Raw genomic sequence first — 72,089 nt, forward strand, 5'->3', positions numbered from 1 at the left:
TCCCCCATGATCACTGTGACCTTGCCTTTCTGACATGCACTTTCTATTTCGTGGTGCATTTTGTGCCCCTGGTCCTGACCACTGTTAGGAGGCCTGTACATAACTCCCAATATGGTTTTTTTGCCTTTGTGGTTCCTCAACTCTACCCACACAAACTCCACATCATCTGACCCTATGTCGTTTAGTGCTATTGATTTAATTTAATTCCTAATTAACAAGGGAACCCCGCCCCCTCTGCCCACCTCTCTGTCTTTTCGATAGGTTGTGAATCCCTGGATGTTTAAATGCCAGTCCTGAACCCCCTGCAACCACGTCTCTGTGATGCTTACCACATCATACCTGCCAGTCACAATCTGGGCCACAAGCTCATCTACCTTGTTCCGTACACTGCGCGCATTTAAATATAGCACCTTTAATTCTCGATTGACTGTCCCTTTTTGTTTTCTTAGTGTGGTGGACCTTGGTTTACTGAGCCTTTCCATACACTGTGTCATATTTTGTGGGATGGGGACTATCGTAACATCTCCTGAGTTCTGTCTTTTTGTGCTTTTTTGTATTCCTAAGCAGCTACGCTCCCCACTGATTACTTCACCTCTTGGTTCCCTGACTTTCCCTTCCCCCCCCCCCCCCAATCTCTAGTTTAAAGTCCTATTGACCACCCTATTTACTCTTTTCGCCAGAACACTGGTCCCAGCTCAGTTCAGGTGGAGACCATCCCAACGGTATGGGTCCCCTCTGTCCCACGTTAGTTTAGTTGAACACGTGGGGCAGGGCAAACAGAGCTGACAGGGGAAGTGCTTTATTAACATGTTTATTCTTTCCCACTGTTTGTTTTCACTATGTTAAGGCTCTATGCATAGGGCCTGTTTTCTCTCTGGAAATGTTACAAATTTGTTTTGAATAAAAAATTTCAACAAAAAAAAAGCATTGCTGCCTCACAGTGCCAGGTACCCAGGTTCAATTTCTACCTTTGGTGACAGTGTGGAGTTCTCCCCGTGTCTGCGTGGGTTTCCTTTGGGTGGTTTAGTTTCCTTCCACAGTCCAATGATGTGCAGGTTAGGTGGATTAGTCATGCTAGAAATTGCCCCTTGGTGTCCTAAGATATGCAGGTTCAGTAGGGTAACACCGATAAGATGGGAGAGTGGGCCTAGCTATGGTGCTCTTTCCGAGGGTTGGTGTAGACTAGATGGGCCAAATGGCCTCCTTCTGCACTGTGGGGATCCTATGGTTCTAATCGTTAAATGTGCTAAAAGCTGGGTATTGATACGATTCTGTAAATTAGGATTATTGTGGCCAAAATGGAAAACTGAATCCTTTGCCATGGAACCACAGAATTACCATTAAAGGTCAGTTGCCACTCCTTCGACAACTGCTCAATATTAGAGAGTTCACCTGAAGAAGAGCATTCGAGAGCCCTGGATTATTTTTCTTAACTTCCAAATACGTTTTAATGTTGTCCGCATATTTTAAAACTGAATGCTGAATCTAGCCATCAATGTTATTAATAAAAGCCACAAATAAAAGGGACCCTAAGACATTTCCTTGAAGGACTCAGAAATCATGCGTGTTGGATTTGCTAATTGTCTACCAACAGTGACCACTTCCACACAGTCTGGTAAAAATGATCTTATCCACTGGTAAAGTTTGCTTTTAATCCCCTTACTCAATAACTGCATTTGTGGCACTGAATTAAAAGCTTTAATTTGGTATTTCCTCCCTTTCTTTCGTTTTCCCAAATAGTGAATGTGTTTTTACTGTCTTGCCCCTTTTAACCTGATTCACATTTCTACTTCCTTAATTCCTTAATTTCTGCACACATACAGTTTAATTTCCCTTCCAAATATTTTACGAGCACCTTTTTGCATTGGGATATAGTGTTTATCTTAAACTATAGGGAAATTGCTTCGCCTACTCTATTGTTGTTGGCTTAGGCTTCAAACAAATGGTCCAAAAGCAACGCAGTTTTCATATCATGCATTGTCGATTGGCATCATAATCGCCATGATGCTTTAAAACCTTTTCTTGATTACATGACCGTAGAATTGTTAAATGTAGAAGGAGTTAATTCGGTCAATTGAATCTGCACCAAGCCTCTGAAAGAGCACCCTACTTAGGCCCATTCCCCTGTTCTATACACATAACCCCACCTAACCTACACATTTTTGGGCATGAAGAGGCACATCTTTGGACTGTGAGAGGAAACCAGAGCACCCGGAGAATACCCACGCAGACACAGGGAGAAAGTGCAAACTCCACACAGACAGTGGCCCAAGGACCAAATCAGTGAGTTTTCAATAGCTTCTTTCTGAAAACTTTGATTTCCTGTGTTTACTTTCAGTCACTTTCAGAGATGATTTGTTGTGTCTTACATTAGTTTCTGCTATTGGTTCAGTTCAAGATTTGGTTTGCAAGGCCCAGGCATAACTACCCAGGAGAATGTTTGACTGAACTGTTTTCCATAGTTAGAATTCTTCTAAAATAAGCAATTGAACTGCACTTGGGCGATTTATTAGGATTGTTGCCATGATTGCATTACATGCGTGTGACATTCTATTGAGAGAAAGAGAGCATGTCAACAGCTTGCAGACCATAGTCACAAGTATGTTGTCAGTGGATAGCCCTTGCCACCAGTTGGCACCCTGCGTGGTGATGGTTGAAATTTGATTTGGTTTGATTTTGATTTGACTTGATTTATTGTCACATGTACCGCAGTACAGTGAAAAGTATTTTTCTGCGGCCAAGGGAACGTACACAGTACATACATAGTAGACAAAAAAAGAATAATTGACAGAGTACATTGACAAATGATACACCGACAAACAGTGATTGGTTACAGTGCGGAACAAGGGGCCACACAAAGCAAATACATGAGCAAGTGCAGCATAGGACGTTGTGAATAGTGTTCTTACAGGGAACAGATCAGTCCGAGGGGGGGTCGTTGAGGAGTCTAGTAGCTGTGTGGAAGAAATTGTTCCTACGTCTGGATGTGCGGGTCTTCAGACGTCTCCTGTCTGATGGAAGGGTCTGGAAGAAGGCAAAACGTGGGTGGGAGGGGTCTCGGATAATACTGTCTGCCTTCCTGAGGCAGTGGGAGGTGTAGGCAGAATCAATGTGCAGTGGCAAGCTTGTGTGATGCGTTGGGCTAAGTTCACCACAATCTGCAGTTTCTTGCGATCTTGGGCTGAGCAGCTGCCATACAAAGCTGTAATGCAGCTGGATAGGATGCTCTCTATTGCACATCTATAGAAATGCAGCTGGCACTGAGAAATGCTGTGGAATGAAAACATTGGGACATTGATCTGCATGATGTGCTACCTATTTTCACACAGTGGTGACATTTTGTGGGAGTGGAATCCCTTTTGTTTCAAGCACATAGTAGAGTTGACATAGTACTGTGAACCATGGGAAATCCTGCAATTCTTGAAAATTTTACACGTCTAATCCCCTGCTTCTCTCTTTGCCTGGAGAACCTCAGTGATTTCCCTTATGCAGCAGTGCACTGCAAAAGTAGAAAATATTGCTGCTAATACATCCAGCAGCAGCCTACAAGGAACCTAATACATGAAAGCTCATTGCCATATTCGTCTTGACAACCACTGGCAAAGTGGTCCCTATCCTGCACAGATATTGGAGCTGTGGCTACATCCATTGGCAGATTTCAGTGATGACTTCCTGAGTGGAGCACAGCTCAATGCTGAAGTTATGGCATGAGAATTGCTCCCTAAACACCCCGGGCAAATCCTGTCTCCAGCAATGAGCTCTTCTTTCACTTCTCCTCCCCCATCTTTGAGCAGCTTGTCCTGCTCTGCATGGCCTCCTCTGCTCATTCTCCCAACCATGCCTAGTTTCAAGATCAAAGCCCACTAGTACATCCAAGGCTGGAACAAACTGTTTATGTGGAAGATTAAAGTAGGGAAAATGTACTTCAGCACTTACCATGCCAGTCCCTGTCATGTCTTGAAATATTAAACAAGTATAGGAACAGCTAGAGAAAATCAACAAGCAGCTAAGCTTTAATTAATTAATGATCTCTTTGAATAGTGCAGCTGTAGTTCTTTATACCTGTTTCATATGTTGTAAGATTAAGAAATAGCATAGCATGGATCCTGAAGGTCGAAAATGGCAGAACTGGGATCAAACCAGCATTGCATACTGATTAATGTCTTTGATATGCTATATTAGCATATTCTATATGCTGCCAAGAAAATTAGGTGTGCGCTAATTGTCGCTTGGAACCTTAACAGGTCTCACAGCACCCAAGAAGATTGGCCCCACCAAACTCAATTCCACCTCTTGCTTTGTACTTCCTGGCGTCATGGTGGTGCAGTGGTTAGCACTACTGCCTCACAGCACCGAGGTTCAATCCCGGTCCCAGGTCACTGCCTGCGTGGAGTTTGCACATTCTTCCTGCGCCTGCATGGGTCTTACTCCCACAACCCAAAGGTGTGCAGGGTAGGTGGATGGGCCACGCTAAATTGCCCCTTAATTGGAAAACTTTTTTAAAAAATGTTTGCTTTGCACCAAAGTGAGTGGGAGGTTACTGACGATGCAGCCTCATCAAAGCATTAATCAGTTTCAGAATGGCATTCTCAAATTTGTACCCTATTGATAGACAGTGCACCTCAGCATGTGTATGAAAGATACAGTGTCACATACAAGCTTGGAAGGCAGAAGAAAAGAAAGTTATGAGGAGCATTTCCTGGAGCGGCGTTGGTCAGATAGATAAAGGGAAAAAAGTATGATGGCGAGATAGTGAGCAACATCGTGGAAGTTAGACGAGAGAGAGAACAGGGTGGAAAATCTGCTACACAAGCTGTTTGTGCAGATGAGAAATTGGGTGGGAGGGAATATGAGAGCAATAAAGGATGCTGATACTGCGTTTAAACAAAGTTTATAAGATTATAAATATTAAAATAGGGAAACATGCCAATTCTACCAATGTTTAAATCCATCATTTTCTTGTGCGTGAAAATTTTGAAATCACTTATTATTTGGAGTTTAATCAGCTTGTCACTGCAGGGGCTTAGTTTCTGCAAAGGCAGCACTAGTTCCTGAGCTGTTACCAAGTGAATTTCATTTATTTCTATGCACAACTGGTGAGGAAACCATGCAAAGACTGAGATATCTGACATGAAACACAATGAGCAATTTAAACTTTAGACATATCTCTGGAACTAAGCACCAAGGTAACCTAATATCGCACGCAAGCTTTGCCAATATCGATCACACAAAGTTTTGTTTTTGAGCAACTTAAATGTTGGAGGACAATATAGTACTATTAATTGAATCTTCCTGCTTTAATGTTGTGAGTTATATTTGGTCAGAGCTGCAGTCATAACTGTAATTAGAGATTTCCGCCAACTCTAAACATCTTACAAAACTGTTAGATATTTAACAAATATTAAAATTAATATATATATTTAGGAGGGTAACATTTTATGCGAATAGCATGTACCAACTTAATAATATTTTTTATATTTTTCAGTTACTGGTTCTTATTCTAGCACATTAGAGAGTCTGTTTTGTAGGTTGCAGTAACATCTCAAATTAATTCATTGTTAAATTATATGTAATTGGACAAAGTTCAGTTCATGCTTTTACCTCTGGGTAATGACTTTTAAAATGGTTCCACAAGATTCCAGTTTTAAATCACAGAATTGTTACAGTGCAGAATGTGGCCATTCTGTCCCTCGTGCCTGCAATGGCAATTCACCTAGTGCCGTACCACTCTCCCCACAACACTGCACGGTCTTCTTTTTCTGATAGCAATCAGATTTCTTTCTGAATGGCTCGATTGAACCTGCCTTCATCACACACTCAGTGCATTTTGGATCCTAAGCGCTCACCGCATGAGAAAGGGGTTAGTATTGTTGCTTCACAGCGCCAGGGTCTCAGGTTCGATTCCCGGCTTGGGTCACTGTCTGTGCGGAGTCTGCACGTTCTCCCCGTGTCTGCGTGGGTTTCCTCCGGGCGCTCCGGTTTACTCCAACAAGTCCCGAATGATGTGCTTGTTAGGTGAATTGGACTTTCTGAATTCTCCCTCTGTGTACCCGAACAGGCGCCGGAATGTGACGACTAGGGGCTTTTCACAGCAACTTCATTGCAGTGTTAATGTCAGCCTATTTGTGGCAATAATAAAGATTATTAAAGTTTTACCTCAATGTCACCATTGCTTCTTTTGCCATTGACCTTAAATCTGTGCCTTTTTTGCATTCTCAGCCCTTCCATGAGTGGGAACAGTTTCTCACCATCTACCCCTCACCCCTCATAATTTTGAATACCTCTATTAAACCTCCTATGAGCCTTCTCTTCGCCAAGGAAAATAATCCTAACTTCTCCAATCTATCCACGTAACTGAAGCTCCTCATCACAGAATCACAGAATAATACAGCGCAGAAGAGCCCTTCGGCCCATCAAGTCTGCACCAACGCATGAAAAACACCTGACCTGCCTACCTAATCCCATTTCTCAGCACTTGGCCTCTCGCCTTGAATGGGGCAGCATGGTGGCACAGTGGTTAGCACTGCTGCTTCTCAGCGCCAGGGACCCCGGTTCAATTCCGGGTTGGGTCACTGCCTGTGTGGAGTTTGTATGTTCTCCCCTTGTCTGCGTGGGTTTCCTCCTGGTGCTACGTTTCCTCCCACAGTCCAAAGATATGCAGGTTAGGTGGATTGACTGTGATAAACTGTCCCTTGATGTGCAGGTTAGGATACGGGGATAGGGGGGAAGTGGATATGAATGGAGTGCTCATTTGGGGGGTCGGTGTAGACTCAAATATGCCGCATGGGCTCCTTCTGCATTGTAGGGATTCTATGATTCAATGAATTATGACGTGCCAAATGCTCAGCCAGGTACTTTACAGAACATCCCTGGATGAGAAAATTCCCTGTACGATTAAATGATGCAATCCTTGTTGAACTTGTTGAAGGAAAGCATTTCTAATGAAGATAAAACAATTGGCTGCAAAAATACTATCGCATAGACTGGTTTCTCCTTCCTGCTGGGATAATGACTGGCGTGAGGGTGGTGGATTGAGGGTCGTTCCGCATGCAGGACAAGCACCCAGCTTGATTATTGTGATCAAGTGGAGTCCACCGCTGCTAAATCAGAGAGTTCAAGTGGTGTTGCTGTGGGATTGTCTCTGCATCATGAAAAAACAGGAAAATGATTTGAAGGGGCAGGAAAGCCCCAAGGAAGAAGACACCTGAAGGTTTGCCAGGCTTTGGCTGAGACACTTACGGTGACAAAGGCAAATCTTTAGGACCAAACCTTTTGGACCAAATTGGTAGGAGAGAAGGCTTTGACAAAGGGTCATCTGGACTCGAAACGTTAGCTTTTTTCTCTCCCTACAGATGCTGCCAGACCTGCTGAGATTTTCCAGCATTTTCTCTTTGGAGAGAAGGCCCCCTCTTTCCACCCTGATAGTTTGAGGCTGGTCTGCTCGAATCCCAGTAGCTATTCCCAGGTAGCTCCAAGAAGCGGTAGGAGGAAAATCTGTTGGGACATAAGCCCTGTCTCCTCACTGGCATTTGCTTGCAGTAAGTTTTGAAAAAATTAATTGACAGGATGTGGGCGTCGCAGCCTAGGCCAGGATGTATTGCCCATTCCAAGGCAGTAGATAGGGATGAGCTAACTAGGGATGTTGTTGAACATGCCATTTGATTTTTTTTTAAATTGAAAGTACCCAATTCCTTTTTTTCCAACTAAGGGGCAATTTAACAAGGCAAATCCACCTGTCCTGCACATCTTTGGGTTGTGGGGTTGAGACCAGCGCTACACGGGGAGAATGTGCAAACTCCACAGGGCGGGATCCCAGGGCTGGGATCGAACCTGGGTCCTCAGCGCCATGAGGGACCGCTGCGCCACCATGTCGTCCAACATGCCACTTAATTTTGTCCCATTTTCCATCATTGTTCTGCCTGACTTCTGGCAGGATCAAGATCTAGCTCTATGGTTTCAGTTTGTATTTTTTAAACGGCTTCTGTTTCTCATGTTTCGCGCCCAGCAGAAAAGCATATTGTCAGAAATTCTCCAACCTTTGTAGTAGAACAGATTTCGTCAGAGTCCAGAACATAGCAGCGGAGATCCGTGCATGTGTTGAAGCTTCTCCCATCACCTTCATTGGTGTTTAGCCTGAATTTGTTAAAATAATACTGAACCTTCAAAATGTATTTTGGTTCATGGGATCAGAGTCTGTACCAATGCCGACTGTGGGTACATGTCCAAGCTACAAATGTATGGGGTGTGATATACCGGCTTCGTCGCAACCAACTTGGTGGCACGACAAGGCCGTTGAATCTCACGAGAGGCTTCTCGCCGAATTTGCGACGCTTGAAAGGTCTCGCGAGATTCAATAAAATCTCATGAGACGTTGCGATCTGGATCTCACCCTCACTGGGCGTGATCCAAATATGTCTGCACCAGATTCTCCCGGCGACCGGGACCTAACGGTCATGCCTGGGAGACCTCGCCACACAAACGTGGACCAGGCATAACTGCACCTGCGCAGATCACCCAGGCCATTAGAGACCCCTGGGTGGTCGGGATCTGGGCAGAGTGGCACGCTTGCACTCCCACTCGCACCAGCCTGGCATCTTGGCACTGCCATATGGGAACCGTGACAGTGCCACCCAGGTGCCAGGTTGCCGATGCCAGGGTTCGGGCCCAGGGTGCCTTGCCCAAAAGAGGGAGGTGGGTGGTGGCTCAAGAACCCTGGAACAGGTAAGTTTGCTGCAATGGGTGGGCCTGGCGGCCATGAGGGGAGTCAAAGGAGTGGGGCGGCCTTTAAAAATGGCATCCCGACCTGCGACTCGTCTTCCTGCATTGGCAAGCTGAAATGATGTAAGCGTGGCCTCGGCAGGGCCAAAAAAAAAAGTAAAATACTGTCGAATAGCTGCAGGTGCAGAGAAACAACCTGCTAACTGTGCTTGAAATGGGACTCTGTTTTTGTCCGGTTGAATCACGCCCATTGTCTCCATTAATTTTGTTTTTTCAAAAACCTTTCTGTAGCCTGCTTCAGGCATATATTTAGAACCTTACATTTTTTCCTCTTTCAGAGTGGTAGACCACACACTTCCAGATGAAAATGTGTACACACCTCCTGTCTGTCACATTGGACAATCCGTAGGCCTGTAAGTATTCAAAAATGAACATTGCACAGCTGTACTTATAGTCCCATATCTTTGCAATCCATTTAATTGAGCTCCCTTTTCACCTTACTGCACGTTATTCCTAGATGTATCCTTATCATTATTACTCCAAATTGCTCATCAATCACAAAAATGACAACGTGCCAGAGGTTAATGATGTTCATATTTTTATTCCTATTGTACTGTATTGTGTGCCAGAATTTTGTCCCCTTCTGTTTGATGAGATAGTGAGGTCCGCCATATTAAAACTTAATGGAAATAATAATAAAATGAGCGCGCAGCAACAGCTGTCGCAATATCTTTTCCGCCATCAAGAACCTAACATGCTTTTGACAGCATCAAGAACCAGAGATCTACAAGCTATCATGTAACCAACTTTTGATGTGAAAGCCAGATGCCTGTCCTTATGGTGCTGCAGCAGGCTGAGTCCTGACTGACAAGATCCAGATCATGATTTTGCCATGGATCCCCAAATTTCTCATTAAACATCCTGTTCAAAGTATAGTAAGAAGTCTTACAACAACAGGTTAAAAACAGGCTTCTTTCAAATCACTAGCTATCGGAGCACTGCTCCTTCCTCGGGTGAATGAAGAGGTAGGTTCCAGAAACATATATAGAGAAAGTCAAAAATACTTTGAATGCGAGCATTTGCAGATAATTAAGTCTTTACAGATCCAGAGACAGGGGTAACCCCAGGTTAAAGAGGTGTCAATTGTCTCAAACCAGGCCAGTTGGTAGGATTTCACAATCCCAGGCCAGATGGTGGGGGCTGAATGTAATGCGACAGGGATGCCAACATCTTCATGTACAAGTTTGAACAAGACCTCCTCACCACACAGGACCTTCAACCGACGTTATACACCAGATACCTCAATGACATTTCTTTCCTTTGGACCCATGGCGAAGAATCACTGAAACGACTACACGATGGCATCAGTAAGATCCATCCCACCATCAGACTCACCATGGACTACTTTCCAAAATCAGTTGCATTCTTGGACACACTCGTCTCCATCAAGGACGGTCACCTCAGCACTTCACTTTACCGCAAACCCACGGATAACCTCACGATGCTCCACTTCTCCAGCTTCCATCCTAAACACATTAAAGAAGTCATACCCTATGGACACGCCCTCCGTATGCACAGGATTTGCTCAGACGAGGAGGAGCGTAACAGACATCTACAGATGCTGAAAGATACCCTCGTACGAACGGGATATGGCGCTCGACTCATCGATCGACAGTTCCAACGCACCACAGCAAAAACACGCACCAACTTCCTCCGAAGACAAACACGGGAATCAACCGACAGAGTGCCCTTCGGCGTCCAATACTTCCCCGGAGCAGAGAAACTATGACATCTTCTTTGCAGCCTTCAACACGTCATTGATGAAGACAAACATCTTGTCAAGGTCATCCCCACACCCCCACTACTTCCCTTCAAACAACCGCACAACCTCAAACAAACCATTGTTTGCAGCAAACTACCCAGCCTTCAGAACAGCGACCATGACACCACACAACCCTGCCATGGCAATCTCTGCAAGATGTGCCAGATCATCGACATGAGTGCCACCATTACACCTGAGATCACCACTCACCAGGTACGCGGTACATACTCGTGCGACTCGGCCAACGTTTTCTACCTCATACGCTGCAGGAAAGGATGTCCCGAAGCGTGATACATTGGCGAGACCATGCAGACGCTGCGACAACGGATGAACGGACATCGCGCGACAATCGCCAGGCAGGAATGTTCCCTTCCTGTCGGGGAACACTTCAGCAGTCAAGGGCATTCAGCCTCTGATCTTCGGGGAAGCGTTCTCCAAGGCAGCCTTCAGGGTGCGCGGCAACGCAGAATCGCCGAGCAGAAACTTATAGCCAAGTTCCGCACACGGCCTCAACTGGGACCTTGGATTCATGTCGCATTACATTCACCCCCCCCATCATCTGGTCTGGGTTTGCGAAATCCTACCAACTGTCCTGGCTTGAGACAATTCACACCTCTTTAACCTGGGGTTACACATCTCACTGGATCTGTAAAGACTTAATTACCTGCAAAGACTCGCATTCAAAGTATCGTATTGCATCTTTGACTTTGTCTAGATGTATGTTTCTGGAACCTACCTCTTCATTCATCTGAGGAAGGAGCAGTGCTCCGAAAGCTAGTGATTCAAAACAGACCTGTTGGACTTTAACCTGGTGTTGTAAGACCTTTTACTGAGCTCACCCCAGTCCAATGCCAGCATCTCCACATCAAAACAATGGTGTTTTAGATAAAATCAACAGTGCCCCATCTTCACTATGTTCTGCTTCTTTGGCAGAGCTTAATAATCACAGAAGTTTCTCAGTGACTTATAAAAGTGTAAATGGAAGTGTATATGCAATCGTGAAAAAGTATTACGAGTGTTTTGTGCGAACGTGAATTCTTTCGAGATTTCTATATCCTTACAGGTAATGACTGTCTCCCAAAGTTTAGCATACTGTAATAATTTAAAATAAAATAAATACAAATACGATAAAAGCTGAATACTTAAACATCTGACTTTTTTTTATTCTTGAAAATGTCCTATTTAAATGCGAGACTATGCGAGAATGCTTATTGGTGTATTCTTTCCTCTGTTTTGGCACAATGCCAATGCAGCATATTGGATAGCTGATGCTAACTCTCTTTATACCGGCATCTTAATCGGTGAGCCCTGTGGGAAGGTGGTGCATAACTAAGTCAATTATACACATCCACCCTCTGCCTTGTGCAAATTTCCACCACTGGCAGATGGGTATGTCAAACTGAACAGCTCAGGCCATTTCTTATGCTGTTTCTGCATAGATTGCTTAGGGACATGGCAAGTGAATTACTTAAAACTTAAGCCAGATTTATGTAAATTGCAATAACTGGAATATATTTCACTTTAGATTGAAACAGCTTGGGCTCTCCATTTATCAACAGGGAAAAACTGCAAAAACAAAATGGTCGGTATTCCTCTAATGTGCTGAAGAAAGGGGCGGGGGTGGTCAGGCACTGCATATATTCACCTCAGGACTCCCCCAAAGATGCATCCTCTCTCAATAACCATTATCTAGTAACTGTAAAGTAACCCAAGTCACATTACTGTGGTGTAATCAAAATAAACAAGGTCATCAATCCAAGGAAAAAGCAATTAGGAGCTATGGTCAGAAACTTGGCATGGACTTGAATTTTAAAAAGAGCTTAGAGGGGGGTGAAGTGGAGAGGTGGAGAGGATCAGTAAGTGAATTTAGAGAGCACGAGAATTATAAATCTACACACTGTCCTTTGGCAACATTAGACATTGACATGTGTGCCAATGACACCCAGTTCTGTCTGTCTCACCACCTCCGTTGTATTGACACGATCAGGCTTTGTTGCCACGTTAAGTTTTGGATAAAGTGCAATTTCTTCCAGTTAATAATACTGGGAAGAATTAAGCTTTAATCCTCTTCCCAACACAGATTCTGGAGCCTCGCGCACAATTCCACCCCTCTCTCCAGACACCAATTTGACCCTGAACTGAGCTTCTCTCTCCATATTCTCAAAGTCTCTCTGGGTAACATAGCCAGACTCAGCCCCAACTTCAAACCATTGGTCACTGAAATCTTCATGCATAAAATCATAGAGTCATAAAAAATGTACAACACAGAAAGAGGCCATTCAGTGCGCTGTGGCTGCGCTGATTGAAAAATAAAATACCAGTCATCTATTTTAATCCCACCTTCCAGTGCCTGGCCCAGAGTCTTGCAGGGTACAGCACTTAAGGTGCAGATCCAAATACCTTTCAAATGAGTTGACAGTTCATGCCTCCACCGCTGAACCATACAGCGAAGTCCAAACACCCACCACCTCTGAGTGGAGAAGTTTTACCTCATGTCCCCTCTCATTCCTTCTACCAATCATGTTAAATCTATTTCCCCTCGACAATTGACCTCTCCGCTGGAGGAAACTGGTCTATCTCTTGCCTACACTGTCTAGGCCCCTCATAATTTTGTACACTTCAATTAAGTCACCCTTAGCCTTCACTATTCCAAGGAAAACAGTCCCAGCCCATCCAATATTTTCTTATCGCTAAAACTTTCAAACCCTATCAGCATTCCTGTAAATCTTTCTTCCACATTTTCCAGAGCAATTATGTCCCACCTATAATGTGGTGACCAGAACTGTGCACAAAACTCCAGCTGGGCCTAACCAGTATTTTAAACAGTTCCAGCATTACATCCCTGCCTTTGTATTGAATACCTCATCCAATGAAGGAAAGTATTCCCTCTGATTCTTTACCACTTTATCCACCTGTCCTACCATCTTCATGGACTTGTGAACATGCACCTCAAAGTCTCTCATTTCCCCAACCCCTCTTAATACGTTCCCGTTTATTGAGTATTCCTTTGTTTTGTTTTCCCTCCCCAAATGCATTACCTCACACTTCTCTGGATTGAATTCCATTTGCTCCTTCTTTTCTCCCCTCAACCAAACCATTGATATTGCTCTGGAGTCAACTCTTCAACATCAACTACACAAGTTTTTGTGTCATCTGCAAAATTCTCAATCTTACCTCCCACATTTAAGATGTGGAGATGCTGTCCTGGCTTGAGCCAATTTCCCACATTTAAGTCCAAATCATTAATATGCACAACAAACAGCAAGAGCCTCAACACTGAGCCCTGCAAAATGTCACTGGAAACTGTTTTCCATTCACAAAAACATCCATCAACTGTTACCCTGTGTTTCCTACCATTGCGACAATTTTGGATACAACTCACAGCATTCCCCGGTATCCCACTGGCTTTTACTTTTCTGACCAGTCTGCCATGTGGGACCATCTCAAATACCTTACTGAAATCCATGTAGATAACACTCACATCACTCCTCTGTTACTTCCACAAAACATTTGATTAAATTTGTAAGATATAACCTTCCACTAACAAAACCATGCTGACTATCTCTGTTTAACCTGTTCCTTTCTAAGTGATGGTTTATCCTGTTACTCAGAATTGATTTTAATAATTTTCCCACCACCAAAGCTAGACTGGCCTGCTTATAATTATTTGGCCTATCCAAAGATGCGCAGGTTAAGTAAATTGGCCATGTTAAATTGCCCCTTAGTGTCCAAAGATGTGCAGGTTACAGAGATATGGCGGGGAGTGAGCTTGGTAGGGTGCTCTTTCGGAAGGTAGGTGCAGGCTCAACGGGCCAAATGACCTCCTGCACTGTAGGGATTCTATCCCTCAAGCATTTTTAAAATAATGGTACAAAGTACACAGACTTCTAATGCTCTGCGACCTCATCCTTATCGAGTGAAGATTTGAAAATGATACTCAGAGCATCCACTATTTCCTCCCTGGCTTCATTTAACAGCTTGGGTTAGAATCCATCTGGACCTGGTCATTTATCCACCTTCAAAGGTGACAATTCCTCCAGTGATTCTTCTCTCATTATGCATCGAATATTTCATAATCCTCCTCTTTAACTGGAACGTCTGCATCATCCCTCTTCTTTCTGAAGACAGAGACAAAGTACTCATTACAAACCCTGTCCACATCGTCTGCACCTACGCATATGTTACCTTGTAAATCTCTAATAGGCCTTAGTTATTCTCTTGCTCTTTATGTACTGGTAAAACATCTTTAGGTTATCCCTGACTTTATTTACCAATATTTTTTCATATGCTTTCTTTTCTTTCCTGATTGCCTTTCACCCATGTATTTTCTGTACTCCTCTAGACTTGCTCATGTATGAATTTTTTGTGACCATCAAGCTTTCTTTTTCTGCTCTATCTTACCCTGTATGCTTCAGGTAAGCAGTGGGCTCTAGATGTTTTCCTTTGTGAGGACATGTCTACACTGTGCCCGCAGTATCTCGTTTTGAATGCTGCCCATTGATTTGTCATTGACTATCCTTCTCCTACCTGTATCCAGTCTACTTTTGCCAGATCACTTCTTCCCCCAGTTTAGAACTCTTACTTCTGTTCTACCTTTCTCTTTTTTCATAATAATGCCAAATTTAAATATATTATGGTCATCCATACCCTCGTTACCTCCAAATCTGATCAGTTTAATGGTCTCCTAGCTGGTTACCCATCCTCCATAGTCCAAAAACTGCAGCTAATCCAAACCTCTTATGCACATATCCGTCTGACCAAAATTAATCTCATACAGCCACAGGATCATAAGTAGGCCATTCAGCACATCAAGTCTGCTCCACCATTAGGTTAGATCATGGGCTGATCATTACCTTCATATCCTTTGATGTCATTAGGATCCAGAAATTTATTGATTTCTATCTTGAACATGCTGAATGATTGAGCTTATACAGCTCTCTGCCGGGGGTGGGGTTCTTTTGTATCATGGGGCAGAGAGGTAGCACGGTGGTTAGCACTGTGGTTTCATCGTGCCAAGGTCCCAGGTTCGATTCCCTGCTGGGTCACTGTCTGTGCGGAGTCTGCACGTTCTCCCCGTGTCTGCGTGGGTTTCCTCCGGGCGCTCCGGTTTTCTCCCACAGTCCACAGACGTGCAGGTTAGGTGGATTGGACATGCTAAATTGCCCTTAGTGTCCAAAACGGTTAGGAGGGGTTATTGGGTTACAGGTATAGGGTGGAAGTGAGGGCTTAAAGTGGGCCGATGCAGACTCAATGGGCCGAATGGCCTCCATCTGTGCTGTATGTTCTATGTCTCGAGTTCTTGGTCGTTTCAGATTAGAGAATTCCAAATATTCCAGTGTGTCCCCTGGTTCGAGGCTAACCAACAAGATCTACATCTACTCTGTCGCACCTTGTAAAAATGTTATAAGTTTCAGTGTAATCACCTCTCATTCTTCCAAACTGTAGAGAATACTGGTCCAGTTTCTCCAATCTCTCCTCGTAAAACTGTCCCGCCATCCCAGGGATTAGTCTGGTGAACATCCATTGAACAAAGAACATGAACAGGCCCTGTGGTCCTCCAAGCCTGCGCCGATCACGTGTCCTATCGAGATCAACCACCTGCATCCTTCAATACCCTGTCTGTTCATGTGCCTATCCAGATAAATCTTAAAGGTCGCTAACGTATCTGCCTCAACCACCTCACTTGGTAGTGCATTCCAGACCACCACCACCCTCTGTAAAAAAATTCCCCCACCACCACCCTCTATGTAAAAAACTTCCTCCACACATCTCTACCGAACCTTTCCTCCCTCACCTTGAACTTGTGCCCCCTTGTAATTGTCATTGCCGCCCTGGGAAAAAACCTCCAACTGTTCACCCTATCTCTACCCCTCATAATTTTATAAACTTCTATTCGGTCGCCCCTCAGCCTCCATCTCTCTGGGAAGAACAATCCCAGTTTAATCAATATCCCCTTATTGCCAATACCCTCCATACCAGGCAACATCCTCGAATGAACTCCCTCTACCGCAAGTGTATCCTTCCTCAGATAAGGAGGCCAGAACTGTCCACAATACTCCAAGTGCACCTCACAATCTTTACTCTTGTGCTCCATGCATGACTCAAATGCCCTTGTGATGAGATTGAACACATCATTTGTCTTCCTAATTGCTTGCAGCACATTCCTGCCTGTTTTTATTGACTCCTAAACAAGGGTACCCAGGGCCCTTTAGACATCAACACTTCCCAACTTCTCACCATTGAATAAATATTCTGACTTTCCGTTCTTTCTACCAAAGTGGATAACGTATTCGCATTTTACTCCATGTCACACTCCTGTACTCATGCTCCGAGTCACCCAATGCTCCACATTCAAGGTTTGATTCTTTCTGCTTAAATCCCTTCAATTTTTTGATTTGATTTGATTTGTTTTATTGTCACATGTACCCAAGTGCAGTGAACAGTATTTTTCTGCGGCCGAGGAACGTACACAATACGTACATAGTAGACAAAAGAATAATCAACAGAGAACAGTGACAAATGGTACATCGACAAACAGTGCAGAACAAGGAGCCAAACAAAGCAAATAAAGCAAATACATGAGCAAGAGCAGCATAGGACGTCGTGAATAGTGTTCTTACAGGGAACAGATCAGTCCGAGGGGGAGTCATTGATGAGCCTTGTAGCTGTGGGGAAGAAGCTGTTCCTTTGTCTGGATGTGTGAAACTTCTGTACCTTCTGCCTGATGGAAGGGTCTGGAAGAAGGCAATGCTTGGGCGTGAGGGGTCTCTGATAATGCTGTCTGCCTTCCTGAGGCAGCGGGAGGTGTATACAGAATCAATATGGGGGTGGCATGCTTGTGTGATGCGTTGGGCTGAGTTCACCACACTCTGCAGTTTCTTGCGATCTTGGACCAAGCAGTTGCCTTACCAGGCTGTGATTCAGCCGGATAGGATGCTCTCTATCGCACATCTGTAGAAGTTTGTGAGAGTCGATGCAGACATGCCAAATTTCTTTAGCTTCCGTAGGAAGTAGAGACATTCTTGGGCTCTCTTGACTGTTGCATCAACGTGAGTGGACCTGGACAGACTGTTGGTGACGGTGACCCCCAGGAACTTAAAGCTATCGACCATCTCCACTTCCGAGGCATTGATGCAGATGGGAGTGTGTGTCGTGCTACGCTTCCTGAAGTCGATGATCAGTTCCTTGGTCTTTCCAACATTTCGAGAGAGGTTGTTTACGGTACACCATGCAACCAAGTGATTTATCTCCCTCCTGTAGTCTGATTTGTCATTGTTTGAGATACGGCCCACCACAGTCGTATCATCCGCAAACTTATAGATTGCGTTGGAGTTAAATCTTGCCGCACAGTCATGTGTGTATAGGGGGTACAGTAGAGGACTGAGCACATATCCTTGCGGGGCTCCGGTGTTGAGGACTATTGTGGAGGAGGTGCTGTTGCCTATCCTGACAGATTGTTTAGCTAAGGGCTAAATCGCTGGCTTTGAAAGCAGACCAAGGCAGGCCAGCAGCACGGTTCAATTCCCGTAACAGCCTCCCCAAACAGGCGCTGGAATGTGGCGACTAGGGGCTTTTCACAGTAACTTCACTTGAAGCCTACTTGTGACAATAAGCAATTTTCATTTCATTTCATTTCAGATTGCGGTCTGTTGGTGAGAAATGTGATTCAGGGTCTAACTGTGTAAGGATCTCAGTGACACATCTGACTGATATCATCAAACAAGTGCAGCAATCACTTCCACTGCACACAGATTGCCATCATAATCTTACATTGTGGCTGTGTTTGGTTTCAGGAGCTGACCTTATTGAAGTGCATACTGCTCCTCACTGAAGTTCAGGTAGGCCACAGGGATCATCTTGCACTCCTACCTCCTCAGAACTAAAATGTGCTGAGCTGTGATGTCCTGTTGTTGTTGCTCCTCCACCATCCAACACTGGGGAACTTACTGTAACACACGCAGAGTTCAAAATCTCCTGTGCTACTTATCATTTTACCTTAATATAACCCCTTTCTGCAACCTCAGGTTCTCCTGAAGTTTTTCACCATCAATGAATTGCTTTTTCTTTCGAAATGTAGCCTCTGATGTAATACAGATAAACAATTCAATTTAATATCAGAGGTAAAGGGAAGAAATTATGACAATCTAAGAATTAAATAAATTTTATGTATCACACTCATTGCTGTTTGACAGAGAGAAAAAATCTCAATATGCAATTAAATGAGATCTGAAATAAAACAGAAAATGGTGGAAATATGCAGCAGTTCCTTCAGGGTGTAAAGAAAGAATGCAGGATGTTTATTTCTTTAAATTTCAGTTGAAAACCAGGAATTACAAAATTGCAGAATAATTATGGATGGTGAATGAAACTTTGGTCCATTTCACCAAATCCATTGGTTTGCAAATTGAGTTTGTGTGATCTTTATTGATGCAAATCCAGAGTACAAAACGACCAAGAATTCGAGACAAATGAACCGTAAATGAATTATATTCCTCTCAAATAGACCGCAAGAATATTTTGTGTGGCAACAGATGAAAATGTTTGCAGGTTAAGAAAAGATGCTCTTGAGAGATCGAGGATAGAGAACATTGTTCACTTTTCTTGTATTTAAATACTCATTTAGAAGTACAGAACTTGAATATTGATGCAAAAATGAATTTGTCAAATATTTTTGTCTTGCACTCATCAGAACATTCACAAAAATGTCAATCTCTGGGGAACCAACACCTTTACAACCCGTTACAGCCTCCCCGAACAGGCACCGGAATGTGGCGACTAGGGGCTTTTCACAGTAACTTCATTGAAGCCTACTTGTGACAATAAGCGATTTTCATTTTTTCACTTTCATTTTCATTTCATTTTACACTGTATGAGAAGATAGTGTGGATTGGTTGGGTCGCAACTGAACTGAACTCCGATTGGTTGAGGTATTGCCATGGAAAATGCACCAGTTATTGGTGAATGAAGTTAACTGCCTCGGAGACCTTGTGCCAGTGCCGTTCAGTGCTGGTCTCCACAAACAGGGACAAGACGGAACGGCACTTGTTGGAGTCTGCCAGGAGATCAGAGCCCTCCAGGTGGTTGCCCACTGGGCAGGGTGGCACCCTTGTACTGCTGGTGCCACTTGGGCACCTTGGCATTGCCAGTCTGGCACCCTGGAAGTGCTACCAAGGTGCCAGCCTGACACAGCCAGGATGTCAGGCTGGCATTTTACCTGTGCTGGGGATTGGGCCTGGGGTTGCCCTACCCATGTGAGGTGGGGTGCGGGGGGCCCCCCGAGGACCCCCTTGAAATGAAATGAAAATGAAAATGAAAAATGAAATGAAAATCGCTTATTGTCACAAGTAGGCTCCAAACGAAGTTACTGTGAAAAGCCCCTTATACGTGAGTTGGGGGTTCAGGTTCGTGTAGGGGGAGGTCTAGCGATTGGGACGCCATTTTTAAATGGTGTCCCAATCTCATCCTGCACTGACAAGTTCTGGCGACTCATCAGTGCAGGGAACAGGACTAAGTGCAGCCTTGGCAGAGCTTCCCCGCTGAGACCCCGGATTGTAACAAAGTCCCGATATATAGAGTGCTGTTTCTCCGTGCTGTGAGCGCCAGGAAACACCCAGCGAAACACGCTCATCACAGGACTCCGTTGCAATTTGGTTAGATCATGCCCAAAATGTCTTTTTACTGCAATTTTCTTGCATTTTTACCTCAACAATAAGAAATATTTATTTGGTCAGTTAAACATTGCCCTTCTAATACATTAATCTTTAATTCTTGGATTTCAATTGCATTAGAAATAATCAGAAAGCGTTTGCAGCTATTATTTTCTTGGTGTTCTAGCAAATGAAAAAGGAACCTTTACAAAGAAACTTGTACTCTTTCGATCACAGCGAATCAAGAGGCTCTCAATTCCCTTCTCTAATTCATCAGCAAGTGTATAATGTTTTCCCCGGTGGTGTGCTGCAGAATAAGTTACGAACTAGGTTAGCAGCCATTATGGATTGGCACCAATTTGTGTTTCCAGATTTTTATCCTTAAAATAAAGATTTCAATACCTGTCTTTTCTCTTTCCAGATGCTGACTGATGTGCTGTGTAGTTCAAGCATTTTCAAAACATTTATTTTATTTCTGATCGCCAGTAGTCACTTCCTCAATAATTGAGGCAATATTTCCTTGGTTTACAACGATGTCCTAGCTTTTATCGAATAGCATTTTCCAAGATAATTTCTCTATAACCCACATCGATTTCCTTCATCATTCAAATAAATTACATCAATGTTTATTTCCCCCAAGTGAGGCCAGATCATTTTATTTTAGCAGCTCGTCAAAGTACCAGTCTGATGAAATATTTTCCATTTATTTTGAACATCCTACTTTCTTTAGCAATGTATAATTATTCAAAATTGAGAAATTTCACTTACAATATCTTTATAGACACTTGTGCAGAATCATTAATAAGTATCATTATGAATAGCGGGGGGTGTAAAAGGATCAGTTCCAAGGGGATGCTGTTGGTCACAGCTGCTCAATTAGATTAATTATCATCAATGACTGCCCTCTTTTCCAATTATCTAGAAATTAATAATTTCATCTTGAGTCATATGAGCTTTCACTTTTGCTATAAGTCTTCCCTGAGGAATCTCATCAAATGCTTTCTGAAAGTTCAGATATAGAACATGCATAACCCTCCCTCACAATAACGTCGAAGAATTCCAACAAATCTCCTGGGGCAAGACAGGCTTTCACAAGCCTTCATTAACTAGGATTAGTTACCCATTGTCTTCTAGGTGGTTCTTTTGATATTTTTCCTCTGGAGAAGATGGGATGGATTCACAAGTGAACTTTCACCCTGATATGAATACCCTTTCTCTGGCCATGGCCATATCCACACCTGCTAATTGGTTGGTTAGCCCCATACAATGGGATGGTTTTATGGACTTCTAACATTCACCGTACTGGATGAATCTACAATCCAGAATTGAGGGGGGGCGTTCCAGTCTCAATTTACAAGGATAGAAAATACTGGACAATCTCAGCGGGTCTGACAGCACCTGTGGAGACAAAGAGTTATCCAGACTCGAAATGTTAACTCCCTTTTCTCCTGCTGTCAGGAGATTGTCCAGTATTTTCTGTTTTTGTTTCAGATTCCAGCATCCGCAGTAATTTGCATTTATCAATTCACAAAAAACTGTCTGGGGCAAGGTTTGAACTCTCTCACCTTCTACCTAAGGCAGAATGGTGATCTACCAGATAATAAAATAAAGTATTCTATTGTAGGAGGCAACACTGATGTCCCACCCAAGTTTTAGATCAGTTTAAACTTACTATTTTGCCTTTGCTTAATACTATACATTGTTTGATTTCCCTTCTTCCCTAAGACATTTCAAATATGTCAGTTTCTCCTTCGGGTGGCACAGTGGCACTGCCTCGGGTGGTTACTGGGGATGTGGCGGAGGCGTGGACTTGGGTAGGGTGTTCTTTCCAGAGGCCGGTACTGACTCGATGGGTCGGATGGCTTCCTTCTGCACTGTAAATTCTATGATTCATAAGTTTATTCAGCTTTCTGGGATTTGGAGCTTCTGTAATGGTGACAATCCTTCATTGCAATCTCTAACAAGAACAAATGCTTTTTTCAGCCCCCAGGTCAGAAATGAGGAGCCCCCCCACCCCCCCCCCCCGCCCTCACCCAAACAGCTTTGTCTCTGTTCTCTCATAACTGGGTTATTATAGCAAGAATCTAAAGGCAGAAGACCTGCTGATCCTGGAAATCGGAAATAAAAATGGAAAGCACTGGAATCACGCAGCAGGTCTGGTAATATCTGTGGAGAGAAATAGATATTTCAGAACTGGGAAAAGTTTAGTAATGTAATCGGCTTGAAGCAAAGGATTGGTGCAAAAAAAGGACAAAACAAATGTAGTGATCTCTATATTTAAGAATACATGATCAGACTATGTTAACCAAGTACAGGTAAATGAACACTGGATGGCCACACCATCAGGACCTATATCAATGTTTTCCCGCTCTTTCTTAGAGGAGTGTGTGTCAGGATTGCAGAGAGAACAGAAGTGAGAAAGCTAGAGAGAAGAAGTTATTAGTTATCAAGAGTTTTATACCAAGTTATTTAATAGTTAATATTCTACAGTTGTTTATTTGTTTTGCTGGTTTAGTATTAAGTAAAAAGAACTCATGAGAGTAGTTTAGATTACTAAATAAATTACTTAATCATTACTGGAAGATTGTGGCTATCATTTAACAACACAGCTTGATTAAGAGAGTAATAAATATATTACATATCTTAATATAACATGGTACCAGGATAGATTAGGCTTTAAAGAACGACTAGTAAAGAAATTTAAACAAAAAAGACAAAGTTCGGAATCGACTATTCGACTAGTGGAGTCATCGCAACAACTGAATCCTCGACTACAAAGAGCTTTTCGATAAGCTCCCAGACATCTAAAGACAACCGGTAATCTTTATCTTAATTGGAGGTTGTCCAAACAACAGTTCCAGCTTTATCTGGAAGCCAGTGACTTAAATACTGCTTCTGACGCAAGACGAATTGCTTTGCTTCTGTCCCTAGCAGGACAGCAAGCAATTGAGATCTACAATTCGTTTATTTTTGCTCCGGGTGAAGATAAATCGATATTTGAACAAGTAATCGTGAAATTCGATGATCATTGTAAAATGCAAACTAACTAAATTTTGGAGCGATTTAGATTTCATAAGCGAGTGCAAAAAGTTGGAGAACCAGTGAATAACCTCATTACCAATCTAAAACTCCTACCTCAGACCTGTAATTATGCTGTGCTTCATGATTCTCTAGTGAGAGATCAGATTGTTTATGGCATAACAGACAAATCTGTAAGAGAAGCTTTAATACGGCAAAATGATCTAACATTGAAAACTGCTATTGAAAAGTGCATTTCCAGTGAACAAACTAAAAGTCAGTATTGAGAGTTTTGTCCAAAAGAAAAAGGCGCAAAAGTCTACCACGAGGCTGAGAAAATAAAAATGGTTATTAGGGTAGGGCAGGAAGTGAGCTCGGGTGGAGTACTCTTTCAGAGGGTCAGTGCGGACTTGTTGGGCTGAATGGCCTCCTTCTACACTGTAGGGATTCTATGGTACAGTCCTTCCTTTCGCTCCCTGTTCCACCCACCCCTTGCCCAACACCTATTGGGTGGGATTTCAACCCCTGGTGTATTTTCAAACCCTTTGGTCCTTCCAATGTCTGCAGATTTTGCATGCCACGCATCCTCCACTGCCGGGAAACACACCGTGGAGGATAATCATCAGTGGGACTGGAAGATCCCGCTGGCGGGAAGGGATGGAAAAGTTTGGCCATTATGATTCTAACTTTTCCCAGTTCTGATGAAAGATCATTGGGGAAACGTTAACTCTGCTTCTCACTCCACAGATACTGCTTGACCGGCTCAGTATCCTGAGCATTTTCTAGTTATTTTTGTTATTGTGAGCACCCTTTTTAAGGTGAAAAATAGGTGCTAATGAGTTCGATTAGGACAATCATTCAGTGGTTATTTTATTATTATTAACATTATTTTAATAACTTGGGGCTAAACTTTGAAGTTTCTTTTGTCATGCACATCTCATTGACAACCATTTGTATTTACACTAAAATTATTCATTTGTGTTAATCCCAACTCATTCCTGTTTAGCACACTGGGCTAAATCGCTGGCTTTTAAAGCAGACCAAGGCAGGCCAGCAGCACGGTTCAATTCCCATACCAGCCTCCCCAAACAGACGCCGGAATGTGGCGACTAGGGGCTTTTCACAGTAACTTCATTTGAAACCTACTTGTGACAATAAGCGATTTTCATTTCATTTCCCAATTTCATTTTCTAATATTTACATCCCCATTTCCATCATTGTCTTAATACAATCAGCTCTTCTGAAATCTAGAGCATTAATTGTATTATTTCTCATCCACAAAGTGATGGGACAAAATCGAATGAGATTATTTTTTTTTAAGGGGCAATTTACGTGGCCAATCCACCTACCCTGCACATCTTTGGGTTGTGGGAGTGAGACCCACGCAGACCCAGGGAGAATGTGCAAACTCCACATGGACTCGAGGCTGGAATCAATCCAGGTCTTCGGCACCATGAGGCAGCTAACCAGCACACCAGCATGCCGCCCTAAAATCGAGTGAGATTACAATGGTTATTGTAAAGCTCAGAAACCACCAAAATGATTACTTATTTACTATTAACTGGAAAATTAAACGATGACTTCAGCACTTCACTCTTATTAGTAGTTGCGTCAAGAATGAATTGAATTCCCCTTCTGAAAGACACACGCTTTCAATCTATTAAACTTAAAGTAATTAATCGCATTCAAACTCTGAATCTTCCCTTTCCCTGATGGTTCTGCTCTCTCCTTTTCACCTGGTGGTCTAGATCAAGCTTTAATTATTAATATTTTCCCCTCAGAACAAGCTGCCTGACTCAGAATGACTCCGTTGCCCTCTCAATCTGATGTTAAAATTATGATAATCAAATTATAACGATAAAAATTATCTTTTGATTATTCAGGTCAGGAATTAGTGTCAGATTTCCTTTTCAGTTAGATGTTATGGAAATGCACATGTGAATATGCAGGCAAACAATCCCAGCAGAAGACTAATGCCATTTTCTCGTGTTGTGGTTGCTATGTTAAAATATCTGGATTAGGGATAGATTGCTTGTTAAAACGTATTGACGCTTTGGCAAAGGGCAATCAAGAGAAAATCATGAACAAATGAATGAAGGCGAGATAAAGCAAATTATGCTCATTATTCAAAATTAGACCCTTCAAATTAATGACATGAAGGAAAGGTAAAAATATCATAACTGCAAAGACAAAAAGATGATCAATAAAAAAAATTCATCACTGCATGTGACTGGGTTCAGTATGGTGTTACAGTTTCAGTGTCCTCTGTAAGATCCATCAGGACACAAGTTAGAATTCACACAAAGGGTGGAATCTTCAGAGAGATTGCCAGATTGTCAGATTCAGACTGAGGCCATGTAGCCCTCCAGCTGCATAGCCTGGTTTCCTCACCAGATTTTCTCTGGTACCCTGAGTGTCTGGGGGCATGGGTTCTGCCGTCACACTGGTGTGGCAGGGCCTGGTCCAGCAGTCAGCGCGGTTCTGCAGAGATCATGCTGCATCTTTAAAGGTTTCTCCGATCTGCATTGAAAAGGAACCCCTCGCCACCCCCCCAAATCCCCTCCAGACAAGCAACAGGGCAACTCACCCACATGCATAAGGGGAATCCATTCAATTGGGCTCTCCAGAGGGACTGCCCTGGCACATCTGGCTACTGCAAGGTTGGCACTGTCAGCTTGGTACTGTCAGATTGGCATTGCCTGGGGCTGTGCCAGCGGTCACTGCCAAGGCACGTCCCTCTCCACCCAGGGGTTATACTTACCTTTGTGCCCCTGATGGGTTCCCCTTGACAGCTTCATGTTTTGCTGAAGCTGTTGCAAATCTCACTGATGTGATGCCGTGTCGCGGAGGGGGGAATTCCCTATTTGGGGGTGGGGGTGACATCTGGCAGGCAAGCCCTTTAAAAAGATTTAAACTTATTGAAAATCCAACTGAATTTAAATTTATTGAATTTAAATTTAAATTTACATTTAAATTTATTGAAAATACTAAAAATCCAAAAATGTTTCAAAAATGAGGGGGTGACTATGTCAAGGCATTGTTTACCATGCAGGACAATAGGAGCTGCCCCAAAATTGGTCCATAATAGTCGTGGGTTGCCCTGCTCATTTTCTCTTTCTCTCAAAAGTGTCGGACTTGGCCGAGCTATCAATCTTTGAACTTTCCTTCAAATCATTAACCATGCCTCTCTGATGTCTGGATGTAACAGACTCGGGCTGCCCACGTACAACTACAAAAGCTCCAATCTGCAGCAGATTTATCCCAGTTGTGGTCAAAATGCACGACAAGGTAGCACAGTGTTTAGCACTGTTGCTTCACAGCGCCAGGGATCTGGTTTCAATTCCCAGCTTGGGCCACTGTCTGTGCGGAGTCTGCACGTTCTCCCCGTGTCTGCGTGGGGTTATTCCGGGTGCTCCGGTTTCCTCCCACAAGTCCCGAAAGACGTGTTGCTAGGTGAAGTGGACATTCTGAATTCTCCGTCTTTGAACCCCAACAGGCACCGTAGTACGGCGACTAGGGAATTTTCACAGTAATTTCATTGCAGTGTCAATGTACGCCTACTTCTGACACTAATAAAGATTATTATTATTTACAATCTGTGGCACATTACTTATCAGACATTTTCATTCAGCTCCCAACATAGCAGAAGTTTACATTGGTGACTGCTACTGTTCTGCAATTTACAGAGAATTCACAACCCAGTCTGATAGATACATGTTGATCAATTGTTAGCATTAACCTTGGATGGATGATCTTTCTGATAGATTATTCAACATATTTGGAAGTGATCAATGGGCCATGCCATTTCATTCAATGGTATGCATCCTGCAGGGAGGTTTATAATACTTTTGGGTGACACGTGATTTAGCATGGGTCTTGGTAACTGAGTTTTATTAGAGTACCAGGCACCGAGTCTGCCTGTTCTAATTTGCTCCTCAGCCAGAGTATGGATAGCGTAGGGAATCTTCACCACTAAGTGAGGTCCTCATTCGCAGAGCTGGTGCAGATACAATGGACCAAAAGACCTCCTTCTGCCACATAGCAATTGGGTGATTCGATGCCACTGCTCCACAGGGATACTGACATAAGGCAGGTATCCAGCGCATTCTTGTCCCAGCTGAATTTCTGTTCATACTTTTGTGAAACCAAGAAGGTCACAGCAGGAAGATGGGAAACTTAAAGCTCCATATCTATCATATTCAGTACACAGGACATATATTTCAACGTAAAAACTATCGCATCAGTTTTGCTGATGCTTTAACCCAGGACAGTACTTGTTATGCTGTGAGTTTACTATGTGTATCAATGTGGCAATGAGAGCAGAGAATCAGAGAATTTACAGTGCAGAAGGAGGCTATTCGGCCCATCAAGTCTGCCCACGGTAGCAGAAAATAGTCTACAAGTAAAACTCAATGATGGGGAACACTTGCGCTGCACCGACAAGCAATCCATATGTTGATAAACTCAACATCCTCAATGTGATCTCCTAACATCTTCCGTTTTATGAATCGTGAAATACCATTAATTTCCCCCTATTCCCAAAGACTTGGAGCACAGTCAAAATTGATGCAGCCATAAATATATGGTTCGAATAGGTTGGTACACACCTTCTTCCGCACACCACCAGCCGAGTCCCAAATTTGGCTGCTCTGCAGATAGAGACGATGCACTTTGAAGAAGTATATCATTAATAACTTGCTTTGGATTAGGACCTTTATCATAAGAAGCCATACCAAGGTACTTCACAGAGGAGAGAGATGGACGGAGCAGTAATTTAGGAAGATGCATTTATAAAGATTCTGAGGGAGGTTTTAAAGTGGAAAGGATTGTAGCAAAGAAAAAAAGTTTGGGGTGTACTTAAAGTAGGAGCAAGATGGCCAAAAGCTCTGCCGCCAAGTGAAGAATGCTCGGAGGTCAGCATGCACAAGACTGCGGAATCTGAGGGCAGTAGGCCTTGAGGTGGGATGTAAGGTTCCAGAGATCTGCAGAGTCAAGGATTGAGGTAAACATGGACCAAGATTTTAATTTTGATGTCCTGGGTCATATAGGTGACCCCCCCAGGACACCCCCCTGAGGGTCCTCTGGCTCCAGCCGACACATCAGCACAACCTGTCCCATCTTTTCGCCCTGATCAGTGTATGTATGGGGGGGTGTATTGTTTAAGCGCAGCTGTAGCTTGTCAGACCTGCGAGTGTCCATCATGTGCCCGCCCATTCCCGCACTATTTTCCGTGGGTTTCGATGATGTTCCACATGAAACCGGTGCTAGTTTCTCACCGGTAGCAGAATGGTGCAGGTTCTGACAGATTCTCTGGTGCGTCAGCACTTGGACTCAGAAACGGAAATTTCGGCCCGTGGGCTTTCAAGAAGTCACCTCTTACAAAAAGTATGGACAAAATGTTTCGGCAGCAGAGGGAATGAAAAGGAGTGCAAACAGATAATGCTATAGAGATGGACGTATACCATGTTAGTAACAGATAGGAGATGGGATTTGAAGTTCAGTTGAGGGCTACATTGGTCATTTCAACTCATGAACATCTGGAGGTAGGACTATAATCAATAACAAGGTCATTGTCCTTTTGGTGGGAGTCAACAAAGATGGTCTATATATCCAATGTCCATGGGGAGCATATTATGACTTCAAAATGTGACATAAAATTCACTATTTGCTTTTGATTTACTATGCGCTTTTGGTGTGTGCACAGATAAACAAGCGCCCTTTTTCCTAGTCTTACATGATAATAATAATCACTTATTGTCACAAGTAGGTTTCAGTGAAGTTACTGTGAAAAGCCCCTCGTCGCACATTCCGGCGCCTGTTCGGGGAGGCCGGTATGGGAATTGAACCTGCGCTGCTGGCATTATTCTGCATTACAAGCCAGCTGTTAAGCCCACTGTGCTAAACCAGCCCCTGGTTCCAGACATATTCCATACAATTTTGGGCCCCCCACCTCAGGAAGGACATACTGGCACTGGAGCGGGTCCAGCGGAGATTCACACGGATGATCCCAGCAATGGTAGGCCTAACATACAATGAACGTCTGAGGATCCTGGGATTATATTCATTGGAGTTTAGGAGGTAGAGGGGAGATCTAATAGAAACTTACAAGATAATGAATGGCTTAGATAGGGTGGACGTACAGAAGTTGTTTCCATTAGCAGGGGAGACTAGGACCCGGGGGCACAGCCTTAGAATAAAAGGGAGTCACTTTAGAACAGAGATGAGGAGAAATTTCTTCAGCCAGAGAGTGGTGGGTCTGTGGAATTCATTGCCACAGAGGGCGGTGGAGGCTGGGACGTTGAGTGTCTTTCAGACAGAAGTTGATAAATTCTTGATTTCTCGAGGAATTAAGGGCTATGGAGAGAGAGCGGGTAAATGGAGTTGAAATCAGCCATGATTGAATGGTGGAGTGGACTCGATGGGCCGAATGGCCTTACTTCCGCTCCTATGTCTTATGGTCATAAGTGGGGTGAATTTTTCATTCTGTTTGGTGGGCAGGGGTCTGTCCCGGAAGTGCGCGGATCGCCATAACACGCCAAGGGACTAATTAATGACTGCTGGGCACGTTCTCAGCCAAAGTGGTTGCTTCAAGGTGCGCTGCTTTCCCCAATGGGCCATGGAGAGTGGGATGCGCAGGCATCGAACTACTAGGCCGCGATCTGGTCACCAAGAAGGTCGTGGGTGCTCATTTAAAGGGACCGCTGACGCGGGAATGTGTTAGGTGCACCAGCAGCAAGGATAAGATTTTGGCAACATAAAGCTGAACGCATTTGAAGCGTAACCTTGATGAGCTTAGGAAGATTTTGAGGCATCAGACTGTTAATACTCGTTATCTCTCCACAGATGGCCGAGAGAAGGGGGGGAAGTGATGACCAGAACAGAAGGACAAAGGTGGTCCCAAGGTTCAGTGACAACTCCTTGCGAGTCCTCCTTTAGGCTGTAAGCACAAGGAGGGAAGTCCTCAGGCTAGTTGATGGTAAGAGGAGATCTCCCAACCTGACCAAAGGAGCCCATGAGCAGGTACTACTAACGTCCAAGAGTAGCCAATCAAAATCCTCCCGGCATTCTCTCTGGCTGAAGTCAGGCATTTGATTGAACATTTCAAAAAGGCAGGCTCAGAATCTGTCCGTCCGCTCACCATAGTATTGCCACCTGGTGTGATGGCATCAGGACTGTGACCCAATGGCACTATGGTGACACTGTCCCCGTGAGTCAAAAGCAGTCCCATTTTAATGAGGTAAAATTCAGCCAAAGATTAGATTTAGTGAACTGACGGGTATGATCATGGGGTTTGTTACCTGGATTTTACAGGGTGAGCAGTGAAGGTGGTTCAGAAAAGCCAATTGCCTGAATCAAAATTGAAACAAGGGCAGTATTAGCACAGCTGCACCACATACAGGTTTCCTGACATTATCCCTGATCTACCTCCTGTTAATTTTAAAGCATTCTCCCTCGTTCTGAATCTTCCCACCAGAACAAATGGTTTCCCTCTAATCCTTTAATCACACCCTCAGCAATTTGTCCTTCCCATTGCCCTTCCTATTTAAAGTTGTGTCCCTCTGTTGGCTCACTCGTCTTTCCAATAGCATCAGCAGTCAAGCCCTATTAACTGGGACCAAGATTTCTAAGTTCAATTAGCAAGTGTGTTTGTACAATACTTTTTTTCTACTGTATTGAAAACAAAGTAAAAATGAAATGGTTGCTGACAGAAATGTCGTCTCTTACGAGCTGTACTAAACCTTCACTAGACCATATGGGTGCAGCAGGCGCCCGAGGTACTTATTGTCTAAATACTGTGTGAAGGGTTGTCATATCTGCTTTAGGATTCTTGTCGAGCATTCTCAGGAATTGCCTCCAATGCTGTAAGATATTCCTACAGGAAAATACGATGACAAGAAGGGTCAAGTCAATAGGTGCCAAGAGTCTTTCCTGTGCCAGGAGAAGAACTCATCACTTGATGCTCCCCATCGGTCAGGGATAATTTAATGTCAAATTAGCTTGGTGCCAGCTGGTAACAAAGCATTACGTGCCCAATGAGAATTGATCAGTGACGGCACATCAATCTATCTCCATTGGAGTTGCTTCTGTGAAAGCACATGCCATCTTTATAGCCCTCTGCCAACCTCCTTCGCATCTTGCCCCAACCAGCGGACTCTCCAGTTGCAGGCAAGGACACAGTCCACCCCTCCCATACGGCTGCTCTGAGCCAATGAGCAAACTCAACTACCCTGAGCTACAGTTTGGAGCTTGTTTCATCCAGAATCTGTTTTCAGTGCTGGACAGGAAACATTATTTGCTGTTAAACCTCCAGCCAACAAACTAACTGCAGCTTAACACTGCCATCTCTAACAATAATGCATTTATTCATGACCCCACCTTGCCCCTCGCCTGAGGCGTGATGACCCGCAGGCTAAATCACCATCAGTGAGCTCTTTCCCCTCAAAGGGGAAAGCAGCCTATGGTCATCTGGCACTATGGGGAATTTTTTATGTATACTGCATAACTGGTAAAAGAAGATGACATAATAACAAGCAGAAGGAAGTAACACAGCTGTAGAAATATGGTCTAGGAGAAAATAAATTGCCATGCCGATGAGCTAAAAAGTCCAAGTGCAGACATTTAAAAAAAAAAAAAATTTAGTGTACCCAATTCAATTTTTCCTCCAATTAAGGGGCAATTTAGCGTGGCCAATCCACCTATCCTGAACATCTTTGGATTGTGGGAGCGAAACCCACTCAAACACTGGGAGAATGTGTTAACTCCACACGGACAGTGACCCAGAGTCGGGATCGAACCTGGGACCTCGGCACCGTGAGGCAGCAATGCTAACCACTGTGCCACCGTGCTGCCCCTCAAGGGGAGCATGAGACCAAACTAGGAACCATTCCACTGTGGAATCTGTTTCATGAAGAGTTCTAACTAGCTCACAAATTTGCATCATTGTTACTCCTACTCTTCCCCTCCACAAGTCACATTTCCGGGAGTTTGGAATACTGCTAGTATTCCAAATACTAGACAGAGCGAGGTGACACTCTGCGAGCTCTCCCCAACAGATCCACCTTTTACTTAACTTATACTCGTTCTAATCTTTTAAAAATTAATTCCAAAACTAACATTATTACTAACCTCTTTTATCTTCTCTTGCAGGCTTGAACATCCTCCGAGGCCCTTGGAGACCTTTTGACCCGACCCGACCTGACCTCCGCGACCTGGAAGAAGATCGGGCCCAAACCGGAAGTAAAGCCCCGACCTCGATTTGGAGCCGACCCGGACCTCGGAGCTCCCAACCCGGCCTAACTACGGACGCCAGCCCCCGGATCGCCTGGCCCAGCCCCCGGAGCTCCCGACCCGACCCCCGATGGCAAGACCCGGCTCAATGCGACCCCGAGAGACCCGCCCAGCGACCCGACCCAGAGAGGCCCGCCCAGCAGCCCGACTGTGATGAACGGTTACTGCCTTATCATCATGTAAGGTGATGTCCCCTTTAAGACCGGGCTTGGAACCCTGGGGACTCCGCCTCTGGCTCCGCCCATCTGTGAGCCATATATAAGGGGCTGCCTTGTGGGCTGTACAGCAGTTAGCACATGTCTCAGCTCTAGCATAGTTCTTAGTCTAATAAAGCCTTCTTTACACTCTAAGCGTCGTTATTGAGGGTACCTCAATTTATTAGACTAAACTAGATTCAGGATGGACGCAGGCCTAAAACCGGAGAAGCTCAACCTGGAAGCACGGATTCCGGAGGCGAAGGAAATTTTTAAATACTGGCTGCGGTGCTTCGAGGCCTACCTGGACTCCGCAGAGACTCCCATCCTGGGGCCACGCAAGCTGCGCCTACTCCATGCCCGGGTGAGTCACAGAATCTCCACCACGCTCGAAAAGGCGACGACTTATGAAGAGGCAGTGGAGTTACACCGCAAGCGTTTGTCAAGCCCATCAACGAGGTACACGCCAGGCATCTGCTCTCTACCTGCTGGCAGCGCTCGGGGAAATCGCTAGACGAATTCGTCGAGAAACTCACCGCGCTTGCCAGGGACTGTGACCATCAGGATGTGACAGGAAAAGTCCATATGAACCTGCACATCAGAGACGCTTTCATGTCCGGCATCCGCTCGACCTACATCCGGCAGCGGCTGCTCGAAAACGGGGCAAAAGACCTCCAGGACACGCTAACGCTCGCCTCCTTGCTGGAGGTGGCCCGACATAACTTGGGTACGTACCCCGCGGACTCTGCGAGCCCCCGCCGGACTTCCTCAGACTCAGCCGTATTACAGGCCTGCGCGACGCGGCAACCCACTCACCATGGGGGCACACCGTGCTACTTCTGTGGGCAGGGCCAGCATCCACGCCCACGTTGCCCAGCCCGCTCCGCGATCTGCAGCGACTGCGGGAAGAAATGGCATTTTGCGAGGGTCTGCCTGGCCAGACCCAGGGGCCAGAAGAACAAAGAACAGCCGGCCCGGAAATCAGGCTCTCAGGCCCATAGGCCTCGCAATGCGGCTGCGCACCGACCCAACACGCTCCCTTGTGACGCGTCATCAGCCTCGTGTGAATTATGGGGCGACCATCTTCTCGACCCGACACGTGCGACCGACGGAGGCGGCCATTTCACGAGTCCGACTCGGCTGAGGACTCCGACTACCCGCGAGTGGGAGCGATCAACCTCGACCAAACTCGGCCAAAACACCTGCAGAACTCTATGATGCAGGTCCAGGTCAATGGGCACGACACTGCATGCCTCTTCGACTCCGGGAGCACGGAGAGCTTTATCCACCCTGAAACGGTAAGGCTCCCTACGCACCCATCCCGCATCCCAAACCATAGCCCTCGCATCCGGGTCCCACTCGGTACAAATCAAGGGGTACTGTATTGCGGATCTCTCGATCCAGGATGCCAAATACACCCGTTTCAAATTTGATATCCTCCCTCACCTCTGTTCCCCCCTGCTGCTCGGACTGGATTTCCAGTGCAGCCACCGAAGCCTGACACTGAAGTTCGGCGGACCCTTGCCCCCCCTCACGGTATGCAGCCTTGCGACACTGAAAGTCACACCCCCCTCGCGATTCGCGAACCTCACTCCCGACTGTAAGCCAGTCGCCACCAGGAGCCGGCGCTACAGTGCCCAAGATATGACTTTTATCAAGTCAGAGGTCCAGCGTTTACTGGGAGAGGGGGTCATCGAGGCTAGCAACAGCCCTTGGAGAGCGCAAGTGGTGGTAGTCCGGTCCGGGGAGAAGAAACGGATGGTCGTGGATTATAGCCAGACCATAAACCGATTCACGCAGCTTGATGCGTACCCCCTTCCTCGCATCGTGGAAATGGTAAATCGGATCGCCCAATACCGAGTCTTTTCCACGGTCGACCGCAAATCCGCCTAACACCAGCTCCTCATCCGACCTAAAGACTGCCCATATACTGCCTTAGAAGCAGCCGGCCGGCTCTTCCACTTCCTCAGGATCCCCTTCGGTGTCACAAATGGGGTCTCCGTCTTTCAAAGGGCGATGGACACAATGGTGGACCAGTACGGTTTGCGGGCTACATACCCGTACTTGGACAATGTCACCATCTGCGGCCATGACCAGCAGGACCATGACGCTAACCTCGAAACGTTCCTCCAGACCGCCCGAGCCCTTAACCTGACCATATAACGAGGCCAAATGCGTTTTCCACACCACCCGGCTAGCCATCCTTGGCTATGTCATGGAAGACGGGGTCCTAGGTCCCGACCCCAACCGCATGCGCTCCCTTAAGGAACTCCCTCTCCCCCGCAGCCTCAAGACCCTCAAACGGTGCTTGGGGCTTTTCTCTTATTACGCCCAGTGGGTCCCCAAGTATGCGGACAAAGCCCACCCACTAATAAAGACCACCATTTTTACCCTCTCGGCTGAGGCACCAATGGCCTTCAACCGCATCAAGGCCGACATCATCAAGGCCGCTATGCACGCGGTGGACGAAACCATCCCTTTCCAGGTAGAGAGCGATGCATCAGACATCGCCCTGGCTGCTACCCTCAATCAGGCAGGCAGACCAGTAGCGTTCTTCTCCCGAACCCTCACCGCCTCCGAGGTTCTCAGATTGCAGTCGACTGCAGTCGAAAAGGAGGCACAAGCCATTGTGGAGGCTGTGCGGCGCTGGAGACACTACCTCGCCGGTAGGAGGTTTACCCTCGTCACCGACCAACATGAAGTGCCATCATAGGTCCACCCATCTCGGTGGCCGGATCGTCCTCATCGACCTCCTCAGTTCGGGTGGTGGTGGTGCGGGCACGGACGTCCCGGTTGAGGGCACATCCGGGAGCACAGCGGTCGGAGCTTCAGTCCGGGTCGGGGCAGGGGGACTAGGCAGGGCCGGGGGTAGCGGTGCCGGCGCCGGCGGGGTGTGTAAAGGGGGCGCGCAAGGGGGGGTTAGGTGCTCACCAATGGGGGAGGGCCGGAAGGGGTGTGTTGTAGGGGGCGCCGGGTCCTGCAGGGGAGTGACGCGGGAAGGGGCGTCTGTGGTGGGGGATCCAGCAGGTGCCAGATCCCGGAGGGAAACCTGCCTGCCGTCGGGGTACTCAACATACGCGTAACGGGTTGGCGTGGAGCAGTCGGACCTTTGCTCTGGTCCCGTACCATCCTCCCCGAACAGGCGCCGGAATGTGGCGACTAGGGGCTTTTCACAGTAACTTAATTGAAGCCTACTCGTGACAATAAGTGATTTTCATTTCATTTCATTTCATCTGCTCCAGTATCAATTTTAAAACTAGCATTGAAGCCTTGAACATGGACCATAACTGTCTAAATGTTCAGATTAAAACTATCTACTTCCCATAGGAACTCTGTAATTTCGATTTTTCTTGACTTTCCATTTTTTGAATTGAATGTGTTTCATGAGGGGTGGCACGATCACCCAGTGGTTAGCACTACTGCCTCACAGCTCCAGTGTCCTGAGGTGATTCCGGCTTTGGGTCGACACATTCTCCCCATGTCTGCGTGGGTTTTCTCCGGGTGCTCCCCATATCTGCGTGGGTTTCCTCCGTGTGCTCCCCATGTCTGCATGGGTTTACTCCGGGTGCTCTGGCTTCCTCCCGCAGTCTAGATATGTGCAGATTAGGTGGATTGACCATGATCAATTTATGGGGCTTAAAGGGATACGGTGGAGAGTGGGCATTGGTGGGGTGCTCTTTTGGTGGGCTGGTGCAAACCCGATACGTCAATTGGCCTCCAATTGGAATTTTTTGAGGAGGTCACAAAAATGATTGATGCAGGTAGGGCAGATGGATGTTGTCCATGTGGACTTCAGTAATGCCTTTGACAAGGGGCTGTTTAGCACAGGGCTAAATCGCTGGCTTTGAAAGCAGACCAAGGCAGGCCAGCAGCACGGTTCGATTCCCGTAACAGCCTCCCCGAACAGGTGCCGGAATGTGGCGACTAGGCGCTTTTCACAGTAACTTAATTTGAAGCCTACTTGTGACAATAAGAGATTTTCATTTCATTTCATTTTCACAAGGTCCCTCATGGCAGACTGGTACAAAAGGTGAAGTCACACGGGATCAGAGGTGAGCTGGCAAGATGGATACAGAACTGGCTAGGTCATAGAAGGTAGAGAGTAGCAATGGAAGGGTGTTTTCTGATTGGCGGGCTGTGACTAGTGGTGTTCCGCAGGGATCAGTGCTGGGACCTTTGCTGTTCGTAGTATATATAAATGATTTCGAGGAAAATGTAACTGGTCTGATTAGTAAGTTTACAGACGACACAAAGTTTGGTGGAATTGCAAATAGCGATGAGGACTGTCAGAGGATACAGCAGGATTTAGATCGTCTGGAGACATGGGCGGAGAGATGGCAGATGGAGTTTAATCCGGACAAATCTGAGGTAATGCATTTTGGAAGGCCTAATAAAGGTAGGGAATATACAGTGAATGGTGGAACCCTCAAGACTATTGACAGTCAGAGAGATCTAGGTGTACAGGTCCACAGTCACTGAAAGGGGCAACACAGGTGGAGAAGGTAGTCAAGAAGGCATATGGCATGCTTGCCTTCATTGGCCGGGGCATTGAGTATCAAAATTGGCAAGTCATGTTGCAGCTGTATAGAACCTTAGTTAGGCCACACTTGGAATATAGTGTTCAATTCTGGTCGTCACACTACCAGAAGGATGTGGAGGCTTTAGAGAGGGTGCAGAAGAGATTTACTAGGATGTTGCCTGGTATGGAGGGCATTAGCTATGAGGAGGGGTTGAATAAACCCGATTTGTTCTCACTGGAATGACGGAGGTTGAGGGGCAACCTGATAGAGGTCTACAAAATTATGAGGGGGATAGACAGGTTGGATAGTCAGAGACTTTTTCCCAGGGTAGAGGGGTCAATTACTAGGGGACATAGGTTTAAGGTGCGAGGGGCAAGGTTTAGAGGAGATGTACGAGGCACGTTTTTTACACAGAGGGTAGTGCGTGCCTCGCTGCAGGAGGAGGTGGTGGAAGCAGGGACGATAGTGACGTTTAAGGGGCATCTTGACAAATACATGAATAGGATGGAAATAGAGGGATACGGATCCCAGAAGTGTAGAAGAGTTTAGTTTAGACAGGCAGCATGGTCGGCGCAAGCTTGGAGGGCCGAAGGGCCTGTTCCTGTGCTGTACTTTTCTTTGTTCTGCACTGCAGGGATTCCATGGAGTCAATGAATACATTTGTGCCTTTAACTTTAATTAAAGTTACTGAGTTTTGTTATTGAAAATATGGAAAGATGTGTCATTTGAAACATGGAAGTCTGGCAATATCTGGTCTGAGAGAAACATGAGAGGATACAGGAAATGATCCCACAAAGGGGTAACAGCAGCTGCCAGGAGAGGATTGTAAAATGCAGATAGCCTTGGTCAAGCAGGCTTCGCAAACAAGACAAACAGGATTTTGAATGAAGCCAAAAACAATGGCTCACACCTTCATTGAAAGTAACTATCTTAGTAAGCAGCTGGAAGAAAGGATGAGGTTCAGTTGAATTTGGTGATAATTCTAGGTGTGAAAATTTGCTAAACCAGGTAAATTAAAGAAAACTGGAGACTATCAGTCTACGAGAAACATAATTCAAAGCCAAAATCAAAGTCAAAATTGGAAACAATGTAATCAGATCAATGAGATGAAGTCATGTCAAAATGAATACTTAGTTGGATTAGAATGTTTAGATCAAAGATACTTTTTACAATCAAAGTTAGTCAAGAGTTACTTTACAATAAAGTCATAAAAACTAGATAACTGTTAGAAAAATATATAAACCCGAAAAAAGGGGACACAGGCAGAACCAGAACTCAGAGAGGGGAGAAGCAGAGTCCGATTACAGTCAGCTTGGCCATGGGAAAGGTACACGGCAAAGCAGCCGAGCTAAAATAGCTAATACATCTAAGGAAGACTAGAATTTAAAGAGTAGGCAGATTCAGCTCAGAGACAGCCAGCAGATTCAGCTCTCACAGCTCGCCACATGGGAAAGACAGGGCACAGCAACCGAACTAACCAGCAAATACATCTGAAGAAGATCAGACTTTAAAGAAGATTGATTGTCAAGGTGGGCCTGAAGGTCCCTTCAACCAACCAGAAGGATCCAGAAGCAAGATCTTTTTACTTTTCTGTAAAGAAAGTATTTGCAGTTTTTAAAAGAAAAAATATAATAATAAAATAACTTAATTTAACCTGAAATAGTGGCTATTCCAAAGTCTAATTTACTTACTTAGCAATGCGGGACCCAGGATCCATGTTACTAAGTGGTAAGTAGATGAAATCTTCAGTGAAGGTATGGGTTATACCGGGGGATAACTTGAAAACATAGTTTGACCTGAATAGCACCCACTGAAGCCTGTATCGGAATCAGGGATTGAGAATCCCTGATCACCATTTAGAATGTCGGCCCTTTTTGGTATAGGGGGACTTCTCAGAATAGTGGTGAGTTTTCAAAAACAGTTTGGAGAAACATTTGAAATGTCCAGTTTTGACACTTTGGAAGCAATCCACAGCCACATTCCACAGCTGAGCTATCCGGTGTCCCTGCTTGTTTCTCATGCCACCACACTTTTGTGGGCTTACTTGTGGATAATGCCCATGCGGCTATCCAGTCACAGTCATCTGAGGCCTCAGTGTTGCCCCAGATTATAACCTGACTTTATGCTCATGGTTAGGGCGGCTCCACGTTAAACTGACTGCTTGATAACAGCGTTCTATGGTAGACTTATCAGTTAACAATGAATGCAGAAACCATAGTGGACCCCTGCACATCCTGTCTTGGAGAACATTGTCTGCCTCTGGAACTACTGCATGAAGAAAGGAACTATCTTGAAGTTTTGGCTCTTTTACATGAAGGCCTGACACTGCTTGGTACTGGCATAAATTAAATTTCCACAGCTTCCTCTGGAGTTGTCCTCTCTACAGCCCTTGAGGCAGTAAAGTGGGTGTGACAAGGGCAGGGACTGATCACGAGGTACAGTCATCGTTGCTTCTCTCCAATGTGCCTCCTTCGACCGCTGAAATTGCTGGAGCTGCTTTTAATGGTTTCTTCACTCTATGGTTCCTTCGATAACACCAAGGCCTCTTTGACATTGATATCTCCACAGCTGCCACCATGCTGTATAATTGGATCCTTCTACCTTGGACTTGGTTTTTAGACAGACTGTAGATAATCTTTGGTGCCTGCTTAACGTATGTTTATTAGTTTTACATTGAAACAAGTTTCAGAGTGGACATAAATAGGACAGAAAATACTGGACAAATGCAGTAGGTCTGGCAGTATCTGTGAAGAGAGAAACAGAGTTAATAGGCTGGATCTTCGGCACTGCCCGCCACAAGATTGCTGTCATAATATCCACTCATGTATATAATGAGATGCAGACAGGCAGTGATTGACACACAGGATAACCAATGAACACACACGTCACATAACAACCAATCACCATAAAGGTCACCACAACTATAAAGCACACAGGGCATTAAGACTCTCCCTCTCTCTACAGGACACAGCTACTGAGATAGTAAGAGTGCACAAGCCAGTGAGCACGATCACCATGAGGTAGAGAGTTGGTCTGGTCAAGCCAGTAGGAGGTTATCAGTTAGATTGATAGAGTGTCAATTCACAGCAGACTATGTACAGCAATCAGGAAGTTCAATAAAACAGTGTTGGACCATCTCCTGTGTCAGAAGCCTGTTTCTAGTTTCACTGCATCCAGTTGCAGTCAAGGTTGAACCAACTTACTTAACACATCAATCGCCACGGACAGGATGTGGACCATGTAAAGGTCCGTTGACCACGGGCGGGAATTTCCGGTCGCTGGGCGGGTGCGGCCGAAGAATCCTGTCCAATGTTTTGAATCCATTCTAACTTTTCTTTGGAACTGGAGTGTGATATGATGGGTCTTACGCTGTTCAAAAATGGGGAGAGACAGGTGGAACAAAATAGAAGGTCAAGAATCATCTGGAGAGCAGGAGAGATTAAATGGCAAAGATATTACAGAACAAAAGACAAAGGGAGTTGGAATGATAGCATTAAAGACTAAGGGCGTGATTGAGTGGAAAAGGTTTGGAGTGTCATTTTAGGCGAGTTTGGTGGGGTGTTTCATGTTGGGCGCATTGGCGACATCGCAGCCTGTATTCAACCACATTTATTCCCTATCATGAGCTCCCACGTGAACCTCGATATGCCTGGCTCCCTCGCTGTCTGATTCTCACAACTCACACCTCAGCTCTCACCGCTAACAAGGGGCAGCAGCTTTTAAATACTCCCTCACCACTCACTTCGAGTCAACACACAAAGATAGCAGTGCGCAGACCTGCTCCTCGCAATGGCGATGCCGACCTAGCTAGGCTTCTCGACGCTGGGATCAGCAGCAGGGTCAGCAATGCTGCCTGGGAGACAGTGGCAGTAGCTATCAGTGCGGGCAGCATGACAAGGAGGACCGTCATCCAATGTCAGAAGAAGCCCAATGACCTTCAAAGAGCTGCAAGTGAACGTTGCCATATCTCTCCTCCTGCCATCAGTTCTGCTTGCCAACCCACAATTTCCCAAACCCCCATCTTCTCCCCCCCCAGTCTACTGGGTGACACCGCACACTCTCCCAACATCTGATCTTCAAGCTTGTTCCTCAGCACCCCCTGGTACCCACCATCCAACCCCTTTATGTCTAGGTACGGTGCCCACACATGCCACCTACACTAGATCCTCCTGACCCATCAAGCATGCGGCTCACAATGCCCTCTCTTTGCCCCCGCAAGAAAGGATAGCCCATAATAAGAGGGAAAGAGTGAAGATGGGGGGAGGAGTCTCAGAGATCCGATTTCGTAACCCCAATGAGGAACGGGCCATTGAGATTACGGGGTTGCCCAAGGAAAAAAAACAGTGAGCAACTGCGATGAGGACCCACTTCCCCTTCACCCAGATGACCTGTCTCAAGTGAGTTTGTTGGTGTCTCACAAAATGATCCTTCACTCTCACTGATGACATGTCCATCGTCTTGCAGGATCACCATCTAATGAAGATGGACCATCTGGAGTCATACACCCACTTGCCACCCAAGAGAACACTTCTGAGGAAAGTTCTGAGGAGACCACCATCGAGGTGTCACAGCTGTCACCCGCAACTTCCACCAGCACAGGGACACACATCACGGTGGGCAACATTAGTGGGCAGGCTTCCGGGGCACAAACGGGTGAGCACCACACAGCTGCTGATGCACGTCAGGTGGAGGCAGGAACATCCAAGGCAGACAGCAGTCTGAAGTCTGCTGCATCCCAGGATACAACGTGGTCCCAAACTGATGGCAAATCTATGGACAAGTTTCTTCCAGAGCTGATGCAGATGGTAGGACACAGCCATGAAATTCAGGAGGAGGTGTCAGCGACATTCCAGCGACTGCAAGGCTGATTGGACGAGTCCCAAAACCTTAAGGTGCAGGAGATGCTGCCGACAATGCATGGCACCTAGGCCAACACTGCTAGACATAGCAGGAGGCCACAGAAGATCAAGGAGAGTGAGGAGCACGGAGTGGGCACTGGTGAGGTGACTATCCATAGCTAGGGGGAATGGAAATCTGTCACCTTACAATGTTCATCATTAAAACATCTCACATCTGATACATGTGCAGCCTCTCTCACGTTAATCTTTACAGCATGCCTGCCTGCACCCCCACACCCTGCTCTCCCCACCAGCTGCATTTGGACATGGACAGCTTCATTATCTGAGGAGTCGCGAATGGTGCTGAACATTGTGCAGCCACCCGCAAACATCCCCACTTCTGACCTTATGAAGGAAGGGAGGTCATTGATGAATCAACTGAAGGCGTTTGGGTCTAGGACACTACCCTGAAGAAGTCCTGCAATCATGTCCTGGAGCTGAGATGATTGACCTCCAACTATCACAACCGTCTTCCTTTGTGCCAGGTATGACTCCAACCAGCGGAGTGTTTCCCCTGATTCCTATTGACTCCAGTTTAGCTAGGGCTCCTGATGCCATACTCGGTCAAATGCAGCCTTGATGTCAAGGGCAATCACTCTCACCTCACCTCTGGCTTTTTTGTCCATGTTTGAACCAAGATTGTAATGAGCTCAGGAGCTGAGTGAACCTGGCGGAACCCAAACTAACGATCCGTGAGCAGGTTATTGCTGAGTAAGTGCCGCTTGATAGCGCTGTTGATGACTCCTTCCATCACTTTGTTGATGATGGAGAGTAGACTGATGGGGTGGTGATTGGCTGGGTTTGACTTGTCCTGTTTCTTGTGTACAGGACACACCTGGGCAATTTTCCACATTGCCGGGTAGAAGCCATTGTTGGAAAACTTGGCTAAGAGTGCGGCAAGTTCTAGACCACAAGTCTTCAGTACTATTGCTGGGATATTGTCAGGGCCCATAGCCTTTGCTGTATTCAGTGCCTTCAGCTGTTTCTTGATATCATGTAGAGTGAATCGTATTGGCTGAAGAGTGACATCTGTTGGTGACCTCCGGAGGAGACCGAGGTAGATCATCCACTCGGCACTTCTGGCTGAAGATTGTTGCGAAAGCCTCAGCCTTGTCTTTTGCACATATGTGCTGGGCTCCTCCATTCTTGAGCATGGGAGTCTCCTCCTCCAGTGAGTTGTTTAATTGTCCACCACCATTTACTGCTGGATGTGGTAGGACTACAGAGTTTAGATCTGATGCATTTGTTGTGCAATCGCTTAGCTATTCCTATTACTTGCTGCCTATGATGTTTGCTGCACAAGTAGCCCTGCATTGTAGCTTCACCAGGTTAACACCTCATTTTTCAGTCTGCCTGATGTTGCTCCTGGCTTGCTCTCCTGCACTCTTCATTGAACCAGGGTTCATCCCCTGGCTTGGTGGTAATGGTAGAGTGGGGGATATGCCGGGCCATGAGATGGCAGATTGTGGTTGAATACAATTCTGCTGCTGCTGATGGCCCACAACACTTCATGGATGTCCAGTTTTGATTTGCTAGATCTATTCCAAGTCTATCTCATTTAGCACGGTGGTAGTGCCACACTACACGATGGAGGGTGTCTTCAATCTGAAGATGGGGCTTTGTCTCCGCAAAGACTGGGCGGTGGTCACTTCTACCGATTTTGTCAGGGGCAGATGCATCTGCAGCAGGCAGGTTGGTGAGAATGATGTTAAAGTATGTTTTTCCCTCTTGTTTGTTCCCACCTGCTGCTGCCCCAGTCTAGCAGCTATGTCCTTTAGGACACGGCCAGCTGGGTCTGTGCTGGTACTACCGAGCAACTCATATTCTGTGCCCTTGCCACTCTCAGTGCTTCATCCAAGTGGTGTTCAACATTGGGGAGTACAGATTCATGAGCTGATGGTGGACTGTACGTGGTGATCAGAAGGAGGTTTCCTTGCCCATGTTTAACCTTAAGCCATGAGACCTCATGGGGTCCAGAGTCGATGTTGAGGACTCCCAAGGCACCTCCCTCCTGACTCTGTACCACTGTGCTACCACCTCTGCTGAGTCTGTCCTGCCAGTGAGACAGGATATACCCAGGAATGGTAATAGCAGTGTCTGGGATATTGTCTGTAAGGTATGATTCTGGGAGTATGACTATGTCAGGCTGTTGCTGGACGAGTCTGTGAGACAGCTCACCCAACTTTGGCACAAGCCCCCAGATGTTAGTAAGGAGGAATTTGCAGGGTTGACAGGGCCGGGTTTGCCTTGTCGTTTCCGGTGTCCGGTTCAAAGACGGGTGATCCGTCCGGTTTCATTCCTTTTTTGTATTTTTGTAGGGATCGAATACAACTGAGTAACTTGCTGGGCATTGCTGTGAGTCTGGAGTCAGTTGTAGACCAGACCAGGTAAGAATGGCAGATTTCCTTCCCTAAAGGACATTAGTGAATCAGATGGGTTTTTAACGACAATTAACAATGGTTTCATGGTCATCCTTGGACTTTTAATTCAAGATATTTAATTGAGTTTAATTCCATTACCAGCTATGGTGGGATTGGAACCTGGGTCCTGAGATCATTATCCTGGGTCTCTGGATGAGTAGGTGGGGCGGGAGGGGGGGGCGGGATTTGGGGGAATGGGATGGAATTGGGGGAAATGGAGGGGGAAATGGCGTGGGTGGGTTGGGGTTTGAGCTGCCGGTCAAGACTCACCCTAGGAGAATCTGGATATGACGAGGGTCTCCCTGGTCCTCCTGATATATCAGAAACTCGCCGCAGGCTGTGCTCCATCCTTTGGCTCCTCATTGGGCTTGGGACTCCAACCCTTCCTGGTCTGCCTCCTCCTCCTTCTCAGATGAGGCTGCATGTCCCTCCAGCAGCTCCTCCTCCAGCACGTCGCTCTGCTTTTCTGCTAGATTGTGGAGGGCACTGTCGACCCCCACAAGGCGGGAGACCCTCTGGGGGGGATGTACAGTCCAGAAATTGGAACAGCATTTCAGCAACCCCTTGCACTGCTCAGTGACAGCACAGGTGACAGTGATGGCCTCATTATATCCAGTCTCCCCCCACCTCTGTCTCAGCCTTCGCAGCGGCATCACCAGCCATATCCACAGTGGGTATCCATTGCCTGCCATAAGCCAATCGGCCAACCTGAGGTGGTCTTCGAAGACACCGGTGATCTCCGTGTGTCCCAGGATATAGCTGTCTATAGCTGCCGTCTATGCTCCCAGGGTAGCAGGCATACAGTGCATGATTCTGAGGTTGTGGCTCTGATAACATTCTGCTAGTATAGGGCACTTCCATGATGTTCCGGTGCTAGCAGGGCGACATGTATGCCATTGATTACCGCTGGACCTGGGGCATCCCACAATTGCAGCAAATCCTGCAGCGTGGGCATCTTGGTGGGCCTGGTCCAGGTAGAAGGTGATATAGTCTGATTCTCGGGCATACAGAGCATCCAACACTTTCCCCTGAGGAGGTCTGACGATTGCGAGATGCCACACAGATCCCCACCCGAGCCCTGGAATGACCCAGTGGCATCGAGGTTTAGAGCTGCAGTGACTTTCACGGCCACCAGGAGCAGGTGTTCTACTCTTCCACATGATGCCATGTCCATGTGGATGTGGTACAGATGCTGCACTATCTCTCTGTTGAAATGGTGTCTTCTGCGGCACAAGCGGCCTGTCGGTTCATGGAAGGACCAATGACGCCTGCACACATTGAGCCGTTGCTGGCCTCTGCTTCTGGCTACCTCCTCAGCCAGGCTTTTTCATAGAATCCTGAAAGTGTAGAAGGAGGCCATTCGGCCCATGGAGTTTTCACCCACCCTCTGAGGGAGCACCAGACCTAGGCCCACTCCCCGCCCTTTCCTTGGAACCCCACCTAACCGCCATATCTTTGGACAGTCAGGGGAAATTTACCACGGTCAATCCACCTAACCTGCCAATCTTTGAACTATGAGAGAAAACCCCAGCACCTGGAGGAAACCCACCCAGACACAGGTAGAAGTGCAAACTCCACGCAGTCACCCAAGGCCAAATTGAATCTGTGTCCTTGGCACTGTGAGACAGCAGTGCTAACCACTGTGCTGCCCATATGTGGTGCTGCCTCCAACCTGTGTTGGCGTTGCTGCCTTCTACTGCTTCTGCCCACCTTGGGTGCCACAAGCACATGGAGGGCAGCCTCCGCGGGATCCACACCGACAACCATTTTTGTTCCGAGAATGAATTGGAGAAGAAGAGAGACCGACAATCAGTTAGGGCTTCCATCCCAGGACCCCCAAATTCCTAAATCTCCCCCATCCTTACCATGACTGTCACGCCTTCTCTCAGAGTGCCATTCAGCGAGCCAGTTCTGCTCATCTCGGCCATATCAGGAGCCCTTAGATCCCAGGCCACTGCCGGCAACAATAGGTAGGCTGTGCAGGGCTGCCCTCAGCTCACCCACATACTTACTATTTGGCCGCATGGACTTCAGTGCTGAAGCCCTTCTCTTTCGTGTTTGATAGTTGGCAGCTGCCTCTATGGTCCTGACGCTCCTCGAGTTCAGTCACACTGATGTGGAGATGCAGACGTTGGACTGGGGTGAGCACAGTAAGAAATCTTACAACACCAGATTAAAGTCCAACAGGTTTGTTTCAAATCGCTAGCTTTCGGAGCACTGCTCCTTCCAAAGATTAATAATAATAATCTTTATTATTGTCACAACCAGGCTACCGTTAACACTGGTTACTGTGAAAATCTGAGCGGCAGCAATCTGTTCAAGGAATTTGAAGGAGAAAGGGAAGGAACCTTTCCAAAAGTGAACTTAACACATTTAATTATGGTCTTCCTTCAATCCAGGAACTGAATTCTGTTTCCCAGACAAACAGTGCACATTTGTAAAACAAATAGTTGCTCAGGAAGCTCTTCAGATAGGCCTTCTTCCATCGGGCAGGAGATACAGAAGTCTGAGAACACGCACGAACAGACTCAAAAACAGCTTCTTCCCCACTGTCACCAGACTCCTAAATGACCCTCTTATGGACTGATTTCATTAACACTACACCCTGTATGCTTCATCCGATGCCAGTGCTTTTGTAGTTACATTGTATATGTTGTGTTGCCTTATTATGTATTTTCTTTTATTACCTTTTCTTCTCATGTACTTAATGATCTGTTGAGCTGCTCGCAGAAAAATACTTTTCACTGTACCTCGGTACACGTGACAATAAACAAATCCAATCCAATCCAATCCAACTGTAACACAGAGCGGCAGAATATTCAGATCAACAGGCATTTCAGATTCCACCTGTGATTAGGAGGGATCAGGTGGCGGTCAAAAATCTGACCCTTCCTTTTAGTGATGTCTTCCTTCAGGCAGTCTAACTTCAGCAGCAAGCTGAAATGGATGCCTTTAATTCAACATGCAGTCTTTTGCCCCAGGCTTCTGTCACTATTCTGGTTGGTTACTAAATCCTCAGCTCACAGCAGACTAAATAACTCGAAGATTCCTTTGAGGGAAAAGATCTTTTCAGTAAGCTGCAGAGGTTTGTTAGGGTGGAAAAGATGGCTTGTGGTGCCAGCAGCATCTCAAGATTGCATCATTTATTAAGGATCAATTTATCAACGAAGACACAGCCACTATCAAGAGATCTTTCTGAATCACTCTGGACTCAAAGGACAGCATACTTTGGTGAGAGAAGCCAAATCCCCTGGCTGTCTCCAGAACAACACTCATCAACGGCCATTCCTAAACTGGATTTATGCAGTGAGATGTGTAAAAATGTGTTTTGTTCATCCCGGATGATCAATAAAGTTAGTGTCTAAATCGGAAGCATTACTTTTATCTGTCTGAGCTATTTTACTATCTTGCAAATCATTTCATTGAATAAACTTTATTTTCCCTGCAAGTCAAACGTTTAACTCAGTGCTGTGGCTAGGAAACTGCGGTTATTTCTTCATTTTCTGCAAGATCTGGTTGACAAATGAGTTTGTCATCAATGAGTTGTGGAAGAGATGCAGTAAGATTTGCATCCAAATAATTCTCCACAGCCCTCAGCATTTAATTAAAATAACTTTATTTGCCACCAGTGTGCAAGAAAGTTTTTAAGCAAAAGGGTAGACCAAGGAGGGAACATCCAGAACTCGCTCCCAAACAGCACAGTGGGTGTGCCTACACCCAAAGGACTGCAGCAGTTCAGGAAGGCGACTCACCACCACCTTCTGAAGGGCAACGAGGGATGGGCAATAAATGCTGGCCTAACCAGCAACATCCACATCCCATAAATGAATTGAAAAAAACTTTCCTTGTCTAGAAGTTTTTGAAGACAGAGATGGCGGGTTTGGTTAGTTAGCATGAGCTTCTCTGAGGAGCTCTTGATATTTAGTTGTCCCATCTAATAAGGTCTCAAACCCAGTTGTCTAGCTGGCCAGATAATGGCTGTCTGACTTGGGCTTCAGTAACTGAGGTCCCTCTCAAGTTGAGTTCCTAAAATGGTATGCCCAGAGAAGAAAACATGGAACTCAGTCAACTCTCTGAGGCAGCCTTGATAATCAGGTACCTGAGCAAAACAGATTGAAAATACAGCAACACACGTTAATGACCAGCCAACATAGCACATTAAGGAAGTTGGTATGATATGTATGATCTGTCACTGGGGCATTGGAATCATTTCGCTCGGCCTAATTAGAAATCTGCAAGCCAATGTCCTAACCAGTGTGTTGACTTGGCTGAAGAAGCAAGATAAGGTTTGTTGTGTTATTATAATGATATTATATATATACCTTGGGCTTACTTTTTCTGCAAGACACGAGGCATCGATCGCTCATTGTACGCTTTAATATGTAATGAGCTCTTGGGACTTCTCCATGAGGTGCACTGACTAGTAACTAGGCTTCACATCAAATTGAAAGAAGAATTTTGCACCTGTAAGTCTCGGAGTTAACTCTTTCTAATGTGGGTATTTTGTTTGGACAGCATGTGTTTAAACATTGTGGATGAAGATATTATCTTAACGATCTGTCCTTCTTTATGGCACATATAATTGAGCTTCGCCAATCGTTACGCTCTTGTACACGTCTAACAATAATAATCATCTTTATTGTCACAACTAGGCTTACATTAACACAGCAATGTAGTTACTGTGAAAATCCCCTAGTCGCCTCACCCCGGCGCCTGTTCGGGTACACAGAGGGAGAATTCAGAATGTCCAATTCACCTAACAGCACGTCTTTCGGGACTAATGATTATATCTCTCTCCATCTGATCTCGTTAGACCTTCAATTTATCTTGTATGTGGATGCTGCACTTATGAGGCAGATGGACTTGCATTCCTCTGTGAGTGAAATGCTGTAGCTCCCTTGAAACTGCCATTTTTGTCAAAACTTTCTGGGCATTTCAATATTAGGCCATGAACCGAGGAGACAGAAATAGTTACGAAGGTTGATCTGCCTGGTGATGTCTTATTGATTCCATAGATTGTTCCCAGTTTGACGTCACAACCTGCCAGTAGATCTGCAATCATTGAACATTTAGTTTCCATGATGTAGAGTATTTGCCCTGCACAGGTAGCCGTCCGAAAATGTGTTTTAGATTGCAAACTTCGGATGGTTCTGACTGTCTTGCATCAGATACTGACTGACCACCTGACAACCCTGACCCACCAACCCCACCCCTTTCTCCCTGACCACCTGACACCCCCTCAAGCACCCGACCCCCTGACCATACCTCAACCACGTGACCCCCGGATCCAAATCTTAACTACTTACCTTACAACACATACCTGATTGATTTAATGATTGATTGATTGATTTATTATCACATGTACCACAGTAGAGTGAAAAGTATTTTTCTGCAGCCAAGGGAACATACACAGTACATACATAGCAGACAAAAAGAATAATCGACAGAGTACATTGACAAAGAATACATCGACAAATAGTGATTGGTTACAGTGAGGAACAAGGGCCAAACAAAATAAATACATGAGCAACTTAACTTATAGAACATAGAACATATGTATGTATATTAGCTATATTCTGTAAGGTAAGAGGGGATGGAGGCTAGGCCAGTTACATGCTCCTCCTGTAGGATGTGGGTGGTGAGGGATACCACCGGTGTCCCCGCTGACTATACCTGCGGGAAGTGCACCCAACTTCAGCTCCTCAAAGACCGTGTTAGGGAACTGGAGCTGAAGCTGGATGAACTTCGGATCATCCGGGAGGCAGAGGGGGTGATTGAGAAGAGTTACAGGGAGGTAACCACACCCAAGGTACAGGACAAGAATAGCTGGGTTACAGTCAGGGGGAAAAAAACAAACAGGCCGACAGTGCAGGGATCCCTCGTGGCCGTTCCCCTTCAAAACAAGTATACCGTTTTGGATGCTGTTGGGGGGGATGACCTACCGGGGGAAGGCCCTAGCGGCCAGGTCTCTGGCACTGAGTCTGGCTCTGGGGCTCAGAAGGGAAGGGGGGGAGAATAGAAAAGCAATAGTTGTAGGAGATTCAATGGTTAGGGGAATAGATAGGAGATTCTGTGGTCGCGAGCGAGACTCCCGGAAGGTATGTTGCCTCCCGGGTGCCAGGGCCAGGGATGTCTCGGATCGTGTCTTCAGGATCCTTAAGGGGGAGGGGGAGCAGCCAGAAGTCGTGGTGCACATTGGTACCAACGACATAGGTAGGAAAAGGGGTGTGGAGGTAATAAACAAGTTTAGGGAGTTAGGCTGGAAATTGAAAGCCAGGACAGACAGAGTTGTCATCTCTGGTTTGTTGCCGGTGCCACGTGATAGCGAGGCTAGGAATAGAGAGAGAGTGCAGTTGAACACGTGGCTGCAGGAATGGTGTAGGAGGGAGGGCTTCAGGTATTTGGATAATTGGAGCGCATTCTGGGGAAGGTGGGACCTGTACAAGCAGGACGGGTTGCACCTGAACCAGAGGGGCACCAATATCCTGGGAGGGAGGTTTGCTAGTACTCTTCGGGAGGGTTTAAACTAATTTGGCAGGGGAATGGGAACCGGATTTGTAGTCCAGCAACTAAGGTAGCCGATATTCAGGACGCCAAAGCTTGTAATGAGGCAGTGGGGAAGGGAACACTGACAAAGGAGAGTATTTGCAGGCACGGAGATGGGTTGAAGTGTGTATACTTCAACGCAAGAAGCATCAGGAATAAGGTGGGTGAACTTAAGGCATGGATCGGTACTTGGGACTACGATGTGGTGGCCATCACGGAAACTTGGATAGAAGAGGGGCAGAAATGGTTGTTGGAGGTCCCTGGTTATAGATGTTTCAATAAGATTAGGGAGGGTGGTAAAAGAGGTGGGGGGTGGCATTATTAATTAGAGATAGTATAACAGCTGCAGAAAGGCAGTTTGAGGAGTATCACCCTATTGAGGTAGTATGGGTTGAAGTCAGAAATAGGAAAGGAGCAGTCACCTTGTTAGGAGTTTTCTATAGGCCCCCCAATAGTAGCAGAGATGTGGAGGAACAGATTGGGAAACAGATTTTGGAAAGGTGCAGAAGTCATAGGGTAGTAGTCATGGGCGACTTTAACTTCCCAAATATTGAGTGGAAACTCTTTAGATCAAATAGTTTGGATGGGGTGGTGTTTGTGCAGTGTGTCCAGGAAGCTTTTCTAACACAGTATGTAGATTGTCCAACCAGAGGAGGGGCAATATTGGATTTAGTACTGGGTAATGAACCAGGGCAAGTGATAGATTTGTTAGTGGGGGAGCATTTTGGAGATAGTGACCACAATTCTGTGACTTTCACTTTAGTAATGGAGAGGGATAGGTACGTGCAACAGGGCAAGGTTTACAATTGGGGGAAGGGTAAATACGATGTTGTCAGACAAGAATTGAAGTGCATAAGTTGGGAACATAGGCTGGCAGGGAAGGACACAAGTGAAATGTGGAACTTGTTCAAGGAACAGGTGCTACGTGTCCTTGATATGTATGTCCCTGTCAGGCAGGGAAGAGATGGTCGAGTGAGGGAACCATGGTTGACAAGAGAGGTTGAATGTCTTGTTAAGAGGAAAAAGGTGACTTATGTAAGGCTGAGGAAACAAGGTTCAGACAGGGCATTGGAGGGATACAAGATAGCCAGGAGGGAACTGAAGAAAGGGATTAGGAGAGCTAAGAGAGGGCATGAACAATCTTTGGCGGGTAGGATCAAGGAAAACCCCAAGGCCTTTTACACATATGTGAGAAATATGAGAATGACTAGAGCGAGGGTAGGTCCGATCAAGGACGGTAGCGGGAGATTGTGTATTGAGTCTGAAGAGATAGGAGAGGTCTTGAGTGAGTACTTTTCTTCTGTATTTACAAATGAGAGGGGCAATATTGTTGGAGAGGACAGTGTGAAACAGATTGGTAAGCTCGAGGAAATACTTGTTAGGAAGGAAGATGTGTTGGGCATTTTGAAAAACTTGAGGATAGACAAGTCCCCCGGGCCTGACGGGATATATCCAAGGATTCTATGGGAAGCAAGAGATGAAATTGCAGAGCCGTTGGCAATTATCTTTTCGTCCTCACTGTCAACAGGGGTGGTACCAGGGGATTGGAGAGTGGCGAATGTCGTGCCCCTGTTCAAAAAAGGAACTAGGGATAACCCTGGGAATTACAGGCCAGTTAGTCTTACTTCGGTGGTAGGCAAAGTAATGGAAAGGGTACTGAAGGATAGGATTTCTGAGCATCTGGAAAGACACTGCTTGATTAGGGATAGTCAGCACGGATTTGTGAGGGGTAGGTCTTGCCTTACAAATCTTATTGAATTCTTTGAGGAGGTGACCAAGCATGTGGATGAAGGTAAAGCAGTGGATGTAGTGTACATGGATTTTAGTAAGGCATTTGATAAAGTTCCCCATGGTAGGCTTCTGCACAAAGTAAGGAGGCATGGGATAGTGGGAAATTTGGCCAGTTGGATAACGAACTGGCTAACCGATAGAAGTCAGAGAGTGGTGGTGGATGGCAAATATTCAGCCTGGATCCCAGTTACCAGTGGTGTACCGCAGGGATCAGTTCTGGGTCCTCTGCTGTTTGTGATTTTCATTAATGACTTGGATGAGGGAGTTGAAGGGTGGGTCAGTAAATTTGCAGACGATACGAAGATTGGTGGAGTTGTGGATAGTAAGGAGGGCTGTTGTCGGCTGCAAAGAGACATAGATAGGATGCAGAGCTGGGCTGAGAAGTGGCAGATGGAGTTTAACCCTGAAAAGTGTGAGGTTGTCCATTTTGGAAGGACAAATATGAATGCGGAATACAGGGTTAACGGTAGAGTTCTGGGCATTGTGGAGGAGCAGAGAGACCTTGGGGTCTATGTTCATACATCTTTGAAAGTTGCCACTCAAGTGGATAGAGCTGTGAAGAAGGCCTATGGTGTGCTCGCGTTCATTAACAGAGGGATTGAATTTAAGAGCCATGAGGTAATGATGCAGCTGTACAAAACCTTGGTAAGGCCACATTTGGAGTACTGTGTACAGTTCTGGTCGCCTCATTTTAGGAAGGATGTGGAAGCTCTGGAAAAGGTGCAAAGAAGATTTACCAGGATGTTGCCTGGAATGGAGAGTAGGTCTTACGAGGAAAGGTTGAGGGTGCTAGGCCTTTTCTCATTAGAGCGGAGAAGGATGAGGGGCGACTTGATCGAGGTTTATAAGATGATCAGGGGAATAGATAGAGTAGACAGTCAGAGACTTTTTCCCCAGGTGGAACACACCATTACAAGGGGACATAAATTTAAGGTGAAAGGTGGAAGATATAGGAGGGATATCAGAGGTAGGTTCTTTACCCAGAGAGTAGTGGGGGCATGGAATGCACTGCCTGTGGAAGTAGTTGAGTCGGAAACATTAGGGACCTTCAAGCAGCTGTTGGATAGGTACATGGATTACGGGAAAATGATATAGTGTAGATTTATTTGTTCTTAAGGGCAGCACGGTAGCATTGTGGATAGCACAATTGCTTCACAGATCCATGGTCCCAGGTTCGATTCCAGCTTGGGTCATTGTCTGTGCGGAGTCTGCACGTCCTCCCCGTGTCTGCTTGGGTTTCCTCCGGGTGCTCCGGTTTCCTCCCACAGTCCAAAGATGTGCGGGTGAGGTGAATTGGCCAATGATAAATTGCCCTTAATGTCCAAATTGCCCTTGGTGGTGGGTGGAGGTGTTGAGTTTGGGTAGGGTGCTCTTTCCAAGAGCTGGTGCAGACTCAAGGGGCCGAATGGCCTCCTTCTGCACTGTAAATTCAATGATAATCTATGATTAATCTAGGACAAAGGTTCGGCACAACATCGTGGGCCGAAGGGCCTGTTCTGTGCTGTATTTTCTATGTTCTATGTAAGAGCAGCATAGGGTGTTGTGAATCGTGTTCTTACAGGGAACAGATTAGTCCGAAGGGGAGCCGTTGACGAGTCTAGTAGCTGTGGGGAAGAAGCTGTTCCTATGTTTGGCTGTGCGGGTCTTCAGATTTCTGTATCTTCTGCCTGATGGAAGGGTCTGGAAGAGGGCAAAGCCTGGATGTGAGGGGTCACTGATAATGCTGTCTGCCTTCCTGAGGCAGCGGGAGGTGCAGACAGAATCAATGTGGGGTGGCAAGCTTGTGTGATGCATTGGGCTGAGTTCACCACACTCTGCAGTTTCTTGCGATCTTGGGTCGAGCAGTTGCCATACCAACCTGTGATGCAGCCGGATAGGATGCTGTCTATGGCACATCTGTCGCAGTTTGAGATAGTCGATGCAGACATACTGAATTTCTTTAGCTTCCGTAGGAAGTAGAGACGTTGTTGGGCTTTCTTGACTGTTGCATCTACGTGAGTAAACCAGGACAGACTGTTCGTGATGGTGATCCCCAGGAATTTAAAGTTATCAACCATTTCCACATTAGCGCCATTGATGTTGCGGGGGGGCGGGGGTCATGCTACTCTTCCTGAAGTCGATGATCAGTTCCTTGGTCTTTCCAACATTTAGAGAGAGGTTGTTTTCGGTACACCATGCAACCAAGTGATCTATCTCCCTTCTGTAGTCTGATTCATCGTTGTTTGAGATACGACCCACCACAGTTGTATCATCCTTGATGACGCAAGATGGTGCCGGAGCGAAGCGACTCTCTGCGAGCTCTCCCCAACAGATCCACTTTTTACTTAACTTATACTCGTTCTAATCTTTTAAAACTTAATTCTAAAACTAACATTATTACTAACCTCTCTCTTTTATCTTCTCTTGCAGGCTTGATCATCCTCCGAGGCCCGTGGAGACCTTTTGACACAACCCGACCTGACCTCCACGACCTGGAAGTGGATCGGGCCTGTGATGAATGATATCTGTATACATATGTACCCTTAATGTGTAGGCCCCTTTAAAACCGGGTTTGGAACCCTGGGGGACTCCGCCTCCTGCTCCACCTCCAGGAAGCTGTATATAAGGTTACGTTCAGTAGACAGCGTGCAGTGAGCACACTTCTCGGCAGCTGTCTGGTTTTCTGGTTATTAAAGCCTTTGTATTGTCAAACTCCTCTCCTGAGTCGTAATTGAGGGTATCTCAATTTAATAACCAGACTACATCAAGATGGACAGCGGTCTAAAGCCGGAGAAGCTCAATTTGGACGCTCGGTCGCCAGAGTCCACTGAAATTTTTAAATACTGGCTCCGGTGCTTTGAGGCCTATCTGAATTCCTCAGAGACTGAAGTTGACGGACCTCGCAAGCTGAGCTTACTACATGCCCGGGTGGGCCACCGACTATCCTCCGTGATCGAGAAAGCTACGACGTACGAAACGGCGGTCGAAATCCTATAGAAGCACTTCGTAAAGCCGATAAATGAGGTACACGGCAGACATTTGCTCTCGACCTGCCGCCAGCGCTCCGGGGAAATGCTAGATGAATACTTGGGGAGACTCACCGCGCTCGCCAGGAACTGCGACCATAAAGAGGTGACGGCAGAAGTCCACATGAACTTACATATTCATGATGCTTTCGTGTCCGGTATCCGATCCACGTACATCCGGCAGCGGCTCCTAGAAGACGGAGGGAAGGACCTCCAAGGCACGGTAAAGCCCGCCTCTTCCCTGGAAGCGGCCCACCATAATCTCCGCACGTACTCCGCGGACCTTGCGAACCCCTCTCGATCCCCTCCAGACTCAGCCACGCTTCAGGCCTGCGCCGCGCAGCGACCCGCTCACACCGGGGGCCCCCAATGCTATTTCTGTGGGCAAGGCCAGCACTCACGCCAGCGTTGCCCGGCCCGCTCTGCTATATGCGGTGAATGCAGAAAGAAGGGGCACTTCGCGAAGGTCTGCCTGGTTGGGCCCAAAGGCCAGAAACAAAAGCCTCATCGGGCCCAGAAATCGAACTCCCGGGACCACAGGTCCCGCAATGCGGCCACGCGGCGGCTGGACATGCCTACTTCCGACGCGTCATCGTCGAATTCTCCCACTTTCCATTCGCTGTCCCCTGCCTCGATATGACCTCTGCCTCTGTAATCAAAGCACTGCACAGCATCTCCACCCTGTTTGGTTTCCCCGCTTATATCCACAGCGACCGGGGTACATCGTTCATGAGCGATGAGCTGCGTCAGTATCTACTCAACAAGGGCATCGCCTTGAGCAGAACGACCAACTATAACCTGCAGGGAAACGGGCAGGTGGAGAGGGAGAACGTAACAGTTTGGAAGGTTGTTCTTCTAGCCCTACAGTCAAGAAGTCTCCCAATCGCCTGCTGGCAGGAGGTCCTACCCGATGCCCTACACTCCATCGGTCGCTCCTTTGTACGGCCACGGACGAGACCCCTCACAACCAGGAAGTCCACCTCTGGGGTCTCGCTTCCACGTTGGCTGACGACTCCGGGACCAGTTCTACTCCGGAGGCACGTGAGGAGCCATAAGACAGATCCACTGGTCGAGAGGGTCCAACTATTACACGCAAACCCTCAATACGCCTACGTCGAGCACCCCGACGGCAGGCAGGACACCGTTTCCCTGCGACACCTGGCACCCGCTGGCTCGCCCACCGACGCCCCCCCCTTCCACAGAAGCTCCCCTCCCCACACCGGCGGTCGACTCCGACAGCGCCCCCCCATCGCGCCCCCCAGCCGGCGCCGGCACCAATCACCCTAGTCACCCCAGATATCCCCCCCTGCTCCAACGCGGGAAAAGGCTCAGACAACCGTGCTCCCGGATATACCACCACCGAGGACGACCGTATCCGCCGCACCACCACCGGAGCTGAGAAGGTCGACACGGGCAATCAGACCACCCAAAAGACTGAACTTGTAATTCCACTTCACCCCCGGCGGACTGTGCGTTTTTTTTTAAACAGGGGGTGAATGATATCTGTATACATATTTACCCTTAATGTGTAGGCCCCTTTAAGACCGGGTTTGGAACCCTGGGGGACTCTGCCTCTGGCTCCGCCCCCAGGAAGCTGTATATAAGGTTACGTTCAGTAGGCAGCGTGCAGTGAGCACACTTCTCGGCAGCTGTCTGGTTTTCTGGTTATTGAAGCCTTTGTATTATCAAACTCCTCTCCTGAGTCGTAATTGAGGGTATCTCAGGGCCCAAACCGGAAGTGGAGCACCGACCTCGATTTGGAGCCGACCCCGACCTCGGGGCTCCCAACCCGGCCTAACAACCGAAGAGAGCCCCCGGATCGCCCGGCCCATTTCCCGGAGCTCCCGACCCGACGATTAGACCCGGCCCAACTCGACCCCGAGAGACCCGCCCAGCGACCCGACCCGGAGAGGCCTGCCCAGCAGCCAAACCTATCTGGAGATGGAAGAAAGAAAAATCCACGTGGAGGCCTGACCGGGCCTACTTCAAGACCTGACCCAGGAGCGCCCAGGGAGGGAACAGACCAGGGGACTCAGCCCAACCTGCCTCAGGAAGCCCTTGCCCATGACCCAGGACCCCTGAAATGACAGAGACCCCGCGCGGGGACCCGAATGCGCTGCAAGGTATTCCCGTGTCTGCAGAACCCCTCTAACTCAACCCTAGCAACCCCTCTACCTCAACCAGTGCCCAGGACCCTGCCAGACACAACCCCAGAAATGTAACCAGTGCCTTGGTCCCCGCCAGCACCCCGGACCCCGCCAGACGCAACCACCTACCTTCCACAAGGTCATTCTTCTCCCATCGGATCCCAGGACCATCCAGCCGCAGCCGCCGACCAAGGAAGCGAGGGAAACGTGGTGGTCTGTGTGGTAGGCTATATTAGTGGTATCGTGGTGTGGTGGTATGTATTAGGGGTAGTACGGTACCCAGTGATGCCAAGAGGCTATTGGTGGACAGACACTAAGTCCTGATTGGATCTGCCGTCTGCTGGCTCCACCCAATAAGGCGGAGTATAAGAACCCGGGTTCTCCCAGCAGCCACATTCTGTAACCGAGCTGCTGGGGAACAAGTCTGCGTAATAAATCCATCGATTGACTTCATCTCTTCTCGCCTCATGAGTGATTGATTGTGCTACAATTTATTACGCACACTTTAAAGGACTATGGAGCTCCAGATCGCCCCAGAGTGTCTGCGAATCAGTTCCCATGCAGCAAACCTCGCGGCCACGTTTAAACACTGGCTAGCGTGCTTTGAGGGAAACCTCCAAACGGCCCCTGGCAGACCTACAGAAGAACCGAAAATGCAGTTCCTGCATTCCAGGGTGAGTCCGGAGATCTACACGCTCATCGAAGACGCGGAGGATTTCCCGACGGCGCTCACCATGCTGAGAGGGATCTACATTTGGCCCGTAAACCCGGTCTACGCACGCCACCAACTCGCGATGAGACGGCGAATCCCCGGAGAATCGGCGATGAGTTCTACAGCACACTGCTAATATTGGGAAGGAGCTGCAACTGCCCACCGGTGACGGCTAACGAACATACGGAACTCCTAATCAGGGTTGCTTTCGTAGCAGGTATGACCTCATCCCAAATTCGCCAGCAACTGCTGGAAAGAGACTCGCTGGGGCTCACGGAGGCACGGGCCTGTACGGCCTCCCTCGATGTGGCCTCGCAGAATGCCCGCGCTTACGCCCCCGACAGTGCGGCAGCCCCTTGGGCTCCGTGGACCCCCACCGCGACCGACTCACCAGCACCCCCCAGCCTGCATGGCCAGAGCACCAGACCACCCAGGGGGGGCCCCGCCACCATCTTGTGACCCTCCGGGCACATGCGATTCATGGGCGTGGCCATATTGTCCGCCCCCGACCACGTGCAATCCGTGGATGCCGCCATCTTGGCTGACAGCCAAGGACCCCAGCATGGACAGCTCCACGGGGCCTGAAGGAAACGCCCCGATGCAGCAACCGCGACTGGCTTTGGTGACCCTGGACCAGTCGCGGCCCCGGACGCTCCAAACGGCAACGACGACGGTGCTGGTTAACGGGTACGAAACGCCATGTCTGATCAACTCTGGGAGCACGGAAAGTTTTATCCATCTGGATACGGTAAGACGCTGTTTTCTTTCAATCCACCCGAGTACCCAAAAGATTTTTCTGGCAGTGGGATCCCATTCCGTAGAAATCAAAGGGTTCTGCATCGCGAACCAAACGGTGCAGGGGAAAGAGTTTAAGAATTACCGACTTTATGTCCTCCCCCACCCCTGCGCTCCCACTCTCCTAGGGTTAGATTTCCAATGTAACCTCCAGAGCCTAACGTTCCAATTCGGCGGCCCTATACCCCCACTTACTATCTGCAGCCTCGCGACCCTCAAGGTTGAACCGCCTTCCTTGTTTGCGAACCTCACCCCGGATTGCAAACCCGTCGCCACTAGGAGCAGACGGTACAGCGCCCAGGACCGAACATTTATCCGGTCTGAAGTCCAGCGGCTGCTGAAGGAAGGCATAATCCAGGCCAGCAATAGTCCCTGCAGAGCTCAGGTAGTAGTTGTAAAGACTGGGGAGAAGCAGAGGATGGTCGTAGACTATAGTCAATCCATAAATAGGTACACGCAACTAGATGCGTACCCTCTCCCCTGCATATCCGACATGGTCAATCGGATTGCACAGTACAAGGTCTTTTCCACCGTGGACCTTAAGTCCGCATATCATCAGCTTCCCATCCGCCCGAGCGACCGCAAGTACACTGCCTTCAAAGCAGACGGACGACACTATCATTATTTAAGGGTTCCATACGGCGTCACTAACGGAGTTTCGGTCTTCCAATGGGAGATGGACCGAATGGTTGACCAGCACGGTTTACGTGCCACATTCCCGTAGTTCGACAACGTCACCATCTGCGACCATGACCAGCAGGACCACGACGCCAACCTCCGCAAATTTCTCCAGACCGCTAACGCCCTGAACCTCACCTACAACAGGGAAAAATGAGTGTTTAGCACCGACCGTCTAGCCATCCTTGGCTACGTAGTGTGTAATGGAGTGATAGGCCCCGACCCTGAATGCATGCGCCCCCTTATGGAGTTCCCCCTCCCTCACTGTTCCAAAGCCCTGGAACGCTGCATGGTCTTCTTCTCTTATTACGCCCAGTGGGTCCCCAACTACGCGGACAAGGCCCGCCCGCTAATTCAGTCCACCATCTTTCCCCTGTCGACAGAGGCCCGCCAGGCCTTCAGCCGCGTCAAAGCGGATAGTGCAAAGGCTACGATGCACGCAATCGATGAGTCCCTCCCCTTCCAAGTCGAGAACAACGCATCCGACGTAGCTCTGGCGGCCACTCTAAACCAAGCGGGCAGACCCGTGGCCTTTTTCTCCCGTACCCTCCACGCTTCAGAAATCAGCCACTCCTCAGTGGAAAAGGAAGCCCAAGCCATAGTAGAAGCTGTACGGCATTGGAGGCATTACCTGGCCGGTAGGAGATTCACTCTCCTCACTGACCAACGGTCAGTAGCCTTCATGTTCGATAATGCGTAGCGGGGCAAGATCAAGAGCGACAAGATCTTGCGTGGAGGATCGAACTCTCCACATATAATTATGAGATCTTGTATCGTCCCGCAAAGCTGAACGAGCCGTCCGATGCCCTATCCCGCGGCACATATGCCAATGCACAAGTGGACTGTCTCCAAGCCCTCCACGAGGACCTCTGCCACCTGGGGGTCACTCGGTTCTACCACTTCGTGAAGACCGCAACCTCCCCAACTCCATCGAGGAGGTCAGAGCAGCCACCAGGAACTGCCAAATCTGCGCAGAGTGAAAGCCGCACTTTTTCAGGCCAAATAGAGCGCACCTGATAAAGGCTTCCCGTCCATTTGAACGCCTCAGTCTGGACTTCAAAGGCCCCCTCCCCTCCACCGATCGCAACATGTACCTCCTAAACGTGGTTGACGAATACTCCCGTTTCCCTTTCGCCATCCCCTGGCCCGACATGACCGCGGCCACGGTCATTAAAGCCCTCTGCACCATCTTTACACTGTTCGGTTTCCCCGCCTACATCCATAGCGAGAGGGGGTCCTCCTTCATGAGCGACGAACTGCGTCAATTCCTGCTCAGCAAGGGCATCGCCTCGAGCAGGACGACCAGTTACAACCCCCTGGGGAACGGTCAGGTAGAGAAGGAGTACGGTCTGGTCTGGAAGACCGTCCTACTGGCCCTACGGTCCAAAAGTCTTCCAGTTTCCCGTTGGCAGGAAGTCCTCCCGGATGCCCTCCACTCCATCCGGTCGCTGCTGTGTACCACAACTAATCAAACGCCTCACGAACGCCTCCTTGTCTTCCCTCGGAAGTCCTCCTCCGGAACATCACTTCCGACCTGGCTGGCAGCCCCAGGACCCTTCTTGCTCCGAAAGCATGTGCGGGCGCACAAATCGGACCCGTTGGTCGAGGGGGTTCATCTCCTCCATGCGAACCCTCAATACGGCTACGTGGCATACCCCGACGGCCGACAGGACACGGTCTCCCTGCGGGACCTGGCGCCCGCCGGAGCTCCCCACACACCCCCAACACCAATCACCCCCTCCCTCCCGCCGGTGCACCCGACAGCCGCTCCCTTCCCGGGCGGATCGGTCCTGCTCCTGTGCCCGCCCAGGAGTCGTGAAACAGGAACAAACATCGCGACGCTCCCAGAGACGGCAGTGCCCGAGCCAGGGCCTGCACCACCGCCGGAGCTGAGACAATCGGCAAGGACGACCAGGGCACCCACTCGACTCATTGAATCTGCGTGACAAAGCAAGATCTGTAAATAATTCAGTAGCCCAGTAAAAGCGGCATTGTCAATAGTTAACCGTTGATATCGATGCATAGCCACTGTGTTAATGGAATCCCAGTACCGACTTTGTAAACCCCTACCACCATGCGACCCACCACCCCGCCGGGTTCTTTTTTAACAAGTGGTGAATGTGGTGGTATGTATTAGGGGTAGTACGGTACCCAGTGATGCCGAGAGGCTATTGGTGGACAGACACTGGGTCCTGATTGGATCTGGCTCCACCCAGTAAAGCGGAGTATATGAACACGGGTTCTCCCAGCAGCCGCATTCTGTAACCGAGCTGCTGGGGAACAAGTCTGCGTAATAAAGCCATCAATTGACTTAATCTCTTCTTGCCTCGTGAGTGATTGATTGTGCTATACATGGTACCTGGGTGGGATGTACCATATACTGCAGTATGAGTGGTGGAACCTGCCTGCTGGTTCCACCCAGCAGGCGGAGCATAAGAGTCTGTGTTTCACCTACTGCAGTCATTCTGTACCGGAGCCGCTGGGGTAACTACTTGTTCATTATGGCCTTTAATTGGACTGCAATCTCGCTTCAGCAGTGATTGATCGTGCATCAATTTAATGAACAAAATTGAAGAATGGCTGCTCTCCGCAGCAAGCCAGAGTGTCTACAAATCAACCCCCACGCGGCAAATACAGCAGCAACTTTTAAACATTGGCTGGCATGTTTCAACGGGTACATCAGGACGGCCCCAACTACCCCCACGGAGGAACAGAAAATGCACGTGCTCCACTCAAGGGTGAGCCCAGAAATCTACATGCTTATCGAAGACGCAGACGGTTTCGAGGATGCAATGACTTTGTTAAAAGAGCACTACGTCCGCACTGTGAATCAGGTATACGCTCGGCATCTTTTAGCTACCAGACGGCAGATCCCAGGGGAATCACTGGACAATTTTACCACGCATTGTTAGTGTTAGGTAGAAACTATAACTGTCCACAAGTCTCAGCCAATGACCACACCAAACTCTTTACACGGGATGCTTTTGTTGCGGGCATGCTGTCCTCTAAAACCCGACTGCTGGAAAACGACACGCTAGGGCTTAAAGAGGCACGGAAACTTGCGCACTCCCTAGATGTAGCCTCCCGCAATGCCCAGGCCTGCGTTCCCGACCGCGCGGTACCCACATGGACAGGGTGGACCCCACCTGCGTCCGATTCCAAAGCACCCCTAAATTCCCCACAAGCTTGTGCAGTGCGGCAGCCAGGAGACTGCGGGGGGGGGCCCAATGCTATTTTTGCGGGCAAAACCAGCACCCCCGACAACGCTGCCCGGCCTGATCCGCAATCTGCAAGGGCTGCGGGAAGAAGGGGCACCTCGTGGCAGTATGCCAGGCCCGGTTGTCTGCAGATTTCTCCACAGGCGATCCGGGCCCGCTGCCATTCCTCTCCTCACAGGCCATGCACGATTCATGGGGGCAGCCATCTTGGATGACGTCTCAGGACCCCGACTCGGCTGGCTATGTATCGCCTGATGAGATCTCCCAGCCGGCCATGTACGATTCATGGGGGCAGCCACCTTGGATGACGTCGCAGGACCCCGGCTCGGGTGGCCGTGTATTGCCTGATGAGACCTCTCAGCTTCTGCCATAACTTACCTCAGTGATACTGGACCAGTCTCGACCCCGAACGCTTTCAACCGCTACGACATCGGTACTCATCAATGGGCACAAGCCATCCTGCTTGATCGACTGGGAGCACGGCGAGGTTTATCCATCCCAATACGGTAAGGCACTGCTCCCTCGCTGTACACCCGATTAAAGAAAAGATCTCCCTGGCCTCTGGGTCCCACTCTGTGGAGATCCGGGGGTACTGCATATCCTTCTTCACGGTCCAGGGCATGGAGTTCAATAACTTCCGACTCTACGTCCTTCCCCATCCCTGCCCTGCCACAATCCTGGGACTGGATTTCCAGTTAACCTGCAAAGTTTAACTTTCAGATTTGGCGGCCCCATACCCCCCTCACTGTATGCGGCCTCGCGACCCTCAAGGTCGACCCGCCTTCCCTGCTTGCAAACCTTACCCCCGATTGCAAACCTGTCGCCACCAGGAGCAGACGGTACAGTCCCCAGGACCGAACCTTCATTAGGTTGGAAGTCCAACGGTTACTAAAGGAAGGCATTATCGAGGCCAGCAACAGCCCCAGGAGAGCTCAAGTGGTGGTTGTAAAGACCGGGGAGAAACATAGGATGGTCATAGACTATAGTCAGACCATCAACAGGTATACGCAGCTCGACCCGTACCCTCTCCCTCGCATATCTGAAATGGTCAACCAGATAGCGCAATACAAGGTTTTCTCCACGGTAGACCTTAAATCAGCCTACCACCAGCTCCCCATTCGCCTGGACGACCGCATGTACACTGCATTCGAAGCAGATGGGCAGCTCTACCACTTTCTAAGGGATTCCTTTGGTGTCACAAATGGGGTCTCGGTCTTCCAACGGGAGATGGACTGAATGGTTGATCGGTACTGTCTGCGGGCCACGTTCCCGTACCTCGACAATGTCACCATCTGCGGCCACGACCAGCAGGACCACGACACCAACCTCCGCAAATTCCTCCAGACTGCAAAAATTCTTAACTTAACCTATAACAAGGACAAATCCGTGTTTAGCACCGATCGCCATGCCATCCTTGGCTACGTAGTGCATGATGGAGTCATAGGCCCAGATCCCGAACGCATGCGCCCCCTCATGGAGTTTCCCCTCCCCCACTGCCACAAGGCCCTGAAACGTTGCCTGGGCTTCTTTTCTTATTACGCCCAATGGGTCCCCAATTATGCGGACAAGGCCCACCCACTAATCCAGTCCACGGTTTTTCCCCTATCGGCAGTGGCCCGCCAGGCTTTCAGTCGCATCAAAGCAGACATCGCCAGGGTGACGATGCACGCAATCGATGAGTCCCTCCCCCTCCAGGTCGAGAGCGACGCATCAGACGTAGCTCTGGCTGCCACCCTCAATCAGGCGGGCAGACCCGTGGCCTTCTTTTCACGCACCCTCCACGCCTCAGAAATCCGTCATTCCTCCGTCGAGAAGGAGGCCCAAGCCATCGTCCAAACTGTGCGGCATTGGAGGCATTACCTGGCCAGCAGGCGATTCACTCTCCTCACTGACCAACGGTCGGTAGCCTTCATGTTTGACATTGCACAGCGGGGCAAAATTAAGAATGATAAGATCTTACGGTGGATCTTATGATGAGTACGACAGGGCATCATAGAATTCCTAGCGTTCAGAAGGAGGCCATTCGGCCCATCCATCCAAAAGAGCACCCTACCTAGACCCACGCCTCCACTCTGCCTCCGTAATCTAGTAACCCCACCTAACCTTTTATCAGTTAAAACACAAGGAAAAATTTAAAATTACTATCAATTTCTGCTACCAATTCCAATGAAGTAACTCAATGGAGTTCAAATGCCACTTATAAATAAAGTTAGCAAACTTGCTCAGTTATGTAGAGACAACTTTGGATAGAGAGACCCTTTCAGGAGCAGAATCACTTCTGCTCAACCTAGCAGCATTTGGCAAATCTGCTGTTCAATTTAAAATCCTTCCATCTTGTCACACTCCAATCCTATGGTAAACTGCAAAACTACAGAAAAACCTGACTCCTCCCATTAATTGTATCATCTGTATCCCACTAAGATGTCAAATGACTTGTTTAACTATGACTAAATACAACCCTCATGATTTATTTACTCTACAGGGAATCTCCAACAATCAGTGCAATGTTCCATTAGCCCACAATATGTAAACAAGGAAATGGTTCGAATCAATCATGACCTCACCTTTTACAACTTCTTAATTATAGCTTTAGCAGACGCACTATCTGGATATCTTAACCTTTGTTCGTTAATGATACTCCTGCAACAAATATATACCGAACTAAAGCTTTTAAAATATATAATATATATCAATTTCTACATTCATCACAAGGGTTCCCTCCAAAATCTGATGCTGGGGAGCCAGGAAGGTACGGGCCATTAATATTTGAGGAGGGCGAACAAACCTGAGAGCTTTGTCTTTCAGAGGACCGCTGTATTTGTGATTGTGTCCTGCCATGAGATGCCCATAATGTACCACAGACAGCGAAGATTGATATTATTGAGCTGTTTTTCCACCCCATGAGGCCTCTCCCGTCAACACCCTGACCCTATACTTTGAATCTGGATGTTTGTAGTCCCAGTCCTGGCCATATCTGCCTCTAACACTGCTGAGACTACAGATCTGCTTATAATCTGATTGATCAGCAGATCTCTGAGGTGGTAATTCTCTCCAAGTGTGGGGCAGAAATCCTAGGCGGGATTCTCTCAGCCCAGGCCGGGCCGGAAAATTGCCAGGACGGACGCGAACCGCAAGATGGCGCCCCGACGCCGGTCTGGCGATTCTCCGGAGAGCAGAGAATTGGCACCATTGATGCCGGCATGGTCGGCTCTAGGCGCCTCCCCCCACCCCCCCCCCCACCCCCCCCAGCGATTCTCCGCCCGGGATAGGCCGTGCGGACACACAAATCCGAGTCCCACCGCGCCGTCCATGTGTGCTCTCACCCAACAGCGTGCATGCATCCGGAGGTGGCCGGAGGGGGGGGGGGGGGAGGGGGGTCCGGCCCCAGGGGGGTCTCCGCTGTGGCCCGGCCCGTGATCGGGGCCTACCGATCGGCAGGCCGGCGTCTCGGGCTGTGGGCCTCTTTCGGTCCGCGCCGGCCCCTGTAGCCCTACGCCATGTTGCGTCGGGGCCGGCGCGGAGAAGGGAACCACTGCGCATGCGCGGAATCCCGCTGGTCCCACTGCGCATGCGCAGACCCGCGGCGCCCATCTGACACCCAGAACTGCATCTGGAGCAGCGTGGGTTGCTCCAGTCCCGTGCTGGCCCCCTGCAGGGGTCAGACTCGCTGCTCCTGAGGACATGTTGACGCTGTCGAGAAACGCAACAGCGTTTACGACGGCGTCAACATTTTGCCTCATGTTAAGAGAATCCCGCTCCCTGTCTCCAGCCAATTAACACTCCTCAGAAACTTGACAACGAATAAAATTCTGCCCCATCACTCTCCCTGGCAAATACCTGAGCTTAACCAACTCTGTTTGCAACCTTGATATCATATTTGACCTGTCTCAATTGAGTAGTTCATGTCAGATAAAATGATCCATCCCTCCCACTGACCACATGTCCATTCTCCCACAAGATTTCCATCTGATGAGGTCAGGCCACCCAAAGAGTACCACTCCTCGTCACCCAAGGTAACATCTCAGTGGAGAGCCCCAACAAGACCACCAGCGAGGCATCAAAGTTTCACCCAGACCTTCCATCAGCACAGAGACACACACCTCGGTGGGCTACATTAGTGAACAGGCTTCCGGGACCCAATCTGGTGAGCACCGCACAGTTGCTGATGCACATCAGGTGGCGGCAGGAACATCCAAGTGGCACAGCACTCGGAGATCAACTGGATCTCAGGACAACGCTGTGTCCCAACCAGTGCTGAGCCACTAGACAAGATATTCCCAGAGCTACTTATCATGGGAGTCTCTCTTTAAGAAATGTTTTTGTCTTATCACATGGCTTCAGTGATGTCATTGTGTGGGTGGAGCTGGGCTGTGGCGCTGGGAGTTGGTTTTACTTTCACTTTGGGTTTGGCGTGGGTTTGTGCTCTGCGTTTTTACTTTCATTTTCACATTTGGCTGCTGTAGACTCAGACAGAGAAGTATTTTGGCCTGTCTCTCTATTTTCAATTTTAAAGAGTTATTCCAAGGAAGAAACCCAATTATTATAATAACCTACTGTTTTGGTAAAAAGGTGTTTTTGGTTTATGGGATCTTGTTATTGAATTGGAACAGTTAAGGAGGAATTTATTAAGGGTTATACACAGATTGCTGTAGCTATGTAGGATCTTTATGATTGTAGTTGATAATAATTCTTGCTGTGTGTGTTTATAAAAATGTTAACTAAATTCGAAGAATAAAGCTTGTTTTTTGATTAAATGCGTCTAAGAACTATGTTGAATAACACCTGAAAGGCAGGCTTTTCTGCTCATCATAACCAAAATCAATAAATGGTTTCAGGCCAGGTGGGCTCCACAATATATTTTTGAGTTGTTAAACCTTGGCCCATGACAGAATGCTGATGATAGGACACAGCCATGACATTCAGGAGGGGGTGTCAGCAACACTCCAGTGACCGCAAAGCCTACTGGATGAGTCCCAAAGTCTTCAGGCGCAGGAGATGGTGCCGGCAGTGCATGACACCGAGGCCAACACTGGTAATGTGGCGATCACAGTGGAAAACCTGCAGCACGACCTCCACGTCTGGAGTGGTGGTGCCCATGCATGGCGTAGTCTGAGACGACCATTGCTGAGGGCCTCGACATCATATCGTAGTCGCTGAAGGATGTGTCCCAAATGCAGGTGGACGTTGCAGAGGCTGCAGACCATGGCCCAATCACTGAGGGCATTGACATCATGGTGCAAACAATGGGGAGGTTCCAGGACTGGAAACGCCAGATGACTCAGAGGCCTATGTAGCTCACTCCAGCTGCCCCTCCAACCCATGGAGCCCCCCCAGGTCCTCCAGAAGACGTCTGCCAAGGGCATCAAAGGCCACAGGTCATGGAATGCAGCAGGTTACATGCACCTCTGATGTGTATCCTGGGGTCACCTCTAGATGTAGCGGTAGGCCAGGGAAGATCAAGAAGAGTGAGGAGCACTGAGTGGGCACTGGTGAGGTCATTATCTATAGCTAGGGGGAATGGAAAACCGTCACATTCAAAATAGTGGTGAAGGATCTCAAGCCCTCGACGCAGACCCCGTTCAGAGGATGGGTGTTTGCGCGCTGTCAGCTGAAAGACAGGAGTCAGAATTCAGCAGAAACCGATGAGCACCAGACCTTTCTTCACAGTGAATCATCATCAATCTCCTAACTTTATGCCAACCCAATGACAGTGCCAACACATATCAATCACCCTGGCAATAGATGGTTAATTCCACGCCATCGTGAACTTGGCCAGTCAGGAGCGGAGGATTGCTGGGCGGGCCTCTGGCAATGGCCCCCCGGCCACACGACATACTCCATGGCATCGCCGATTTTCGGTGCCCGGAGAATCGCCGAATCGGCGTCGGGCCCGATTACAGCATGAGGCTGCGGAGAATCCAGCCTCTGGTCATTGACTTCAGGAAGCAAAGTCCTGTACACACCTCTGTCAGCATCAACGGGGCTGAGGTGGAGATGGTTAGCAGTTTCAAATTCCTAGGGGTGCACATCACCAAAAGTCTGTCCTGGTCCACCCACGTCGACGCTATCATGAAAAAAGCACAACAGTGCCTATACTTCCTCAGGAAACTAAGGAAATTCGGCATGTCCACATTGACTCTTACCAACTTTTACAGATGCACCATAGAAAGCATCCTATCCCCACTGTTACCAGACTCTTAAATGAGCCTCTTATGGACTGATCTGATTAACACTACACCCCTGTATGCTTCACCCGATGCCGGTGTCTATGTATTTGCATTGTGCACCTTATGCTGCCCGATTATGTATTTTGTTTTATATTATTTTCTTTTCATGTACTTAATGATCTGTTTGAGCTGCTCGCAGAAAAATACTTATCACTGTACCTCTATACACGTGACAATAAACCAATCAAATCAAATCAACCTGTGCTTTGTAGATGGTGGACAGGTTTTGGGGGGTCAGGAGGTGAATTACTTGTCATAGGATTCCTAGCCTTTGAGCTGCCGTGGTAGCCACAGTATTAATATGGCTAATCCCATTTAGTTTCTGATCAGTTGTAGCTCCCAGGATGTTGATTATGGGAGATTCAGCAATGATAATACCATTGAATGTCAAGGGACGATGGTGAGATCCTCTCTTGTCGAAGATGGTCATTGCCTGACACTTGTGTGGCACAAATGTAACTTGCGACCTGTCAGGCCAAGCCTGGATATTGTCCAGGTTTTGCTGCATTTAGACATGGACTGCTTCATTATCTGAGGAGTCGCGAATTGTGCTTAACATTATGCAGTCATCCGTAAACATCCCTACTTCTGACCTGATGATGGAAGGGAGGTCATTCATGAAGCAGCTGAAGATTGTTGGGCCTAGGACAACATTCTGAGGAACTCCTGCAGTAATGGCCTGGAGCTGAGATGATTGACCTCCAACCACCATGACCATTTTCCTTTGTGCCAGGTATGACTCCAACCAGCGGAGAGTTTTCCCCCTGATTCTCATTGACTCCAGTTTAATCTTTAAGACAGAGATAGATAGGTTCCTGATTAATAAAGGTATCAGGTGTTATGGGGAAAAGGCAGGAGAATAAGGATGAGAAAATACCAGCCATGATTGAATGGCAGAGCAGACTCGATGGGCCAAGTGGCCTAGTTCTGTTTCCATGTTCTATGTCTTATGGTCTTAAATGCTGCCTTGATGTCAAGGGCAGTCACTCTCACCTCACCTCTGGCATTCAGCTCTTTTGTCCAAGTTTGACCCAAGGCTGTAATGAGGTCAGCAGCTGAATTACCCTGGCAGAACCCACATTGAACGTTCATGAGCAGGTTATTGCTGAGTAAGTGCCACTTGATAGCACTGTTGATGACTTCTTCCATCACTTTGCTGATAATGGAGAGTAGACTGATAAGACGGTAATTGGCTGGGTTGGATTTGTCCTGTTTGTTGTATACAGGACACACCTGGGCCATTTTCCACATTGCCGGGTAGATGCCAATGTTGTAGCTGTACTGGAACACCTTGGCTAGGGGTTACTTGGAGTGTGGAAATAGACCGGTGCCCAAGTGACAAAACAGATAACTAGTCTGGTGCCGCACAATACTGGTGCAGCACCTTCCCAAATTGTCCAGGTAAGTTATTATTTATTTTCTTCAATTCAAATTGACGCATGGCACATGCTAAAAATGTGTGGTTTTCGCAAGGTTTCAATTTTCGGACAGCCAGATTTGAGACACTGTACTTGTAGAAGATCTCTGTGCTAGTGCTGTAATAACCACATAAAATCACTGAGTTATGGGATGAGGATCAGTCATTATATTACAGTGACCTTTTTCAGCTTATCACCACCTGGAAACGTACAGCATTACATGTTGAAAAGAACGATGAAGACATTACCTGGTATATCCCACAGAAGACATAACATTTTCTTTTCCATACAAAGAGTGATTGCACTGGGAATGTGCTACGTGATTGGTGTGAGATTGTGCAGTCCCAGTACAATTGAGATTGACCTTGCTGTTCATGACCATATCATAATATAAGTGATTACGGGCCAACTGTTTAAATGGGGAATGGAGTGCTGCCAATTGCTTCATATTCAGTGGCAAATTCATGAAAGCTGAAATATAGTGTTTTTCTGAAAACATAATTAACCAAAGAGAACCACTGCAACTTCTTGCTTTCTTTTTACTTCTTCCTTGTTTTTGCTGATAGGAATATGAATGCCAACCTTCGAATGTGAGTTAAAATTCACCCCTCATGCATGTGGGTACAAAAAGTTCCTTTGTGAACTTTTCCTTATTTTTAATTATAATTTTTATTTTTTCGAGTACCCAATTTTTTTCCAATTAAGGGGCAATTTAGCGTGGCCAATCCACCTAACCGGCACATCTTTGGGTTGTGGTGAAACCCACGCAGACACGGGGAGAATGTGCGAACTCCACCCGGACTGTGACCCAGGGCCGGTGAAGGATTTCTACCATTCGGTTACCAGCAGCACTTTGCGATTACTGGAACTCAGTAGAAATTTAAGTTAAAACTTCTCAGGTGCCAATAAGAATTGTTTTATTTGTCTTCTATTGATTACAATTTGAAAGTCATTTAAAAGGCAATTCGTAGACAGTTTGAAGCTTTCAAAGAATCACAGACATTATCTTCTTGCTTAGGCAAACAGC

Source organism: Scyliorhinus torazame, chromosome 4 (genome assembly GCF_047496885.1).
Source record: "Scyliorhinus torazame isolate Kashiwa2021f chromosome 4, sScyTor2.1, whole genome shotgun sequence".
In the NCBI taxonomy this organism is placed as follows: Eukaryota; Metazoa; Chordata; class Chondrichthyes; order Carcharhiniformes; family Scyliorhinidae; genus Scyliorhinus; species Scyliorhinus torazame.